General features: G+C 41.5%; 1 long non-coding RNA gene across 1 annotated transcript; it reads left to right on the top strand.

Annotated features, from left to right (window-relative positions):
- The first annotated feature begins 35,880 nt into the window (after positions 1-35,880).
- Positions 35,881-40,269, top strand: LOC135410596 (uncharacterized). The gene is made up of 3 exons (XR_010428766.1): positions 35,881-35,986; positions 36,713-36,751; positions 37,337-40,269. It is a non-coding gene; the product is annotated as an uncharacterized LOC135410596 (long non-coding RNA).
- The last annotated feature ends 31,820 nt before the right edge of the window (positions 40,270-72,089 follow it).

The following is a 72,089-nucleotide window of genomic DNA, read 5'->3' as shown; positions in this document are numbered from 1 at the left end:
TCCTGCAGTAGCATCCTTGCTCCCATAAAGGGGAGTATCCCATGCCCAAGCCCTGGATGGCAAATGCTAAGAAACTCTGAGCTGGAAAGAACAACAGGTCTGGGATTTGTTACAGGTTCTTCTTGATCTCATTAGCAAAGCCAAGGCCTGGGAAACACAAGGATAGGACCCTCTACAGAAAATATAGTCTGAAGCAACAGGGGTAAAACATGAGCCAGAAGATGCTCCCAACACTGGGCATATAACACAGCACAGCTGGGCAGAAATTTGAGTATTTTTATTATTGTTATTTGATTGTCAAGGGGTAATTAAAAAGGGCCTTACGGATTTTTAGTTATTACTTTTAATTTTTTCAGAGAAATCTAAAGAAGCATCTTAAGGCCATGCTTTACCACTGAGAATATCTTTTTCTCAAATTACTGGGTTTGACAGTTATTTTATATCCCTCTACTCCCAAGTGTCTCTCCTCACCTTCAGGGGAATGGCAATATTGACCTACAAGAGCAACAACAAGGGAACACAAAAAATCTGAACAACATTTTGCTTCTTGAATGGATGATTTATTTGCTAAAAAAAGAAATAATTTCATGTTGATCAAAATAAACAGGGATTTTTTTTTTTAGGTAAGGATTTTAAATTAATTGTTTCATTGTCCCCTTAAAGCAAAATATTTTGATGTTCTCAATTTGAAAAGTTTGAAATGAAAGGGAATTTTTATTTCAAGCTACATCAAAGTTGGCCTGACATAAAACCAGGGATGTCAAAGAGAGCTTCTGTTCTACTGGGAAAAAAAAAAAAAAAGAATCTCTGTAGTGGTACAGAAACTCAAATTTTTTTTGAATTATGAGCTTCTACTGAATCAAAAAAGAAAAAAAAAGTATGAATTTTGAGAGCACCAACTTATTTTATATAGAATAATGAAGGTAGAATGGCAATGGAACATTAGGTTTGTCTGGTTCTTTTGGTGCAAATTATAGTTACACAAAATGTTTATTAATAATTTCAGCAGTGTTATAAAAAAAAAAAAAAAAACAGGCAAAAAATGCAATCTTCTATACTTCCCCAATCTTTCCCCGGACATTAAAAGAACTGCTACACCACAACCTCCAACTCAAAACCATACTTATTTATGGTCATTTTCCTATGCCATTTCCTATGACTGTAGATGTTGGGGTAGTCTACAACAGAATATTTTCCTTTCAAAAAATGAGAACTAGGGGGCCTCTGCTAAACGAAACTCTCTTCCTAAAATATTGTCTAATGACATGGGAGAAGGGGCTTTTTTTTCAACTGGTCACTTTGTAAAACTTAAAATTTTGAGGGAACAGAAAATAAAACCCAATTCTAATTAGGGTCTAGTGGCCCCTCGCTAGCTGTAGGAGAAACGGTTCAATTACACTGTGAACAGTGTCATTGCATATCAATAGCTGGAGCCTCTAATAATGCCAATACACTATTTCTTTTGTGTTCTTTGTTAAACTGTTTGGTTTGAAGCCATAAACTGGGAGCAACAGCATGAGAAATCATTATGGGATGATTTCTATCATCTCTATGCCTGAGAAATCATTATGGAACGCAGATCATTTTGGGGTTTTAAACATTCATTTGTAGAAGGGGCCACTCCCCACAGTGGATTGGATCTCCTCACTTGCCTGTTGTTCTTGCTGTTCACACTCCAAGAAAGTGCAGAATTAAAAGATTACCAGCTTCAGATCCAAACAGAATATACTCCTTTTCTCCTGTCAGTCTGACCAAATATAGTGCTTGGGTTTTAAACTGACCTTATACTGTAGTTTGTTCTTAAATAATCAGTTAATTAAAAGGTGACGTATCACAAACACTGAAACTTTAAATAACTCTAGTGGCCTAAAAAAAGAACTGATAGCTTTTCCTCTGGGGAAAAGTACTAGTAGCTTACCGAGAAAGCTTAACCTCCAAGGCCAGTCTAGCTAACTATGGCCTTAGGGACTAATCCTTGTAAAGTCCATCTGGAGAATGTCCTAATTCCACTGCCTGCTCTTCACGATCATCCTTCTCCTTTTTTTCCCCACTCTTGCATCCGTTTAGTGTCCTCATTTGCTTTCTAATGACTTTCTAGCATGAACTCAGATCTTATTTTTTTTCTCAGATGACCTTTATCTGGTTTTCCTTTCCATGCTTTCCTACCTCATGGCAACATGATCTGTGATGCTCATATCCATATGAGCATCGTATCAATACCGTATGTTACAGACACAAGGCAGGCAACTAGCAACCATGCCAAAACACACCTGTAAATTCCCAAAAGAGTAGGTTGAGCTGGATAGACATCTGAGCCACTTCTGCATTTTGAAACAAGTAAAGGTGCTGAAAGACTTTAGTTCTGGTAGCTAGGGCCAATGCTTCCAGTGCAGTTTCCTGTGGAGCTTGATGCTTTTCTGAACTTCCAATAATTCAACTCGGCATTTTTAAAGACGAGGCAGTGACTCTGTTCTGAACAAGGTCACGTCTTGAAGCAACAGAGTTTCAAATATTTCTGCCAGTCTGATTCTCAAGTACTGCAAGTACTACGAAACCCTTGTTCTTCTTGGAATCAGCCACCAGAGTTGTCATGCAATTACCGCAAAACTACTTTCATTTGGAGAGAAATGTAGCAATAATAGCCTGATTCCTGGTATTGTGTTTATTGTTTTACCTTCAGAGTATGAGCTTAGTTTCTTAATTACAGCCTCTCATTCAGGGGTTTTCATCCTTTTATGTGTCCCTAAATTTTACTCCTAAGAAAGACAGTGGAGATGGGGCAGAGTGCACCCTTGCATAGCACATGTAGAACCCACTCGTCTTGGGCTATGTGCCTCATACCTCTCAGGAACCTCCACAAAAGAAGTCTGAGGATCTCTAGTGGTATGTGGGCCAACAGCTGAAAAGCAGGAAGCAAGAAGTCCTCACAGAAGGAAGTGAAAATACTGCAGTGTTGTAATCACTGTAACATTACACATACCAGAACATAAAGGCAAATGAGACAGTTCATCCCTGCTGTAATTTCTTGTTACTTACAGTCTAGTTTTCAAGTGCAAACTCTTTAGGCAATTAAGACTTGCAATTAAAAGAGCTTGTTGAAGGAGCCTTGTGGTAGCATAAATTCTCTCATGTCCTGACACACTGACCTGAAATGCTCAATTCCTTTTACAGCATCAGGCTTCTTACTAACAGGGAAATCTTTGATAGTGAGGACTTGACAACCTGACAATATCACAGAAGTGAAAAACTCCTTGGGTAAAAATAAGTTGGGTTAAACAGATACACCTATGCTAACAGCTAAGTACCTGTTTACACTTACTAGTCACCTCATTAGAAGTATTACTCTAAATAACTTGCCATATATATTTGTTAAACCCACTTCACAGGAAGCTTAACTAAAAAGGAAAGAGGTTAAGATTTTAACCTCTGCATAAGTAGGTGGCTAATCACGGCTTCAGACATGCGTGGTGGAGGGGGAGGCCCTGAATCAGGGCAGATCTAAAAGGTACATGCATGCGTAATCCGTTGTACAACGCTTGAGCTTCAGGCATGTTGTGGAAGAAACAGGCGCTAGCAAAACTGGGAATACCTTTTACTGCTTTGGGAATAATGCTTTTCTCTTTATGGGGAGGCTTTTAAATTATCTCTCCATAGAGCATATTAACAACCTTGGTTTTTTCTGAGCGCTGGTCCACATATGTGGTGCGCCTGCAGATGCTGTGTGAGTTGTTCCAGCTCCCCTCAGCCCTGCCAGGTCTCTTCAGTCCTGACTTTCACACTGTCCTGCTCTGCTTCTTTCCACAGCAGAGGTTACCAGCTGTGGGACATGCTCTTATATTCTAGGAACTATGATGTTATTACCAAATCTATTTTTCCATGTAACTTGAGAGAGGAATAAAGAGCAAATTCTCAGCTAGCACAGATCATCACGACCCATTTGTGATGGGAAAGGTTCATCATACTGTGCAGAACAATGTCGATGGCTATCAGACAGGAATTTGACTCTCAAAACCCAGGCACTGGTGGAGACATCACCAGCCCTCCCCCAGCCCTGGTCCCCAGAAGGGCTAGACAGGAGGATAATTCCAGATTAAATGCCTCAGGTGCTATGTGGGTTGGACCCTCATTCCATTGTCAATGGGTGTTTGGTGTTTTTGTGGGGAGAGGGGGGAGGCATTGGGAGAGAGAAATTCTTGAACCAGATTCAAAAAGGCCCTTAATGGGCAGCAGGGGAAGGGAATGGGACTGAAGTGGCTTTTTTTGCCATTTTCCCAGCTGCAAGCCAAGCTGTCAGCCAACATCCTCACATGGGCCAAAGCTCAACACACTCTCATACCTCTCTTCTTTCTCCTCTGGTAGGCTGCCTGCTCCTAGCCCATCCAGCTCTTTTTTTTGCATTTGCAAGGTAAAATTTCTGTAAGGCTATAAACTGCATTGTTTCAGAAATCCTGACAAATGGCACAAAATAAGATGAAGGAGCATACAGGTGGAGATGGGAAGCAGTGGGCATGAGGAACACCAAAGTGAGACTTTCCCTGTTATGTCAACTCTCACCCCTCCTGTATGCACATTCACATCCACCACACTGAAAGCCCTTGTTCAGCTGCAATCAAAACCTCAGAAGGTCTTTACTGGCCAAAAGTTTATGCGGTGTCTAGCTCCAGGCCTGTATGCAATGACAGGGTTGTCCTGACAAAGAAAGCTGAGTAACCTCGTGCCTACCCCACAGAGAAAGTGAGCCAGGTTGGCTTCCCGAATAGGAAGGAACATGGCAGGGTCAGGAAGGAAGAGCTCCAGGTTCTTGACCCTGGTCTCAGGACGACTTCATGCCCACTAGTGGAGAAGTATATTAGGAAGACACTGGGGTGAGGGCCCTTAAAGTTACCCATAGCATTGAAGTGGGGTAGTTCATTCCTCCTGCAGAGTTTTAAAAGAGCAATTCTTGGCCAGGTGCATGGGTCATTGTAGGATGGTTTACACCTTGCACAGTGACAGATCCAGAGCAAGGGAAGCCAGACACATCCAAGTTAGATGATGGAGGACCAGAAACCACGATGACCCCTTGGCTAACTCCAGGGTAGTTATGGGCAGGGTATCAGCACAAGGTGAAATCTACTCTGAGGTGCCAAATTCTCCTCAAGGACTCAATAGACATCACAAAGCCCTCACACAGGGTTTGGGGCTCTGTTTGGGAAGTCAGGCATCAGCAGGTGTTTTGCCATTTAACCTAGAAACAACCATGCTCTTTATTGGATTGGGCCTGTCAAATCAGATCTGGAAAGTTATTTGTGTTCGTGCTTTGCTCAGCAGTGTGTGCAAGAGAGCAGAAATGTGAGCTATGTAGATATCCATCCTCTGTCAGTGCCTAAGCACAGTCAAAATAATTACCAGATGGTGATGAAAGTGACCCATGAGAGAATCACAGAACTCCATCCAAACAAGCAAGATGAAATTATTTGCCACAGAGGTAAAGAGATGATAACAACAGACTTCATAAAAGAGAAAGAAGATTTCTAATCTTCTGTACAGGGACTAGTTTCTCTTGCTGCAGATAATACCTGCAGGAATAGAAGAATCCTGATGTTCCCATGTTCCTTTCTGAAGTACTTCAAAATGTGTTATTGGAAACTTACTTTGAGTGCATATCAAGACTACTTATAAGGAGTATGAATCACTCTGATTTACCAGAACAAAGAAAAGAGGTTTGTTCCTTTTTTTTCTTATAGTGCTTTTTTCTAATATTTCTACAGAATTTAGCTTATTTACCTCAGAGCTGGATTATAGACATACCAAAAAATGACTGAAAGCTTAATTTAAGCTGAAACATAATTATGCAATAAAGAGTCCAAGTTAGTAATGTAAGATCTAAATTGTTTCAGTAGGTTTTTTAGTGGGAGAAAGATATTCAGGTAACTGTAAATTTACAGGTATACCATACTACTGTCAATCACCTGTTTAAATTTCTGAAATATCTCAAGTATATGTGAGATGAGATGGCGACTTCCTAATTTTCTGAGATCTTGTTGTGTGACATTGCCTAGCTGGAGTTTTGTGGATGCCAGAAGACAGGTAGAGCTTGGGCAGCCCTGGGGGAAGAGGAGGTGATGCAAGCCACAGCTACAGTGCAGTGTGTGTCCAGAGGACGTCAGATGAGTGAGTCCAGAGATTGCCTCTTCAGGATACACAGCAATACCTCTGTTTTTAAAAATGTCTTCGCACCAGAAGAAAATAACTTGCACCAGATACCTTCCCATATTCCATTAATCCGCCTTTACTCTCCAAAATATGAGAGGAAAAAACAAGAAAATTTACTAGTGAAGTCATGGGAAGATGAAAGCCACTTTGCCTTTTACTCCAAAGAGGAAGAATTTAGCAGAGACTTCACTGTTGCTGCTGATTTTATGCAGAGCATACTCAGGTACTAACAAGATTATAAAACCAAGATAGGTGCCTAGATAATCAGACAGACAGACTGAGCTTATTTGTTTGCTTGTTTTTTTTCTTTTTGTTGATTTGAAGACAAAGATCCTCACAAAGGCACAGCAGTCTGCAAATGGTATTTTCTCATACGAAGTTGTCTGAGAGGCTGAGCAAGATGAAGAGAACTTAAACCAGTACTTTTAATGCTTTTTTATTAAAGGACTATTTGGAGTACATTCTCCACTCAATGTACATGCAGATCAGCCTTAATAATAACATATGTTATATTTATAAATTTCAAAGAAGAAAATACTTCAGAGAAAGGATTAGGTAAGTCTGAGGAGCCTTAAACAAACATTTTTATACCACCTCGCTTTCGTCCAAAAGTTTCTTGGAAAAAACACTGAATTTTATCATTTAAATCACATTTATAGAAGTTGACAGATTTAAATTCCAGTGTGGTCCTGTTTCTTAGTCCAGGGGCACATACACCCGTGTGTCACACAAGCATCTGTTTAGTTACTGAATCTCAACTGTTCACACTGGACAAAGTTTCAGACTTTTGTCTAAATTTCCCTGTAAGAAATAGGTCAGTTTTAATCTTCACATTTTAATAACTTCTTTTTCAACTGAAATTTAAATTGCTGAGAGGTTTTGTAGGGGAGGGGAAAATTCCCTGTCTCATTTAAATAATCTGAGAAAAACAACATGAGTATCACTAAGTGAAGGTAAGCAGGATGCAGATGAGCAGCCACAGCTGAGTGAGTGGTCTCATGTCATCCTACCAGGCTAAATCTGACTTGTCTTGGATTTAAGGTTAGAATGAGTAGGACTGTTGATACTGAGTAATTCAGATCATCCCTGTGCTAGGCATGGGCATGGACAGTGCACCCCAGTGAGGTATCTCCTCTTGACAGAGAGAGATGGGTGGAGAGTTGGCTACCCCTGTGGCTCTGGGTACAAGTGCACTGCCTGTGCAAGAGATAGGACAGAAGAATTCCCAAAAGCAATGTAGTAGGTGCATTCTGATAATTACTGGGACCTGTAGCAGTAGGCTGTGAGGCATTAATTTCCTCAAGGAAAATGCTACATGAAAAGACACTGGCAACAGATGTGCTAACAAGTTATATATGGTTCAGTGTGGGGATTTCACTCCTGTAGGATATCAGACTCCTCAGTCAGCCCAGTGTGGGGGATGGCAAGAGCAAAGACATTCCTCCTTCAAGGGAGTTGTAGTTCAGTTCCTCCCAAACTGGTTCTCTGAGATCTTTCTGAAGCAACAAACCTGTCAAAGAAACTAAGCCCATCTAAGTCTTATCTCACTGCAAGGAGCCGTATACCCAGTGCTTGAGGAAGCTGAGAGGTGGACACAGCAGAGGACAGAAGAAGCAGTAGAGAAGGGAGAAAGGTGGACTCATCCCCAACTTTCAATCTAGCAGTGGCTTGCCATTAGGTTGGCAGCTCATGGTCTGTAACACCTGTAAAGAGCTTCAGAAAAATACGCAAAAGAAGGCTTCTGCTTGTATTAACTGTCCATCATTTCACTAGCCTTTCCTCCTGCTAATATAGACCTTCCACTGCCTCAACTGTAATGAATGGCATCCTGAGGGGTGCAGGGTCCTCTCCCACTATATGGAGTTACAACAGAAAACCAAGAAGCTGAAGCAGCTTGCATCTAAGGAAGGTTGCCATCATCCTTGTCCCACCCTCAACTAGAGAGAAGACCCACTAAAACTGATAATTAAACCTTGGCAGGCAGACAGACAGTGCAGGTGAATCAGTACCTCTTTTCATAAAAGACATGTCTTTGTTTTCAAAAATGCTAAGTAAATTTCACAAATTACTTAGTCAAAGCTATATTAAAGAGACCTCTAATAATATGAATGTCACTTTTAGGCTCAAAAGTGGTATGTGAGCTTTTTTACTGCAGAGTGTGTTTATTTTTTTCCCAGGAAGTTGATGCTGAGAATAAGTTTCTTGCACAAGATCCAGCATCTCAAAGTCCAAATGGTATGGATCAGAAAAGGCATCCAGTGTCTAACCCACTCTCTGAGTCCATCATTCAGCCATGATGGCCAATGCATCCCCGGATCACCTCCATTTGGTTTTGCCTTTCCCTAGATTTTCTGTGGTTTAAAAACAGAGAATTTTGGATGTTTGGAAACAGAGTGATCTAATCTGCTCTTCTGAGATGTGTAGTGGTGCCATAAAGGCACTAGAAACATAGCTACACAACTAATCCCTGTCTCAGAGTGATGTTAAACTGCTTTAGAGACAGGACTGCAGCACATTAGAGCTATGAGTCTTGTACTTCGACAGTCTATGCTGCTGGCAGCCTCAGCCCTTTCAAAGTATTCCCATCTACCACTGGCTTGCTCTACCTTATGTGACTCCATTGCAGTTCCTAGCAACTGTCAGATAATCCCTTCTGAATTATAAACCTCCCACATACCTTCCTTACTTACTTACTTTCTTTCTTGCTTGCTTGCTTTCTTTCTTACTTTCTTTCCCTTTCTCTTTCCAATATCTTTCATGTGTCCGAAAACTCACAATTCACAGAAATGAATCTCAAGTTGCTCAGCAAATTAAAGTATACTAATGGAAGTGTAGTTCAACAGTACAGGGTCAAAAGTCCATCACCCCCACTATACCTTCTCTGCAAGTGATAAATTGGACATGAAGAGCCTAGACATGCTGGCTGCAACAGCTCATAGGAATGAAGTTCCTTCCTGGCCTTCTCTTTCTTTGCCAGGACCAACAGAAGCAGAGTGGGAGCTGTAGAAATATGACACACCCTCCCAAACTGCCACCAGCAGCCAAGGTCCTACATGGCCAGTGCTGCAACCCATAGCCATGCAGAGGTTCACCTGGGTGCAGGCTGGTCCTCATGTCATCTGGAGAACTTACCTGCTCACTGCTCCTTCTCTCCTCTGCACCTTCTACCCAGAGGGAGTGGGAAGGAGGGGGTGGAATGGAAAGGGCAGAGTGGCCTTTCTAGCCTGTCCCAGATGCTCCACTGTCCCTGTTCTGCCATTCCCCTCCCCTGTCTCTGCAGCTGAATCTTTACAGGCCTTCTGCCATGCTGTCCCTATAATCCCCTGAGCTGACCTAGCTCAGGTATCATAGCTATCTGGGTGAGTGCTCTGGGAGCAGGGTGCCCTCCTTTCTGTGCATGAGGGCCACGAGAACCTCTGGTAAAAGAAGGACCACTGACACCTGGGAAACCTACACCCAGAGATGCTGTCCAGCACAGATGACAAACAAAGACCATCTTGCTGCAACCTGAGTCTGTGCTGAGGAACATGATCTATCTAGAAAAGACCAAGACAGAGTGATATCACATGTCCAGATCACAGTGATCCATCTACAACACAAGTTCAGTTTGGAGCAGGATGCTATGTGCCCTCTCCCACCAACTTCAATGGCTCCGACACAGCAACTTTTCACCATCAGCCTGAGATGCTTTATCATACAGCTCTCTGACCTGTCAGTATTTCCTCACAACCTGGGAGCTCTTCAGAGTCAGTAGATCTCTGTAGTCAGCAATGCCAGGTGGATGCCATGCTGCTTGCCCAGCTCACAGAATGCCCCTTCCATTCTGTCCCTGTCCCATCTGCTCCGGAGCTGCAGGGTATGCCTAAGTCCCCCTCTTAAATTCTGCAGTCTTCTCTTGGTTAAGCTTATGAGCCCTGCCAGGTGCCCCCTGGCATGCTGCTATACAAGACAACATGATGTCCAGAGAGACTGCCTTTGCACACACCTTTATGACTCTTTTATGAGCCCTTACTCTGCTGCTTCACCAACCCATCCCACCCAGAAACAACATGCTAAGAGAAGGCAAGGAGCATCAGTGAACTATCACACACTGAGCTAATTCTGTGTCCCTGGGAAATTTGGCAGTTGTGGACTGTAGGACCTGTTTCCAATGCCTGATGCTGCCATGTCTCCTTGCAGGGTAGCTCTGGTCAGCATCTGGCAGCTATTTGGGTGCCTCAAGGGAGGAGTGGGTGCAGCTGGGGCACCCTGCCAAGTGTCACCTGATCTGTTTCCCTGTTTTCAACCCACTGTCTCTCCTCTATATATCTCTTTATCGGTTTTGCCACTTGTGATTATTTAACTTTTTTTCCTCTTCTGTGTCTTCTCTTTTCCTCTTCTCCCTCTATGGACATTGTTGGGATATTTTGTTTGTTTGTTTTAGCTTCTCTTAGGGATGGACTGCCTCCCATCCCTAAAGCAAAAAAAAATATCCTGGGGGCAGGGGCCAAAAGCAGATAACTTCAGATGGGTACAAACCAGGGGAAAATACAACAATGTTTTCCTGGTGCACTTTCCCAACCATCACACTCTCCTAGCCTCCAGCAAATTGCAGGTCAGAGATGTAAGCAAACACTTTCTTCAGAAACATTGTTCATCAGAACTCTACTTCTTTAGTAACGCACAATGGAGTTTGTTGTATTATCTACCCTAAATAAATTAATATTAAAGGTTATGACTGGCTATGGCAAACATCACTGGGTGAACAAGGCATGCTACACCATGCCCATAAATGAGAGACTCATGATGTCCTTGGAGAGAGAACAGAACTTTTATAAAGCCATGGAGTTTCTTGTAACAAGCTTCATTGCAAATGCAGACCGTCTGCCCATAAACCAAAAGTCAGCGCCTGCCAATTTCCTTGTACACCTCTAGTTCCTGGTACCTTATGAACTGGGGCTGGGTTTCTTTGCAGTAATGAAATGGAAAATGAAAGAGCATGAAGGGGCAGCAATGGCATGCTCTAACAGAGATACAGATGAAGAGTAAAAATCTTAACCTTCTTGAAGTTAGCAGAATGCTAACACTGACTTCATGGGGCCAGAGTTTCACTCTGATCTGTAGAAGCTGCCAGGCAATCTCATCAGTCTTTGGAAAGTGCTGCTACGCTTGTTATTTGTAGTATTTTCAGCAATTTGAATGACGTTAAGCCCTAGGGGGTGAAGCCCCAGGAAACAGAAGGATGCAGATAGCCTGAGTGATAATATCATGAGTCCTGCTAACTCTCCTTGCTTAAATCAATACCCTCAATTGCTCCATGCAGAGCTGCAACAAAAGGAACAACACAAAGCTAGCCTGAAAGTTTTTGAGGAAAAACAAGCAGAGATCAGCCACAAACAGAATGTTCTGACCAGACCGCTTTTTTTTCTCGATCTTGGGAAGTGCTGAAAATTCACCACTGATCTTCCACTCACTCTCTCAATCAGTCATTTGGCAATTTACGTTTTTACTATGTCCACAATACCTACTCCAATCACAGCTTGTTAAAGAATTGTGGGCACACTATATGCAGGTGCCTAATTCCAGCATAAATATTTACAGCAGTGTTGCCACTTAAGAGTTTTCACATGTGGCCTTTTTAGGGAGTAATTTATGTGTGTTTTAACTCTTCTGATGAATTAGACTATGCAGGCGAAATTTCTCTTTAAAAGTGCAAACAGTGACATCAAGTATTGCCTAATAGCTAGAACATGCTTCATGTAATACTCATGCTGTTTTGGGATCTAATCCTTCAAGTATTCTACACCTTGTTCTAATAATGTCTTCTTTAGATTTCCATAGCCTAACACGTGGGCTGATTTCTTTTACAGTCTATTTTTTTAAAAAGTCCTCCCACTTGTCCCACTTCATTCACTGGCAAAAGACCCAACTGAACCAAATGGCAAAGGAAGCAAGAGGAAGCCTGCAAGGAAAACTTATAAAAGCACTCTAATCTTTTAAAAAAACAGCTTCAAAAAATGCACACAGCATTTTTTGAGTGAATAGAGGTTTGTGAAGGTCCTTTATTAACCAAATTCAAGTAAGAATTCAACAAAAGCACTCCTGAAATTTAAAGTGAAGCTGGTGGTGAGAGAGACTAATGTTCAGATTCTGAGAATCCACTTATTAATTTTGTCAGACTGAAAACAACGGTTAACAGTTTCCAAAATAGCTGAACAATGTCAGCAAACATTTGCTTTGACTGAACTGAGACCTTCCCTTGCCCTAAAATCAGCTCCAGGACATTTTCAGAAAGGCTTTCTTTATCTCTTGACAGTGTGAAAAAAACTTTACCTGCAAATTGACTTGTGTGTAGAAGGAAGCTATCATTCATGCTAATGGAGCCCATCAGCTTGCTTTCACTGTACCATGATACCCCCGAGCAAAAAATGTGAAGCCTGTTAAGCCCTAGGCTTAGCAATAGGATTTAACAACTCTAAAATGCCTACCTTCCTCTATTCACATATTGTGGACCACTATCCTACACATTTCTCTGTTTCTGTGACAGCTGGTCAATGTAAAGTAGCTCTTAAAAGATTTTATGTTAATTTTTATGCTTTGGAAGCCGTTTTCTTAAAATAAACCCTACAAATTTTAAAAAGCAAAGAGACAATGGGAAACTGCAGCAGAAAACAGAGCAGAAAATTGTACAGAAAATTGTTTACAAAGCTCCCAGTAACTTGGTAATATGAAGCATCTTCCCTGCTTGCTGCACTCCTCAAACAAAAAGTTGGAGGGCACATTTTGAAAGCATTAGAGATCATGACTCCTGCAAAAACTTCACTTTTCTAAAACGTGAAGGTATGAGAAGAGTTAATCTCAGACCACGAAGTCAGACAATAAAAGCATGAAGAAGCTGGCCCCAACTGTGGAAGGGCTTTGACTGGGACACTCAAATAGGTTAAGATGCACCAGATGTGCCGAAGTGGTGGGCAGCAACTTTGTTAGACGTAGTTTACCAGTTAATAGCATCAAAATGCTAACATGCAAAGAAGTGTTCAGTGCGGGAAAGAAATGGCTCTAAGCCATAATCAGCAAATGGGGAACATCAAACTATTCCCAGTCTGGCCTCCTGAGATCTGGAGTCATGCCAGCCCTGGGATCTGACACACCCCATCTCAGGCAAAACAAGAAGGATTGAGACAAAGGGCTCATTGACAGTCCCTGCATCTCAGGTCTCTTCTCTCACCCATAAAAGTTGATCACAACCCTCCAGAGCTGGTCCCATTGGCCCCTACTCTCCACTGGACCCTGTCCAAAACTATGAAAGCCCTACACTCCTTGTAATCCAACCAACCCTACGTACTGCTGGGCAAAAGTTTTTTTTTTTAAAAATTATGTCATTGATGATGGGAAAAGACAAAAACTCTCAAGGATATGACAGAAGCCAAAAGAGAAGCAGCAAGACTAAAGAGAGCAAGGGCAGGCCAGAAGAGTAGTCCTCACAGATGGTACCAAGCACATACCCTTCAACTTCAGGTGAAACAACCCTACACTGTGGTCAGGTGGCAAAATGAGACTGGTCAAGAGCAGGGAACAAGGAAGCAAACCATCCTGAAAGAAAGGTTTTATGAAAGCCTGTACTGAAATGTAATGTTCAGTCTTTGAGGCATGAGATCAACCAAGAGTGCTGTCTGCTTGATGGAGGCATTCTTGGAGCCAACCTGACCACTAGTGCCCTACCAGGACACGTGGGAATCTGGAAGAACAGCAGAGAGGGCTAAGAGTTCCCCGTCCTTGCCTGTTTTCAGAGGATAAAAAGGGCTGAGGTAAAGAAGGACTTCTTCTCTGGAGGTATCTTAAAAAGTCCCAAAGATACAGTAAGTTAAAGGGCAATACTTGTAGACAGGTGAAAGAGGATGAACCAAGATTTTCAGTAAACAAACACTGGTGTCTATATGGGACATGTATTCAATGCGTTTTCAGCACTCTATCCCAGGCCCACCTTGGCCAGTCTCACTGTGCTACTCTGTGCACATGTAGCCATGAACCAATTCATTTTGATCTCATAAAGTCTTTTTCCCTAATATTCAGTCCTCCCCCGGAGTATTGCCAGGACTTCCATTCTCAATCTGACAGCCTTAGAGGCTTGGTCCACTGCCCATCTCTCAGTGGGTATGGCACCAAAGGACTCTGAGGATAGACAGGAGTTTCAAAGGCAGATTCATAGTGCTTGATGAAGACTACAGAAGTCCTACTAGAAGGATAATAACTCTTCCGAAAAATTATTCCTTTGCATCCTGTCGTATCATAAAAATACATTACAGACCATAGATTGTCTGGACTTACAAATGAATTCCCAATGTTTAATCTATCTGAATGTCTTTCTTGTGGTTTTTTACTTCAGTGTAATCCTTCACTAAACATTTTTCAGCCATTAGCTCAGGACAATACATTTTTCATTATTAAACTGCCTCATGTTTTCATTATATCTGCACGTCAGATTTTACTTAGTGATATATCAGTGGGATCACCTCTCTTATTACTGCACTTGAATTTCTCTTCTGAGAAAAACAGTTATTTCAGATGAAAAGGAGCTTCTCAAATCCGAATGGCCATGAAGCATATTGTCAAAGAAGCTACTCAGAGAAGAGAAGGCTGTGCGGTGACCTAATTGTTGCCTTCCAATACCTGAAGAGAGCCTGACAAAAAGATGGGGAGAGACTTTTTACAAGAGCATACAGGGACGGGACAAGGGGGAATGGCTTTAAACTGGAAGAGAGTAGGTCTAGATTAGATATCAGAAAGAAATTCTTTACTGTAAGGGTGGTGAGGCACTGGAACAGGTTGTCCAGAGAAGCTGTGGATGCCCCAACCCTGGAAGTGTTCAAGGCCAGGATTGATGGGGCTCTGAGAAACCTGGTCTAGTGGAAGGTGTCCCTGACTATGGCAGAGGAGTTGGAACTAGATGATCTTTAAGGTCACTTGCAACCCAAACCATTCTATAATTCTATGATTATTCTTGCCAGATCCATGATAATTTCTATGAACTGAAGTAATAGCAAAGTAATATCATTTATGAGAAGGGAACCAAAGTAAAAATTATCTCTCTGGGGAAAGGTGCTATGTGTAGCTGGAGGAAAGACCTGCCCCACGGAAGAGCTGCCCCAACAGACAAGACAGACAAAAGGTGTGAGAAAAGAAGCGTTGTCGCCCCATATTACAAACTGGGACTTGAGTCATAGGATGAGTAAGTGATCCGGAGAAGGTCACACAGGAAATCTGTGTCATGGTTAGTTATTAAACCCAGATTTCCTGATTTGCCACTGAATCCCATAATTACAAGACCATCCTTCCTGTCCTTCCAACTCTATCCATAAAGTACCTCATTAATTGGGCAATGCTTTACAAGAAGAAAAAGCCTTCTGTGCATCCTGCAGCATGATCTTGGGTGACTCCCACCATCGTATTCGAATCCATGTCCCAAGAGCCTGGCATTTCCTCATCCACACCAGGCTGCCGCCCACCCAGCTTGTGACTTGACACCCAGCTTGCTCCACTCCCTCACACCATCCTTCTCTGCTCCTTGGCCACTGCTCCTCTCGCAGCCCCTGATCTGAACCAACCCTGCTGCTCCCATCTGGTTTGGTGGAGTTTCCTCATTTCATTGGTTGGGATCTGGCTAGTGGGGTCTGACTAGAGAGGAGGCCTTGGAGATCTTCAGGGATGATGCTGTGGTACATTTAGTGAACCTACCTAAAAAAAATAAAATGAGGTCACAGCACGTACCCGCTAGATAAATCTTATCCATCGCACTTTAAACAAAAGGAGGAAAAACGACTAAAGATGGCTGTATCAGGTGGAGAATGACCTACACAGAAGATTTCTACCAGCAGAGGGAGGAGCCCTGGGGCTCCAGGAATATCAGATATACTGGGAATTTATGGAACTTCTGGAAATCAGAAGACAAAGGAAGTTGGGCTGGGACTCCTATGAATAAGAGATGTGAGGATATGAAGTGGACACAACTCAGCCTACCTAGGAAAGGAAAAAACTGAAAGCAAACAGCAAATGTCTGAAATACCAAGTTAAACAAGAAGATAATGATACAATCTCATAGATTTCCACAATTTGCTGAAGAAGACTCATTAGATTTACAGATGAAAAAAAGAATTTGGGTCCCTTCTTATTGGTCTTCTGAGAGGTTTACAATCTGTTTTTGGAAGTGTTAAAGAAGTCGGTAACGGAAATAACAAGAAGATAGAGACAGGCAGCCCTCCCTAAGGAAGAGGCAGCAAACTCATTTTCAAGTTTAAAAAAACAGAGCCATATGGCTGGATGGTAATGCAGGGCTGAACCCTATTTAATATCAGCATTAACACTATAGAAGCTGTTGCTATAGTAGTGACATCTGGAAGAAACCTTCAAATAGATTATTCTCTAACCTGGATGAAGGATTCTGCCAGTCTGTCTGTCAAAGAAAGCCTTCAGAGCAAATCAATAACAAAGATCTTGTTACCTGAATGCAATGTAATTTAGCAGCTAATCAGTTTGACAACATTAGAAACACAAGGAGAGAAGAAAAGAAGAATGGAAACCAGGGGAAGTAATTAACAGCCAAGGCAGAGATGTCTTCAGGAACACATGGAGAAACATCAAACTTTTATATGCCACTATCCAATGAACTTGATCAGTAAAATCACACCTTCACTCTAAACTGTTCCCAGTCTAAGCTAATACTTGCTGTTCATAGGCTCCACTTAAAAAGCATAACACTACCAATGAATAGTATTACTAGTGAAGATGAGAGATGCATGCACAAAATACTGCTAATTGCCAGAGCAGTGATAGATACAATGGCCCATCTTTTTTTAATATTGGTCTGAATACCTGTTTTGCTTTGGCCAAGTGAAAAAATTCCTCTTGACTAACTAAAATGACTCTGCTGAGCACAGACATTTGGCAGCCTCTGGAAATTCAATTCCTCCTCGTAGCTGGCCTCTCTTGCTAAAACAATATGTGAAATTGTTGCTAGAGAAAGGGGTTTGTTGATCTGTTTGTTGACTTGTATTAGATTTACGCAAAAGCATTTTGCACCTGATTTACTTCTCCTGACACTGAAGAGATCAGCTGTAGTTGACAGGAGCAATTCTCAGCACCCACCCCTTGCACATGATGTGGTCACTGAAATTGTAAAGTGTAAGAAAGTTAACAGTGCCATTTCCATTCACTTGCACAATGTATAAAACTCCATGTCAAACACTCTGATGTGAAATCATGATCATGACCATGTGTTTTTTGGAAGGTAACAGACTGTATGTGGGGATACAGCATTAAACTTTACAGTTATTTTTTTTAAAATCTTGGAAATAGTAATTGACATTTCTCACACTTGTTTTCAAAAAATACTGTCCTATGCATTCCTTAATGTAATTAACCTATTTGTTTCCTGGAGGGATTAAACTATTTATTCATTGAATAAACTTTGATATTCATTAGGGGTCTTACCCCAAGCCCTTTGAATTCAGGTCCAACTCTACATGTCTTCACCACTCAGTAGAGCAGATCTTACAGAGAGCAAAGGCATGACACAATTCTTGACTCGCAGCCTATGGGCTTCCCAGGTGAACACACAAGTGAATCCTACTTATCAAGAACAGGCATGGGCCTACACTAAATAGGCCGTGTGTATTTACCCCAGGAAGGTAACAGAAATTTTGTCATAGAGTCCACTGGGAGCAGAGTCTTGCAGAATTCTCTTAACATCATCTAACATGTCACATGCAGACGTCTCAGAAAACGAGTGGTTTTAGAGTTCTCACTGTCCTGGTTGTTCATGGACATATGTGAGTGAGAACTAGATACATGATTCATATAATTCATAGCATTTAGTACCAGTATTATCTCGATGTTAATACAAAATATGCTATTTCAGAATGCTGTATTTTTCACACCAACAGCAATTCTGGACTTTCTTTTTCATGAAGCAGAGACAGAATGTACAAGGGTCAGCACTATTCAAAGGTGAAAATAGATAAAACCTCTAGGGCAAAAAGCCCATGCTTGTTACAAATTTTGTTTTATTTAGATATGTAAAGGTGATTTAAATTATTTAATAATAGAACTCATACAGTCTAAGCAGGAGTAACTGTAAGAGAGGAAGAAAAGTAGATGGAGCACGAGAAAAAAAGTAGATATTTTGTTCCAGTTCTGAGAAAGTGGTTAAGAAGTCCCTGGATGGCTATTCATGCAGTTCTTACTCTGGCAAAATTGCCACCGACTTTAATTGCAGTTCACTCAGTTGGATCAGCCTGCTAATCAACTAAGCACTTTTCATTTCATTGCAATGAGAAGGTGTGCTGAAAATGCCATCATATTTCTAACCATCTTCAAAGCCTAGAATGTCTTCACACCATTTCATGAGTTTCCCCTTTCCAGTACTAAAAAAGGATGCTATAAAAGTCACAATTTAAATGATATATTTCAATTTTATGGACTTGGAAGCTAATTTTGCTTAGAAGCATTTTTATGGACTTTGGAAGCTGAGAGTGGGGGGAAACAGAGCTCCTAAGATCAAAAACTTTCCTTCTGTAGAAAAGGTTTCAGCAGGGAGCAATTTCTACCTCCTCTGGACAGGACTCAATTGCTTCTTGAGTCTCCAATATTGAAAGGTTTTTGCTGGAAAGTACATGTAAAGAGGGAATTCATTTTATCTGCCCTACAAAAAAAAGAGATTATTTTCAGTTTCTGTTATGAGAGTGAGAAGGGGAGGAGTTCTTTCCAGGGAAAAGCTAGAAGATGTTTTCCTTAATTAGTTTAATTACAAAATGTACTAAGACTATTAGATAAACATTAGGCTGTTTTCGGGTTGAAAACAGGCAGATGTTAGCAGGATTAAATCAAAATACTTTATATGCCTTTGAAGATTTTTTTTTACTCAAAGACCTCAGCTCTTTTTTCTTTTCTTTTTAGGCTCCGTAACAGCTGATATTATTAGAATTCTTTTTCCTTTTGATTAAAATTATGTTCATCTAACTCATGCAAGTCAGCTTTCATTAGCAAAGCAAGCTGGATTTGGCCTATGGTATCACATTTCTGGAATCTGATGATTTCTTTTGTATTCATCCATTCTCCCCGCACTGATCAGATTCTAATTATAGCCAAATTACAGCTATTGTCTCAAAGACTGAGTAACATATTTGTGGTATTGGGGGGGAGGGGGCAGAAGATGGCTGATTTAAAAATAGGAATTATACAAAGTAATAAGAATTGTTTATAATAATTTTTAAAGGGAAAATGAAAATGGTGGAGAAGGGGAAGAGGAAGGCATCTTTACATCCAAGTAGGAGAAAATTACACTTTGCTGAATTGAAACTGTCTTACTACAGCTTCCCTCAATATTAGCCCTCTATCAGCTGCTATGAGGCACTGAAGAGCTAGGTAACTGAAGAGCAGGGTAACAGGTATGAAACATGCTGCTTTGGGGCCTCATGGAGAGTTCATTGAATATATGAATAGTTAAAGTATCCGCAGCAACCGGATAAATAAATGTAAAACATATAGAGAAAGTTTCATAGTCATGAGCAAGTCTACTATAAACTTAAAATAATGTCACCATTACATACATACTAGGAGAAGAAATAATACTATATTAAGCAAATGTATAAAGAACTGAACTCAATGTTTGTGCATCCTTAAGAGCAGTAATGATGCTTCTCTGAAAACACCAAAATTATTTCTGAATTGAATTTCAGGCACAGGTATCCTTAACTATTCTCACTGAGTGACAACCTGACAAATGTTTTTAAAGGCATGAAAGTCATCAAACATAAATGAGAACTCAAAGTAAAAAGAGCAATAAGCTATTTTGGTCAGAAATGCAGTTTTCAGTGCTAATATATTTACAAAACATTTTTACTTTATCACTTTTAAAATCTATTGCTAAAGACTACCTCTAAAATTACTTATTATCCACCTGCAAATTACCCCAAGATACATGCAAAGTCAAATGAAAGGCTCCTCAAACATTCTTGCACATCAATAGAAGTGGTTTTACAAGAACAATGCAGTATATTTTATTACATTATCGTGCTGGTAACCTCAACAAGATGAAAATGTACAAAGCTTTTTTAAGCTTTTGGTTTTCAAAAGGCACTTTGGATACTTGGCAGCCTTCCGTCTCCACAACTAAAAGTTTAAGTGTGAGTTTATCATTTTCTCAGAGACTATCTTCACCAGCATCTACCAGGTAGACAATAACAACAAAACCCACAAGGGCAGGCTGATGATGAACAGACAGCTTCCCAAAAAATCCATAAAACAGAGAAAACCATGGACAATGCCATGAAGACAGTGATATATTCAGTAAAAGAGTGTGCATTGTGAATACTGCTCTTGCATGTGCATGCATAGCTCAGTGGCCTACCTTTCAAACTCAGTAATCCCTTTGAAAGCCTTCAGTGAAAAAATAGAGGCTAAAATCCCTGAAATGTTCTTCCTGCACACAAACTGAGATGTGCAGTTCCTCCTCAGAAAGAACTGTATAAATGTCATCATGTGTTAGTGTAATGCAATGACCATCAGATTTTACTAAATTACTAAATCTATTAAATGATTAAATTCTTGGTCACACCAATTCATGTCAAGTGTAAACATACGGCGAAACACTTTTAAATCAATTACCTGATGATAAAGGAATAATCTTCTTACTTAAATGAAAGCAATTAATGTATGTCAGGACTATGCATTTAAGAGGTTTCCAGGATCAGAACCATCCATTTGATAGTACCTAAACTCACACTTTCAGAAGTTAAATTAAATATTGCTAGCAGATATTGAGTAGTACTAAAGCACATGGAAAACTAAATAGTGATTATTTTTTCTTTTTTGCAGTGCATTTCATTCCACAGGATCTCATAACATTGTACTTCACACAGCACTGAAATGCAGCCACTGATATTCCTCCTGCCATTTGTTTCAGTATCTGTAAGCATGACACCAGGAGAAGAGCAGAAGTCTCATACTGCTAAAAGGTGGCATTGTGGAGTTCTTAATAGCAAGGGTGACGTGAATAGCATGTGAAAGAGAAGAGGAGGTGCAATAGGGCCAGCTGATGTGCCCTGCAGCAGTGTCACAGCTGCTCAAGGTGATTATGGCTGTAAGGCCAGGCACAGTATCTCTTTACTGTAGCAGGTACATAATCTACTTGTTCTGGGACCCCTGGACCACAAAAACTGAGACTTTTGAGAGGCCACAACATACACCAGGCCAAACGACAAAGAAGAAATATAACAACTAGTTTAACTAAGAGCCTTTACAGAAATTGCTTACAGAACCTGCCGCATTTTCATAGAATCATAGAATCACTGAAGTTGAAAAAGACCTCTAAGACCATCAAGTCCAGCTGTTAACATAACACTGCCAAATTTTATTTGACTGTCTTGCTAGCTAAGCCTGTCTCCTGTTCTTGGTAGAACCATGGCCGTTGGTCTTGCTCTTGGCAATATCAACCTAAGGATAAATGAAAAATTGTAACCGTCTCCCTTTTCACACTCTCTCTCAGTCTCCTTTACTCCTTTCAGACAAGTTTTTTTAAACATTATATTTGCAGTATTATGCCATTGATGGAGAGGTGGGTATTACCCCCTCAGATCCGCATATCCCACCTCAACTCTTGGTCCATTCACCTCAACATGGGGCTCACCAACACCAGAGATACTATGCACCACCATGGAGGCAGAACTAGGAGCCACTCTGTACGTCACCACTGCGAGGTTTGTGTTCTAAGCAGAACAATGACAGTGAACACCAAGCATGAGCCTGGGAGTCTGGCCACAGGCCCCAGCTGAAGAGGGGTCTTCAGTGTGCATTATGTTGGATACTTCAAACACACTGTAAAGGTCTCAAGGTCTCATAGTGTTGTGCTGGATATGTCGAGTGATGTGCAGCGTTAAGTGATACCCATGTGTAGCGTGACCATGGCCATATAATGCACAGTGAAACTGCATTACACATGGCTTGTGTAAGAAGTCCAGTCTTGTCGAATATGCAATATACAATCACTCTCTGGCAGGGCCTTAAGGCAACCCAGTTAAGTGGCAGGGACAACTGTGGGCATTGGTGGAGCATACTGACACCCACCCTGCTAAGAAATAGAAGCATGTTCCTGAAGCTGACATAGCAGTTCCTCCAGCACAAGTTCAGCGTTCTCCAACACTGCAGGGTATTGTGTGGCCTAGATATGCCCCAGGTTGCAGAAGGGTGGCTAACCTCTCCCTTCTCAGTGCCCCTTTCCAGCTTTCACCTTAATTTTGGGAGGGAGGGAGGGAGCAGTTGCACTTCCCAGTACATATGGAAGGGAGAAATTCCAGCCTGCTGCCAGCCTAGGGCTCAGAAACTTAAGTTGTTAGGTGCAGACTGAGTTATGCAGATAAGCAGACAGCTGCTCATAGAGTACAGATAGAGATGGAAATATCATGAGGCTTGGAACTCTCTTTTCCTTTAGATGACTGGCCTTTGGCAACAGACCTTTCCTAAAGCTACACTAGTTGCATCCTTAATTCATTCAATCTACTGTATAGGGTCCTGGTGATTTTCTCCTCCCTGCCCTTTTCTTTGTTCCCTTCTCCCACATCTGTATTTTTGGGTTTTTTAGCTAGGGTTTCACTGTATCCTGCCATGCAATGTGTTTAATATCTTTGTCTATGTGGCAAACAAAAAATCAGAGGTGGAAGAAACAGTCACATTCAGAAATATTTCCAGGATCACTATGTCCAGCTGTAAAATGTTTGGACCTGTGTGTCTTTACTCTGATCCCATTCTGAGAGACATTCTCAGAAGTGATGCACAAGACCCTTAGACGTAGAGAGGTCTTGGGATTATGGAGTCCCATCTTTGGCTGACCACATCATGAATGATGGAAAAATTAATTTCCCTCCACAAGTTATTACACTGCTTGGCTGGGTTTGCCACCACATCCTGCATCCCAGGTTTCACTGACAAATTTAACAGACTTCCCATCTATACAGGATGATACAGAACTAGATCCTTGGGAACATCATATGCAGTATAGATGTATCACACTGAAGGTTTTATGTCATCATAACTTTTCACTCGCACTGCCCTTATATCCCCGAATTGATTTCTGGAACTTCGGCTATGTTTTATCTACAGTGTATGGCTCATATACCACATATAACTCTCAGGAAAGACGCAGAGCTCTCTCCCATTTCTGCTGAACTTGATCACAAATTCCCCTTAACGTTTAATGCATAGATTCAACTACTTTCTCAAATAATTGAAGATCACTCTTAAAAAACAGACCACTTCTGAGTATTAAAACCTGGGAAATAAATTTAAAATACCCTCTTCTACTGTTTCCAAACCCCAAAAAATTGACCAAATTGCTTAATTTCAAAATCTTACAGAGTGGAAAAAAATGTCCTGTCTGAGACTCTCCATACCAAACTTAAGCCACAAATACGTTCTTTACTCTGACCATTTACAACTGGGAAATCTGTGGTTTATAATGGAATGATTATAGACATTTAGCCTGGGATGTCACAGGCCTTCTGGTAAGGTAAGTGAGAATGAAGCCAGTTCTGAACCTTCATGTTAGACACAACTATTGTAATAAAGCAGCTCCCTGGTCCTTTGCACACAGTTTTACCAGTTCTGAGTTTTGTGGAGTTTTCTTTTAAATAAAGTATATGATGTAAGGCCCAGCTCATTCCTTGCTGAGTTGTATGAACTTTGGAAATACGGCAACAAAATGGACACATATGTTCTATTATTATTATTATTATTATTATGCTTAAGGGCTACAAAAATAAATCATTTGCAAAGTTCGCATGGACAAAATGAGCACAGCCTTCTACGAGAGTCTGTACTTACATGTATCTGTTTACTTAGAGGCATCTGTTCTTGATATCTCATGGAAAAATCAAATATTGTATCTTATGAAAAAACTTTGCTGAAGCATTGTTCAGAAAATCAATCCTAAACCAGAAGTCCATTAAAAAAACCTGAATACCTGGGTCTCTTTGCATGGAACTGTCTTTTATTGTTATTAATAGATCATTTATCTTCAATATGGTTGGAGATAAAAATTCCTTTTTGAAGTGATGAAATGAAGAGATTTGCAAGTGCTGAAACCCCCTGATCTCCCCCTCTCTCTCATCACCTGATACAGGCTTAAGGTTTCACAGTTTGTAAAAATCAATGGGAAGTTCTCCCCTTGCTAGCAGATTGGGCCAATTTAATAAGTACCTGAACAGAGAGGTGGCCTGTCAAAGGGGCAGTCACCTTTCGCCTGGCAGCAGGAGCTGAGGGGGCCAGGACACTGGAGTGCATTGTGTCCCCACACGAAGGCCTTAATCAGCAGTGATGAGATTCTTCTCTCTAGCTTTCCCTCACCAGCTTGACTGTAACCCAGAGGGGAACATGCAAGGGGATGGCCAGCTTCTGCCACAGGATGCAGTTCCCGGTGGTGATGGGACTTCACATTTCTCGTAAAGGGTTTTCTCCTGTCTTACTAGGGCAAGCACATAGTAGGGAAACTCCAAGCAGCTGTCAAGCAATTTCCTTTCAACCCTGTTCCAAAATCACTGTCCAAAAAAACAGTTTTATGAAGGCAGCTCTAGCTGCCTCTTTTCCTCCTCTCCCTCCCACTTGTTCAAGTTTGTCGATACCCGATCCATGAACATTTGTTTCCTCCTTCCCTGGAGGAGTTTTGCACTCCATTGACCTCAAGTTCAGCCCCAATGAGGCTGGCAGGAGGGCTCAGCTGGCTCTCGTTTTCCCACTTGCTGCAGTTCCTTTTGTTGGACAAGCAAAATCAGTGTAATTCAAGCAGGGGCAACCCTTCCCTTGCTAGCTCCTCACGCTGCCCAGGGCTCTGCTGTAGGGAGAAAATTCACCCACCCTGGTCCCAGCCTGCGGAGGTGAACCCCCTGCACTCCATCCATGGAGGCTACTGGTGCTGGGGACATACAGGCAGGTCAAGACCCTCGCCTCTGCTCTGGCTGCCCTTAGCTCTTCTCCCCGCTCTGCACTGCTCCTCGCTGTTCCGTGCTGCACACCGTACACCTGTGGCTAAGCTGCACCGTCCCCAGGTGGGTCCCCACTTCACAACACTGCTGTGGGTGCACAGGGGTGAAGCACTGGGGGATGGCAATGGAATGGTTGGAGGGGTGGATAGATGGACAGATGCCTGTTTAACTCCCCTCGCAGCTTGATCTACAGGTGATTCTCCTCCCACCCTGTATCAATACTCCTCAGACCTCTCTTTCCTTCCCCCCTCCCCTCTCCACTTCTTCTCCCTCTTTTCAGCAGTGATATAGCCTTTTTCTTTAACCCTTCGGGGCTGTCCGCTGCCTTCCCACAAACATGGATTGAGGAGGGATAGGGAGATGGAGGTTTTCTGTCTCTCAACAGCTGTGCGGCCCGTGCCTAGTCCTGGTCGCCCCGCTCCCCGGAGCGGGGAGCCGCGGGGATGCGCATAGCTGCAGGGGGGCCACTCGCGGCGGGGACGGACGGGAGCCTCGCGGGGGAGAGAAAGGGTGCGTGGACGGGCGGGCAGCGGCGCAGACCACCGCGAAACCCGAAGCACGGGAGGGGAGGGTTCCCCCGCGGATAAATCAGCGCGGCTGTCCCACTGGCTCCCGCGGCGCTGCGCGGAGAATGCGCGCAGGCAGCGAGTAGGGCTCGCTGCCCGCGTCGCGACTCCGGAGCCCGGCGGGGAGAACCGCGCTAATTCCCGTCCCGCGGAGCCGTTTCGGCGCTGGTCCCACGGCACTCGGAAACCGCCGCCCCTCTGGTGGCTCCTTCTGCGCCACCGGCCACCCAAATAATTATTAAATGCCGGCATTCGTTGCTTTTTAATTAGCGGCGCCCGAAATGAATCTGTTTTGTCTTATTCAAGACGTTGCTGTTACGCGAGCAACATACATCAAATAAAGAAAGAAAAAACCCTTAATTTTAATTAAATTTTCCCCCCGAGCAGGGCGAGGTAAAAGAAACCAAAATGCAACACACATCCTGGGAGATAATCTCTACTTTTTACTCTCCTCTGTCCGCTTTGCCCAGGGTTATTCATTCCGATTGCCGCGCTGTTATTTATTTCCGTGTATTTATGTTTCCCGAAAGTTACACAGTGAAGATGTTTACGCAAACTGCAGCGAGGGAAACATGGCAAAAATTTTGGGAAGGATGTGAAAATGAACGTGGTTTGATAGTGCCAGGATTGCGACGGAGTTCACGTTTAAATCACGCTCTTCGTCCGAGCGCTTTGGGTGCGCGTGAACAAAAAAGAAAAAAAAAAGGGGGGAGGAAAAAAAAAGGAAGGAAAAGGGCACATGCTAGGAATAACGTACTTTTCTCGGTGCTGCCGAGAGGCGGATGGTGGAAAGCCGCCCGTGTTTGCTACGTGCCGGCCCGGGGAATGACCCCGCGACGGGCATGCAGAGCCGGCTGCCGCTCAGGTGCGCGGAGCCGCAGGTGGGCCAGGCCGGTCGGGTCTCGTCTCCCGCGGGTTGGGGCCACGGAGAAGGTTGCTGAAAGGAGAGCAGTGCGAAAGCCGAGGGGTCATTAACGCGGCGCTAATGGATCCTCCCCTCCGCGCCCATGCCCTGCCTCCGTCGCTGCGGCGCGGCAGCACCGGGGCACACCTCGCAGGTGGGGCGCGGGGACTCGGGGAGCGCCCACGCTCCCGCCCCGGCAACTCCTGTCTCCCGCGGCCGCTCCAGGCCCGCTGCCCACCGGCCGCCGCGGAGCCCTTGCCTGGTGCTGCAGCGAGAGGAGCGGTCGCCGGCGCAGTTTTACCACCGCTATTTTTCTTTCCCCTTACACCAGTTTTCGGCGGGATTACCGTGCGGCCAGCCGGCACGGCCTTGGGCTTTGACCCCTCTGCAGCTCGCACCGCAAATAGGGAACTGCTCGGTGGTTCCTGCGCTGAAGGGTGAATCAGCCACCGGCAGGATAAGCCCTGATGCTCAGGAAACGAACTCGGGCGGGTGTCGAGAAGGAGAGCGGGCATCTTTTTTTTCTTGTTTTTCCCGAGGGTTTACGTGAAAGAAAAAAGTCCCTTTTTGTGAAGCGCACGATTTTATGAGAAAACACGAAGTCCCTCAGCAGAGGGTTTAGGTTCGCTCCGAGGAGTTAACTCGTTCCTCGGCGTCGCGGTGCCGTAGACGGGAGGGGCGGGAGGTGACCGAGCCGAATCGAGCCCTGCCGCTTCTCACCGGCTCCGTGGCTCTGGGAGCCACTCGCCGGGGCTGCTTTAAGTGTGTCCCTTCATACACGATTTGTAAAAACCGATTCGCATCAGCAAGCAGCTCCGAAGCTAAACGATTTTTTATGGGCTGAGTTTACCACCACTGAGGTAAAGCAAAGGTAACTTTCTAACAATAAACTTACCCCCGGGGGTGGAAATGAGATTCCGAGAGGCTGCTGAAATCTTCCTTGGATTGTCCAAATGTAACGTTTTGCATAGTCTCTAGTGGCTTCCTGGTCATTAAAACACCACGAAATTATTTGTGGGGGTTCAAAGACAAGGGCTCCCATGCTTGCAGGAGGAGAGATATACATGCTGGATTTGGGGAGTGGGAAATGGAGACCTTCCTTCAAGCAAGCACTTATATTCCTCCTAAATGACTTTTCAAACCCAGTTCACCTAATCTAGGTGCCTCTTCCTCACTAGTACAAAAAAATTGTGTTGTTACGGCTCTGGGAGGGTTGGCAAGCTATTGATTTCCTAGTTATTGGGAAGACAGACTGAATGTAATTCAGCACATGCAGACAGATCCTGGGTGAGAGATTGTTTTCCTCCAGAAAGCAACCTTGCAAGATGCCGAGGTTTATTGACTTTGGAGTGGAGAAGGAGGTGTCTGATAATCAGCTCACTTTCTATCTCCCTTAGATTTATAGACCAGGGCCTCCCTGTCACTCCTGAAAATATAATCATGCTGGCAATAAACCCTGAGGGAAGAATGAAACAGCAAGTGTTTTTCTCAGAGGTAACGCACTGACTTTTGAGTTACATATTTAAACGAGCCATAATCTTATAGCAAGCTCAGTGCTGGTCTACTTGATTGCCCTGTCTTGGTTAAGGTGCCATAGCTGCAGCAGATGCAGGGCTGGCAGCACATCCCACAGCCACAGTGCAGAGGGGCCCAGGGCACGTTGCCCTGCTCTGGCTCTGAAACTGCTGCCACAAGGCACAGGGTTCATTTTGAGATACTTGTTCACGAGGGGGGAGATATCTGTCTCCCTGTCTCACTTTGTTTCTCCAGATGGGAAAACTGCACCAGAGGGACTGCTTTTTTTCTCTTTGCCTTTTTTTACAGAAACATTTCCTGTCTTCTTTGCAAAAATGTATTTTATGACCACTTTGCTGTGCAGATTTCTCCCTCTCTGGACATTGCACAGAGTAATGCAACACCTTCAATCTGTGGAGCAGATATCTCTTGATTTCTTTATCTCAGAACATGCATTTGTCTCTCTTCAACCTGTTCTTGCTCTTCAGCAAAAACTCACCTTTTTATAAGCTGTCAAACATAACACTAACAGCTGAGCATTCCTTTGGAAAAAAAACCCCACACATATTTACTTAAAAATCACTTAGTATTTATGGTTCCTTGATTTTTTTATTAGCCCTTTAACCATGTCTCTCACTTTAACACTAATCCAGAGGGAAGAGTCTCTCTCCTGTGCCTGTAGCAGATATATCCAAACAGAGAAGGGGAAAACAGTTGTTCAATCGCCTCTAGTACTTCCGATATTTAAGGCCATCTTTGAACAAGTAAAAGACCCCACTTCTGTGTGCCCTCTGCTAAAAAAGTATTGTTTCCAAATGCCATGGTCTATCTGGTGATAAGCAGGATTCAAACAAACAGCACAAAAGGCTGCAGATGCAACTGCTTCTACAATCCCATTCTGCAGGCCAGGCACCGTTTCCCAAGGGACCTTGTTTAATGAGGAAGAACATAACCAGGAGATGAAAGTTTGGCCCTTTGACACAAAGATGGCTCAAGCATCGCAACACTCCTTCACTTTCTTTCCTAAACTCAGTTGAGTAACTCCAGCCTGCCCACAGTCTGGCAGGCGAAAGGAGGATAAGTGCAACTAAGTGGTATCCATCTTAAATGGCACAAGTGGTTACTTTGGCCAAAAGCTTGACAGACTGAGAGGAATTTCAAAGAGGCCCAAGGCAGCCACGAGAATGGGTAACAGCTTGGGAAATGTTAAACAACAGACACAAGATTTGAAAAACACATTCACTGATTTGCCTCTCAATTTGCTCTGGTGACTCAGGATGGAAATCTGGACATCACTGTGGATAACACAGTGAAAACCTCTGGTCAAAGGGCAGCAACAGTAAAGGAAGCTAATTAAATATTGGATAGCAAAGGAAAGGGGAGGCAAGCGTGGGAGAAAGATTTACATAAGCTTTGTCATCATGTAGATCAGCGGGAAGCCCCTGCCAGGAATAGGATCTCAAAAAGAAAAGAGTAGAAATAAAATGGCTCAAGGAAAAGCAACAGGAATTGTCAGTGATCTAGACAGCAATGATGTTTGAAAAGACCACGGTTGCTTTGGGGAGTATGGGATAATCAGGGGGTAAGATGAATAACACAGATGTGTAAAAGAAAATGGGTGCAATAGAAGATAGATTAGGAACTTCTTGGCCCTCGTGACTTGTATGAGTAATACATAAACAAGACGAGAGGAAATGGAAAAGAGATCTTAGGAATTTTCTGTACAAGGGAGTGTTAACTTGGGGAACACTGTCATCAGATGCCATTAAAAGCAAGGTCTGATTGGAATTAAAAGAAAAATATAGATGGATAGTGAGAGTAATATTCCAAATGAAAACAATAATATTTTTATATTATCACATTTGGAAGCAAAACAAATATTCATCTCTAAGCCTAAGTAACCAAATGTTTAGGAAGAAACTGGATTAACCTAGAAATGTTATTTTTGGCATTCTTTGTGTCTTCCCCAGAAGTAGCCACTAGTTGTCATAATTTGAGGTTGAATACTGGATATACCTTAGACTGAGCTAGTATGACCACTCCCATGTTTTTAAATCTCTCTGAAGCAGCTTTGTTTACTGGAGAGCTTTTAGTCCTGATTGCCAGTAGCAAGCCTTGAACAGAATTCAAAGAATAGAGGTACTGCATATGACACTGAAATATTAAGTAGAACAATCAAATAATGTTCTATCCTTTTCTCCATGTTATTATGGCATCTATGTAAATTAGGATGTCTCATTTAGTGTCAGAAAAATATTAAGTCTCCAGATTTTTGAAGATGGGACTGGGAAACTTTTGAAAATATTACCCACTGCCTGAATAAATAATGTGTAATGTCTAAGCTGTTACCTCTTCGACCTATTCAAAATAAGAATCATGAACATTTATCTGGGTCTTCACATGTGGCAGAGTCAGTTTAACTTTGACTTCCAATTCAAGTAATCTCTATCTTCATATTTGTGTTCTAATTTTGGGACTTAGATTTGTTTTTAGTGGAAGTAGAAAAGAGTGCAAGCATGAAACAAAATTTCTTTAAAACTACAAAGAGAAAACTTCTACTCTTATTTTTGTTCTTTGACTTTTAGTAAGAATAATTTTAATTTACCACATCTGGGCAGCTTGCACACTATCAGATAGTACTTGCATATCCGGTGTTCTATGTACTCTGGACAAATACAATGACTTAACAAATAAAAAAAAAAAAAAACCACAAAACAAAAAAACACAACAACAACAAAACCAAACCAACAACAACAAAAAAAACCCAACAAAAGCTCAAATTAAATAAACACAAGAGTAACCACTGACACTCTTCAAGTGCCCTTACAGACCTGTAACACTATTTCTTTGCCCTTCCTAACAGCCACTTATTCTAGGCAACAGAGAAGAAGAGTAGGGGGTTTGTACCCTGAAAGAAAATATCATCAATAAATTCCAGCTATTTGAAGCTTAGAAGAAAAATAAGCAGCAAATTTCCAGGACTCTAATCCAGTAATTTCTCCCTCAGTACAGACTGAGCTTCGATCTCCTTTTCTGTGTTAACTGAAATTTCTTAACTAAACTCTATCACTTTGAAACAAATACTTTCAATGTGGGATTTCTGAAACAGGTTATAAACCTGAAAGAAATCATATTTGCAATCATTGGGACACAGAGAAATATTATTTACCTTGTGCAGAAAAAGCAAGGCACAATATCCTGCCCGAGCTTCTAGGAAGTCTGTCTGGTTCAGGAAGAGAAAGCTCTTTTCTAATTCCCATTGGGAAGACCACCTTTCCACACTGTATTTAATCCAGCCTGCCCACCTCACATAGCACCACACTTTTGTCACATTTTGTCCATATCAGTTGTCATTATAGCCGAAGGTCAAAAAAGGGTGTAGACTGCGCCAAAGCACTTTTCCTTCAGCTCTTTTTTTTTCAGAACAGGATGCCATTTAGACTCATGCATACCATTAACATAAATAACCTCAGAACTATTTAAATCCCAAAGAGAGTTTTCAAGTGTTTGGAAACAAAAATGTGTGCCAGGTATACATTTTAATTTATCCTTTCCTCCTGTTTTTAACTTAAAACGTTGGTAAATTAGATTATTGTGAAAACTACATAAAAGGGATAGCTTTGAGTTTGCTCATCCCTCCTTTCACTGCTCAGCACCCTGACAGATGTTCTCTTCCTACCTTGACATGCAAACACAAGTTGGTTGCCTCAGATTATTCTACTAGTGATTATTAGAATAACTTTTGTGTTAGGCAGCACTCCTCCCTGTAATTTTGAAGATGGAAGGCCATTTAGCCAGTTGATTTTAAAACTGTGTTTCACTTGTTTGAGACCACTTCTTTGATGTTAGAAAAAGCCAACAAAGTCACCCAATTTATTTAAAAGTGTCATGGACACTTGATGGACACTTAACCTGATATTCCTTTAATTCTAGCCTTTTGTCAGTACAACTGATGTTCATTTAAGTGCACATATGTAAATTAAAAAGTCCTGTGATGAAAATGTGCCAACAAATGAATAAATTTGTGCCTCTTTTTAAACTAAAAAAGAAAAAGTAAGGTTCTTTCCTCTCATTTTCTGTATTTTCTGCCCCTTTAATTTTGTTTTCCAAGCATCCAAAGGTAAAAGAGCTTGATAAAAACTTAGCGGTGGGGGCAGGGAGCAGGGGAAGAGAGGTAAGATAACATTATTCCAGGCCCTTGCTCTGTTTTGTTAGGACAGATTTAACCTTTGGGCTGCATCAAAAGATAGGCCTGAATGACTGCCTGATCATCTCTTCACTCTCTCTGCTTTCATCTGGATTACTCTTGACTGTTTTCAGGGATGATATCTCTCTGTTCTTATTTGGTAAATTAGGCTACTGTTTTCTTGTATTTCACTTATTGTAAAATGTTTTCTTTCTTAACTTCAGGCCATTGTTCCTGGGTAGTGAGCATGCTGTCACTGGAGAGGGGGTTCAAAGAGGGAACTATGTAACTGGGGTCAAATTCTGCCATATTTTGCCAGTTAACACTAGCTTGTTGTTGAGTGCTCTTGATTTCATGGCGGTTTCTAGCAGAAAAAAACATTTAAAAAAGAGATCAAAATCGGCCTTGTAATTGAAGGGGAAAATGAGGAAAGATAATTAAGATTATGGAATATGAAATAGTCTCAAATGGTAATTAAATTTTCAAGTTAGCAAATACTCAGAATAACAGGCCACGAACTGGGTGGTTTTTTGAGAGAGCATTTATTCATAGTCTGATTTATTAGTTCTTCTTGTTGCCTTATGATAAACACTAAAAAAAAAGAAGAAACACAAACAGAAATATCAAAGTCATTTTTGTTCCATTTAACAGTGAGTTTTAAAGCCAACAGTTGTAGTTCAGAAACAGAAACCTCAGAACAGAATACAAAAATGTGTGGTGCTGAACTTCGTTTGTTGTCACTGAAATGTATATTGTGTGGTAAATTTTTATCTAGTAGTGCTTTGAAAATAAAAAACCAAAGCAAACCCCATTGTAATTATATTTTGTCTTTTCACACTGAGTAAAACACGCCAGACATTTGAGGAGAGCAGGCTGAGGTGCAGAGGAACCAAGCACAAGCATGTGCCAGTGCTTCACAGTGTGTGCAGCCCGATTGCTGTCACTGGCATCAGCCAAGCTTCAAGAAAACCCAAGGGATTGCTAGAGTGCTTGTGACAAGGGCTTGCATGAAGGTGGTTACGGGCCAGCTCATTAAAGATGATGAACATGTCTTGTACCATGTTTGATGAGAGAAGGCCAGAATGAAAGAGCTTACATAAAAGCAAGACATAATGCCAGTTGACTCACTCAGCACAAGGTTGTCTCCACATGGAGTATGTGTAGCCATAATTAGTGAAATAAGCGTTGCTGTGTCTTTCAGGAACTGTTAGGACCTACAAGTTCCATTAGGTGGTTAATGACCACCTGCCCACAAGCATCACACATGGGTATTTTACAGGATACACATGGAGAGCTTCTTTAGAGTAGGTTACTGCTCTTTTCTGGTTCTCTTCCCTCCAGGTTGAATGGCATCAACATTTAGACCAGAGGTAGTCATGAAAAATCTCATACTTCATACGGGAGGGTCATGTCCATGAGGGTAGGGTGCCCACAACAGAATTTCCAAGTGCCGCAGCAAGACAAGTAACTCCCTTTTCCTTTTTAATTGCTCTTTCAAAATGAAGCAGGGAGGCAATGGCATTTGATATACTTGTATCAAGCATGCCTCCAGCCCTGAAGTGTTTATTCCGAGCTCAAAAATAATGCTGCTGAGTCAGATCCATCCCTGGTGTCGTTGTGGGACACTGGATTTGCTGTTTGTCAGGTATTAAGCAGTCTCTTATGTGTGGTTGCAGTGTTTTGGTGGGAAGTGTAGAAAGGCCCCACAGAGGCACCACCGTGTCCCCGCTCCAGACTCCGGCCACTGCCCGAGGAGACCTTCCCTGTGCAAGGCATGGTGCTGACTCTTCAGTGGGATTTTCACCAACCCCTTTAGATACACTGATAGAAGGGATCGAGTAGGTCGAGGGGGGGACAGGACGCACACAGGGCCAATCCCGCAGGAAACCAGAGAAAGCATCCCTCTCTGCAGCTCTCAAAAGCCCTACTCCTACCAGTCCTCCCGACACACCCATCTGCTGTGGTGCTGCATGCCCTTCCCCAGACCGGAGCTCCCACGGAGCCGGCTATATTCATATTATTCTCCCTTTTTTCCTACTTAAAACACAAAGGAAGGCTGACGCGAGCGGAGCCGCTCGTAACGACCCTGCTCCGCAGGGAGGTCAGGGGCGGCCCTGCTCCCTGACAAGGGATGCGGAGGGGGCTGAGTTCTGCCCCTCAGCCCTCTCCGAAGCCGGGGCAGGCGCGGGGCAGCGAGTGAAGGACTCGCTGCGAGGCCTCCTGTCAGGCGCCGTACCCCCCCCCCTCCGAGAGCCCCTTGGCGGGGCCAAAGTGAAAGTGAAGCGACTCCCGAAACCCTTTGGGGGTGGCGGCAGGAGCCATGTGACAGCCGGGAAGCAGCCCGGCCGCACGGAGGGCTAATTACGGGAGGCAGGGGTGCGCGTGTATAATTTCTAAGGGCTGCGGTGCCCCCTCCCCGCCCGCCACGGCAGGGGTGCCCAGCAGCCCCGCGCCGCCTCCCCACCCCACCCCGCTCCGCTCCGCTCCCTCCCCTCCCGCAGTCCCGCACCGCCGGCATCTCCCTCCGCGGCCGCACTCGCGGCCGTCCCTGGAGGCTGGGCCGGGCAGGACAGGGCGGGCAGCTTCCCCTCCCTTCCTCCCCTCCCCTCTGCCGCGTCCCCCTCAGGCAGGGCAGGAGCGCGCCCCGCAGCGCTGCGCCCGGGAGGAGGGACTCCCCTCCCGGGCATGGTCACGGTGGCTTATTAGGGTGGCCGTCTCTCCCCTTCTTTTTTTTTTTCTTTTAATTATTATTTTCAATTTTGCCCCTCCTCGCCGCCTCCGTGGCTGTCACTGCTCTCACCGTTACTTTTACCACCGCTCTTCCCGAGGCTCCCGGCGCGGCCCTGCCCCGCCGCCTCTTTGTGCCCGGCGCGATGCTGCGAGGGGCCGGCGGCCGGCGGGCGCGGCCGGCCCTTGGCGCCCGGGGGCAGCGGCAGGTAAGCGGGGAGGCGGCGAAGGCCGGGCGGGGGGCGAGCGAGGTGGCCGCTGCCCGCACCGGGGCCGAGCGGGCGGGAGAGAGAGCGAGGTGCCGGCGCGGAGCCGCCCGCCCCCGCAGCAGCCCCGCTCCTCACCCACGCCGCCGCGGCCGGCCGGGTTTGTGCCTTCCTTTGTTTTATTTAGGCTTTCTGTAAAAACTTGTTGTCACCATCACCCGAAGGGACACCCGCTTTCTTCCCCCTATCCCCAGGCGAGACCTTTGGGGTCTCAGACCCTTCCTGCATTGCCCCTTGCTTTGAGTCTTGCCGTTCCTGCCCGATATTAAACCTGTCTCCCGCTGCGTATCATCCCTCTCTCCAGCCTGCTTACCCCGCTGCCCTCCGGAGTCCCCCATTCCAGCCTTTCTGCCTATTTTGATTTTATTTTCTCCCCCCGCCTCTCCATGGTTTCTAAGGGACTCCCCTCCAACCTGTCTGTAGGTATGTTTGTGTAACCAGACACTGAGAGTAGCTGTCTGCCGAGGAATTAACTCGGCAACCCCCAAAGCTTAGTTTGCATTCAATAGAGGTGTTTGTTTTTCAGGTTTAAACCTCCAGACGGGTTGAAGAAATCGCCCGACAGGAACCACTCGGCAAATTTTGTTTCCTCCCTTGAAATCCCACTGGATGTGGAGCAGGTGGGGGATTGGGAGGGGAGAATTTTGGGGGGTGGGAGGGGGTGGTGGGATGGAGAGTGACCAGGGGCTGAGTGGTGTGGGAGGGAGGTGAAAAGGGCTTTAAAGTTGGGAGAGCGGAGCCGTGCTTTCACGCTTCCCCTCCTCTGAGGAGGATAGCTCAAGGCTCTCGCTCCCTTTCGTTAAAAATAAATACTACAGAAGTTGGCAAATTTTGTAGTTTTAGAGAAGTGAATTCTCTCCAGGATTAACGTAAAAAATGTTGATGTTTGAGGAACTGCTCTTGCTCAACCCGTAAATAAAGAGATGTTGACAGTTTGTCTAGCCTCTGGTAAACGAGAACAAAAAAATATTTCATTTCTTGAAGGGCATCAATACTTGTGAGAGTGGGAGGGAGAGTAAGGAGTTTAACCATTAACCTTTATCTGGGATCGTAAATGAGTTGAAACTCATGTTTCTGAAGCTTCTTTTATGCATTTGCTTTTCTGTTTTTCCCCCTCTTCTTTCCTTCACTGGAGATGGTGAAAGGTAAATGAAAACGATGCTCTCATTAATTGGACAAGCAGGCGATTTTATGGCTCACCAGTAAAAAATAAATGCCACGGGAAAGTTGCTGTTTGTAGTGCAAGTGGTGGGAAAGTGGTCTGGAGGGTAGGGGGGAAGGCAAAGCAGCGTGACTGGCTGCGGGTTGCGCTCTTAGTTTAGGGGCGTTTGAATTTGTGTTTCCAGATCATTCACTTGAAGACGCCGAAGGACAGTTTGTGGAAGGTAAGAGAGCCTCTTCCCCAACAGTTATATCCTACCACGTGTGCTGTGCGTACCTGTATATTTGCCTGTCCCTCAGGCCCTCAGTGCCAGCACATTCCTGCTGGGAAGTGATAAATAGGAAATGTCGAGCTATTGCTGGCCGCGGTGTGGATATTGTAAAGCACAGCATTTTTTAGCAAATAGATAAGATGCTTATACACACTGAGATGCTTGGTAAACTGATGAATTCCTCCCTTCCAAAAAAGGATGTCCTTTCTTTAGTTAATCAGGACATAGCTTAGGAAAACGAGGCAAAGGGTATAATGAAAAAGTTTCTGTTCCGACTGTTTTCTACATGTGGAAGTAATATGCCTAATTTAACATGTAGGTTGTTTCCAACAAAGATGTTAGTATTAATTTTGATATGAATTGGGGAGAAAAATTATCCTTGCACCTTCTTAATTGCATCTTTCCCAAAAGTGGTGTTATGTTATTTTTTGACTGTTATTTTTTGACACAGTTCTTGCCAGAAGTGAAATAAAATGACTCTTTCTACTTTTGAAAATAAAGTGTCTCCAGCCACCAGAACTTTTGTCCTTCCCACAGGTTTAAAGAAGTGAAAGCAGGAGATCCTGGGGAGAAGGCAAGGGTGGAAGAGATATGGGATCATAAAATTTGGCAGAGCAAGTGATTGAGGAGGTTGTCTTTGTTAGTTTGTCAGCATCACAGTTACAAGTAAAATATGCTTGTAAAATACAAATTCAAGTAATTTCAAATGAAAAATTAAAAATTGCTTTCCCATTTTTTTTCCTTAGGAGTCTTTCACTTGTTTGTCATTATTTTGTCACTCTCTTGTCTAGGAATCAAAAATACAAAGACTGAGTAATACTGCTTATTCTCATAAATTACTATAAAAATCTGTACAGCACACTCAGTTTAGAGGGAGTTCCTCTTCTTCCCCTTTAAATGAGTCCCTGCCAGCAGCAAGTGTGTTGATATACTGATCTGAAGGACTCAGGCATGATGCCAACTAAAGCAATTTAAATGACATGGTTAATAGTGTCTCTACTGTCCTTATCACACAGTAGCTGTCTTTAATAAACTCAGTGACTTCCATATGATAATCATGGATGACAAACTAACTGTAGTCCTAGCTCTCATGTTCAGATGAACTCCCTTTTGCTCTGATTGATAAATATGAAATGCGAATTACAGACAGACTGTAGAAATTTGCAAAATATACTTCCCTCCTCTAAGTTTGTGATCTCTTTCAGACAAATAAGACCCAAATAGATTATCTGAAAAAAAATTCTAAAGTTAGTGTTCCCATGGATTGCATTGCTATCAGTGTAATTTTTAAAAGTTTTTCTATAGTAATAATTGTATGCGGGACACTGCATCCTTCAAGTGAATCCTTATCAAACACTTCAGAAGAGGAAATAATTTTACATAAATTAGGTAAGCCAGTGTAATATGTCTAACAAATCAAAACACTCTGTAACTCTTGTAAAGCGTTTTGGATGGAAGTGAAGATTGATCCATCAATTTCAATTTGACATGAGTAACCTTTAAAAAACAGCAAATACAATTTCAGAAGTATGCACACTGGTAAACAGCTGTTTCACAGTGGGAGTTTTAAATTTCTTTGAGTACCTCTGGTACTCATACTGACTTTTTCCTTTGTCAAATTTAAGGATTACAACATACTATATAACCACAGAAGAATAGAGTAGTACAGTTGACAGGTTAACTGCAAATTGCATGTATGATTGCTTAGTTGTTTTTCTTTTTTTTTTTAAAGGTTTGATCCTAAAATATCATTGCTAGATCTTATCTTCCTGATTTTCAAACCTGCTAAATTTTGCCAAAAGCTGTAGAAATGCTCATGTTCTCAGCAGCTGTGAAGAGCTTACTAAAGCACCTAAGAATAATGTGTTTCATGTCTTGTGACTGTGGTTGAAATACAGTGCTGTGTGCTTAACTGATAAGTTTGGAAATGCTCTTCTTAATGGTCAAGATTGTGTTTTTGAAAATGAATACATGAATGCAGATTGTCGTCACAGTTTTTATTTCTTGCGGCTTTGTTTGCAAAATTCATTCCTTTGAGACTAGTGAAAAATAACAAGATTCTAGCTGTATCTTAAAAGTAACAGTAGATAAATAATAGTACTTTCCTAAAAGCCTTGTACAAATGAAGAAGTCTGATTTTTTTTTTTTACTTTGTGTCACCAATCATATTATAGTCATAATGAAAGTTAAACAATATAAGTGTTAGATTTTGTCAAAGTGAAAGACCCAACCTGAGATAGTACCAAAATGCTCCCATGAAATGCCTATGGCCCAAAAAATGGGGCCAAGAAGAGAATGTGACCTTTATGTATATATTCGCTATATAATAGATATGTTAACTTCAGTCACTCCTTGGCACTATGGATCTGCCCTATTAATTAAAACTAAATATTTGCTCATTCCAGCTAACATTTGGAAAGCTATTTGATGATGTGAAGGCACGGTATTTCTAGAAATGCTTTTTAATAGGTAGTGGGTCGCTCTTTTTTGGATGCTCTGACATTATGATAGTAGCTTTGCGATACTCAGAATGTGAATTTAAAAGTGATTTCATTGTTAAGCATTATAATTTATGACTTTTTTTTCCTGCAGCCTTCCTCAAACCTGATAGCTTTTTCAGTTCCACAGTTGGCCTCATGTTGCACTTTTCTCTTTGCTTTGAAGGCTGGGCAGAAGTCTTGTCAGGGTTTGCAGTTGTACTACTCCGTATAGGGCTGCGTGCCTGTGCTTAAAACCATACGGGTGTTATTCTTCCAGAATTGTTGCCACCATGGTTCCACTTTCTTATTAAACCCAATGCTAAGAATCACTTCATTAACAATGTATCACATTAAAAACCACATGCTAAGTATCATATACTTGAAAAATTATATTGTGAAAGATAAGGCCTCAGAGACTTGGGGTTTTCTGGGTGGGTTTTTTTTTTTTTTTTGGTTTTTTTTTGGGGAGGGAGTTGTTTTTGTTTGGTTTGGGTTTTGGTTGGGATTATTTGATTCTTCTTTTTTGGTTGTTTTTTGTTTGTTTGTTTGGGGTTTTTTGGTGAAAACTTGGCACATTAAATGCACAGAAAAAGTGTTCTGGTTCAGAAAGGTTTACAAATGTAGTATGTCAGAACCATTCCTCTCTAAAATATCTTTCTCATTTATTCTCCCTTGTTTGCCACATTGATCACTTAAGACCTGAAGTTGCTAACGTGCATAATAAGCACCATCTTATGACCGATGAATGCCACTGAAGTAATTGGAATAATTTTTAGTAAAGCAGTGCCCTGTGTTTGCAGAATGGACTAGCCCTTGTCTTTTAAGCTCTGCAGGGCAGGGAATTGTCTTTGAAGTATTTTCTGTAAAATGCCTGGCATGTCTGTGTGTGCCAAAAAATGATAAGTAATAATAAACGGTAGTTGACAATTTATGCAGACTTCTCTTTTTGTTTTTTAATTATTATTATAATTTCGGAATTTGCCTATAGGGTGCTTTCTAGCAAAAAGAAAAATGCCAGAGTGTCTTCCAGCTGGGGCAGGAAGTGCTCTGATGGCAAGAGAAACTTTTAATCAAAATAGAATGCACATTTAATCGATAATATCTTCTGTAAAGCCATCGGGCTAAAACATCAACTGTCATAAATCAGTGTATCTCCACTGAAGTCTGTAGAGTGACTTATGCCAGATGATATGAGTGTCCTTTTTGGCTTAAACAGTTTTCCTTTAATCTTTTTGCCGCTTAAACTTTTACTATGATCTGCCTACATTCCAGAAGCATAGAAGGACAATGGGATAACGTTTCCTTACTTTCCTGCTTCTTTTAAGCCTTTGGAGGCTTTTCTTTTGTGTGATGGCGCATGCTTTATTAGTTATATATGCACTAGTCTCCTCTTCAAGCCTGTGAAGGTAGCTACCCTCCTCAAAATCACACCTGTCATTATGTTCAGAAAAACTCCAGTCTCATCTAGCTTGCCAGATGCAGGTGTATTGTAAATAGCTTCCTGATCACTCTGTATATGTAGTTAAAGGTTTCTAAACACCAGTATTAGTTACACTCTTATTAACAATATCTGACATGAAGCAGTTTAGAAACACTGCTCCCCACATTTATTTCCCTGAATAATTTTATTGTGTCTGCCAAGGGTCCTAATATTTTAGTTACTGACAGCATAATTGATATAAAGTAATTGAAAATGCTGAGTGTGTATGTCTTGTGTGGTGGGACGACTCCAATGATATTCTGGCAGTAGAGAATGGAGAAATAGAAATTATTTTCTTTTTCTTCCAAGCCTCTAACAAACATTTTTGAAGGCAGTGTTAGTAAACTAATTCTTGTTAGATGTGGGAAAACTGTATTTGAGTAGAGAGTCACTCCTTTTCAAATGTTCAAGCTAAATTTTGTTGTTTCCCACTGAAGTATAATGCAATTTTTAGAATTTCAGCATAAATATTTTTTACAAAACTTGCTTTGTTAAGTAATGTAGAAAAGTAATCAAGTTTCTTAGATGACTGCCCAAAATTGATGGTTTTGAAGAAAGATGGGATACTTGTGAGTGTGTGTGAGATTTGAAAGCAACAGAGAAATCATAAATCCTCAAACACATAAGCACACAGGCACACTCTGAGGAGAATGGTATTAACTGCCTAATCATACATTTTTGCTCAAACTTCTTCTCGCTCTATGTCCAGTTTTTCCTGATCTTCCTAAACTAATAATATCTTCACTGAAAAAGATGAAAATGTTGTGCCCAGATGGTGTCCTGCAGAAGGTCACATTTGTAGCTTGTAGAGCCTGATAGAGAGTGGATTCTGCAAGTGGAAATGAATATACTCCATTTCCTTTGAATTGACTGGAAAGTTACTTTCCTCTTTCCAGCCTGCCAGTTCTTCCATAGCTAAAAAGGATTATAGTAACCAAACCTTTCACCAACATTTTATTAAAGTAGGAAATATATGTAATTGCAGCATTTCAAGTAACTCAATAAAGACAGAAAACCAATAATGCATGCAATAATTTTAGTTTTTACAGGCGCTTGGATGTCTATTTCCTTTTCATTTGTAGTTAGGAAAAATTTTGGATGGAAAAGGGCAAGAGTAGATGCCAAAAAAGTAAAACACGTTTCAGAGCCTGACTTGATTTTATTTTACATTGGTGATACTGTCTCTGCAGAAGGTGAAAATACTCTAACAAAACTCTAAACTGGACTGTAAGGCTGTAAGAGTGAGCCATTTTCAAAAATGTGTGTCTCTTCAGTATACTTCCATCCTGTACAAGAAGGCATGTTTTCACTCTTGTTTTTGTACCTATTTTGTTGTCAGAAACACTTTGCAGGTCTTAAATTAGTCCTAGTGGGACATCAGCTCCAGTTGAGCTTTGACAGTTAATAGCAGCTGAATATCTGATATAATACTGATTGAGTATCTGATACAATACTAAGATTGTTAGATTTCATAGATAGCATGTTATAGTAAGGAGAATTGAACTTCTAGATATTCATCCAAGAATTTCTTAAAAGTATAAATTTATGAGATGCTTTCATATGAGGGGGAAGTCCTGTTATTTCACTGGTTTTAGTGGTTTTCTTAAACTTCTGTATGTATTTACAAACTGTAGCTAATGATGAAGAATTGAATGCCATAAACTTGCATCATAGATTGCTATGTCTAACGGTGTTTTTAGGGTTGCAAATACTTCATTGGAATTTAATTTATAGGTAAAATAAAATAATTTCCCTGTTCAGATTTCTGTTACGTATTTTCAGGTTGGGGTTTTTTCCTACCTTTTCGGTCAAATTGCAGGAGTATACAAAAGGCAAGAGGTGAATGCTGGGAAGTGATTTAGAGAAAGTAAAAAACCCTGAAAATTATTTTCTAAGTGAAGATCAATAATACTAGAAATTATTGGTTTTGTGTAAGCTTTGTCTCTAAAGAGCAAAACACCCCCAAATGTTTTTTTTCTTTTATAAATATTGTAAAACAGTGGAAGAAATTATATATTGTATATTGCTTTTTTCTTGTAGTGAGGATTTTTTAAGGCTAGATATAAGAAAATTTTATATACCAACCTAAACGATTCTATAATTCTCTATTAACTACAGATCCCTCCTGGCCGGTCACAAAAACTCTGCATGATGCCTAATCATGTAAGGTTTTTGTTTATAAGCAATTTGAGCAGTATATTGGACACACTACACTGAATAGCAGAACACCGAAAAGTTTGGCGGATCGGGAGTTTTATCCTTCCACGCTTGTTCTGCAGTGGTTTTGGGCAAGTTGAGTGTCCAGTTATATGAATCTGCAGCGGGAGGGGAACACATGGGACGGTTCAGACAGAAAGTTGTTCGCGTGGGAGTGTTTGCAAGATCAGAGCCTTGTACTGCAAGTTGGCTCTCATGATTTCAAAATGAAAGCATATTAACCTATAAGCTTAAAAATAGTTACTCTTAATTTAAATATGATTGACTGACTCCTAAAGTCTTCTAAGTGCTTTTCTGCTGTGACTTCCTATGCTGTTATCTGTTCGAGAATGAAATAAATCTGTCCCAGCAAAATTAAAAAAAAAAAAAATCTGATCAAAGCAATTGTTAGAAATTACACTATTTGATAAGATCAGCTGCTGAAAATAAAGGGGGAAATGAGATCTGACAGAGGTAAACCCAGGTAAATAGCTTTCAGCTCTGCTTTTGTTATTCAAGAAGAAAGAGAAACAATAGGTGCTGTTTAGAGTCAGGAGCTGCCCTTATAACCTCTGCTGCTCTTAAAATGCCTGAAGGTTATTGCATGGTTCATGGTGGCTTTTATGCTTGCAGTTCAACTTTTAATTTTCTAACAAAAGGAGATGCAGTACCAGCCTGCTGATAAACACTTTGCAGAGCAATGAGAGAGAAAAATGGAAAAATTCCTCACACTTTTTTCCTCCTTTCCAGTTACTGAAGCATAAGGTCATATTTTTAACAGAAGAGCACTTCCTCCTATGTTAAGCTGCCAAAGCTGGAGACTGATTTTTAAAAAGTAGGAACATTATTTCTGTGTAGATGGGATGTGCTTTTGCATTCAATAGCCTCAGCCCAAACAGATGATTTGTTGCATGCTGCTATGGGGAGTGATCCAAACATCCACAGGGGCTGTATCTATTTCAACAAGATTTTTAATTCTTGCTGCACTGGCAAAACTGAGTTGACTTAGCCTTCAAAACCAGCCTTCTCAGCATCAAAACTCCAGCTGCCTGGCCCAGAAGTGTTCCCACTGAGTGTGAGAAGCATCCTTTCTCTGCTAGCTGTAAAGCAATGTATAGTGTAAGTAATACAGGCAAACCTCATCCAACACTTTGGCTCTGTCCTTACACGTGCTGCTTGAATTTGTTGGAGTGATCATTGCCGGTGTTTGGAATACCGTGCTTGCTGTGATGCTTTGTACTTGGATACCAGTGCGATCAGAGAGAGAAGGGGTCAACTTCTGAAGGTATTGTTTTCAAGCACAGCTGAAAGTAATGGAATGTAACAGTTTTAGGAATGTACACCTGTGAGTATATAATACGAGGGTATCTGTTTGTGTATTTTCACTGCTGACATTCAGATCAAAGGTCCCCTAGGCGGTGGTGGTGTAAGAAAAAGGGAAAGGGGCCACATGTCTCACCAACTCTGACTTGTTGTGCTGCTTGTTGTTTGCAAGTTTTCACTAGAAAATCAGTCACGAACCCGTTTCAATGAGGTAACTTACTTCTGGGGTTTCACTTACTATATATGAATATGCAGTTCAAAAAGTGGCAGTGAATAAAAGAAAGAATACTGCCACTTAAATATCAAAACTGATGCCCGGTCTTGCATTGGATGGTGCTGGGATATTGTCACAAGCACTTTAAAAAAAATTTTGTGTTTTGAGCAGAGTGTCACCTCTGCATGACAGATGCCAAAAAAGCTGACAAGTAAACTGAGAAACACCTTCAAGCCTTTACAAACACATACCAGCTTAAGCATCTTCAACCCTTTACAACTTTACAGCTAAAACAAAAAGCCGAGAAGGCATCTGTCTCTTGCCCTCCAGCTTGCTTAAAGGTGAAGGAAATGTATTCCGAATGGAGGAGGACCCCCCAGGCCCTGGAAGTTGTTTTATTAATGATTAGTTTCAGCCTTCTCATGAAATGGCTTCTATTTTCTCACATGGGCAAATTAAAAAGATGATTTCACGTGGGCAGAACAATGACACCTGTTAAATCTTCCTCTGTTGTTAAGCGTGGTTAAAAAAAATATTTAGATTTAATTTTAGATATGCAGAATAAGTAGAACTATACTTACTTTCTTTTTATGCGGGTTATGTGGGATGTGTGCTGGCACATATTTGTGTCATAATAATGTATGCTATTGCTCCTGGCAGTAATTCTCATCTCCTTTAACCGAATTTGCTTAAATCAAAAATACTAGCTTTTTTTTTTTTTTAACTATTAAGGCAGAGGGACTTTTGCCATCAATTTTTTGCTTGCTTCCATGACACATCTGACTTGATTTCTATATAACAAAGGTGTTTTAGAGGAGAGTCACAACTATAGATGCTATTTATCATGCTGCTTTAACATTAGGGCTTTTGTCAGCAACAGAGTATTTCAGGAAGAATTTTCCATTGACTCAAAGAAGCCAGCAGCAGCACTGTGAGAATTTTACATGGAAATCTGAGTGTAGACATGGCCTAAGGGAAACTACTTATGATTCTGGGGACATGTTTGGTAAGAAGTAGTAAGCCATGGGTGTTGGGTAACTGTGGTCATCAAGAGCTTAGCTGGCTGTCCATGCTCAGTGTGCATAGACTTCTCACAATCTTTTTTCAACATGTTGTGGAAAGTTACTAGCACTTGGATGATACACATTTTTCTCTTTCCCTGTGGGCTGTACAGCTCCAGTTTGCTCTGGATGAATTCGTGGGGCACATTGTTTGCTTTCTGTACTCAGTCCTGGGAAATCAGTACCTTACTAGGATAAAGACTGTTGTTTGGATAGTTTGACTTAAGATATTATTTCTGTGATAGAGAGTCAGATGGAGTCCTTATTTTGCTTTATCCAGATTTATTCCAGAGAAAATCACAAGCTGGGTATAATTTGGAAATGTTTGCTTTAGTTGCACAGTTTTCACAGTGTGTTCTCCCAGTCAAAGGGCGGGGAAAATATGCAACAAGGCCTGTGGCAGCATGTCACACAACCCTTGGCCACATGGTTTTGTTTTATTTTTTTTCTGTTGGCAGGCACTAAAGGGGGTGTTAATTCATGGCCTGCTAATTTTGCTTAGGAGGTCTATTCAGCCATCAGCGCAAAATGGGTTACCAGCCTTGCTGTTGCCTATGGCAGCTGTGGTGCAACACCAGCACGTGCTGCTATGATCACGAGGCTGGGGTATTGTAATTCCCTCACAATAAATCCTTCAGCCTAACTTCTCCTTTGCCTGCCCATTGCATCTTCGGAAAGCAGCAGCATGGTTGCTTGTCAGCTGGTGGTACTGCATGTTTGCTGTGCCACCCCTCTGGCTTTTTTTGGGTTAGCAAGCTATGAAGTAGTGACTTGACTTTATGGAGGCAGTGCTGCTATACGCATTTCAAAGCTACATGGGTAGGACCTAGTTACCTTAAAGATCGCTTCCTGAAGCTTTGGCCTGAAGGATGTTTGCCTTCAGATGATAACCTGTCTCATTTTCCCACCGTTACATGAGCAGTGGTGGTGAAGTGTTTACCTACTGGACCCTGCCCCAGGCCTTCAGCTTTACCTTCAGTCCATCTTTGGTCATTGTTCCAGAAGGTGTAAGTCCACAAGAGCTTAAGCACTCTCTTTTCTTCCAATTCCTGCCTTCCACCTCGCTCTAGAGCTGGCTCATAGCTGATCCTGTATGACCCACAAAACAGCCCTCAACCTGCAGACTAAACCACAGAAAATCAAGAAGCTTTCTGCAGGGTTATCTCCCTAAACTGTCTTTTCACAGGAGAGGACAGGTTCCACCACTAGCAGCAAAGATGTAGTGGGAGCAGACAGTTTGAACTATGGGGAATAATAGCACAGCCCTACCAGCAACACAATTTAGTTACCTTTAAAGTGTTGTAAAAATGCAGCTCTTTCCTAGAGCTGCAGTTATCGCATATATTTCTAAACAGGAAAGCATTGTCATTGTTTTATCATGTCTGTACACATGAGAGAGAAAGACAAAAGCTAGAGACGTTGTTAGGCATCACTGTTAAAGAGACTGGGGACTGGGGAAAGTGTTTTAAATGTTATCAAAATCCTTGCGGTTGCCAGTGCTGAGAGCTGGTCTGTATTGTTGTATTATTTTTCTTTATATTTCAAGATAATTTATCAGCATAAGAATTTCCCAACTGAGAAACGATACCATTTTAACTTAAATCCAAGGAACAAGGGTGCAGTCTGTCCAGCAAAAAAACATGGCAGTACCATAGCAGGCATTTTTGACTGAGGCAAGGGATCTGTTTACTGTATTTATGTAATTATTTTTTTCTGGAGAAAATGCCAGTCACTGTACTTCATACTTCAGGTGATTAGCCAGTGGGAGAAAATTAGTTTGTTGGTTCTTATCTTGCTAAAGATGATAGAGCACCTTCTGCTTATGGTTTTGCCTTTCAAATATCAGAACTTTTTCTTCCCCCCTAAAACAAGGCTAAAGAACTAAAATAGGAGCTGTTGGAGTCTGAAACTGGGAACAATAAATCTTATTAAATTTATTTTCATATTTTGGTAAAAAGCCGAAGAATTGAAAAATCAAAACACCAAAACCTGAATGTGCAACATGTGTAACTTAAAAAAAGAACAAGAAAAGTTTGATTAAAATACCTTGCCCTGCCAGTCGCTGAAGTTTTTATCTCTTGATGTACGTGACGTTAAAAGCCAGCAAAAACACCTAGTGAGATGGAGAGTTCAAAGAGAGGTATAAAAGAAAAAAAAAAAAGCTAAGCGAGAGAAAGGTCGATTGTGATACAAAAACAAAAGCAGCAACAAGTGTAATGCCTTCTGTCTTCAGGATAATGTTAAAATGAGTGTAAGTTTCATCCTCGGAGGGGCTTTGTGGTGTTATAATGATTCATAGGATGAAGTGATTTTTATGTCTTTTTCACTCGTATTTCAGTGGAATTTCTCTCAGATAAACAAAGTAACACACACGCAAAGACTCTTTCTGCCTCATTTAAACACCCCACCTTATCAAAACTCCACTTCCCTGAGTGATGGATCTTGGATCTGGATGGGAGAATGAAGTATTCAATTACCTTATTTTCATGTGCTAATGAAGCAGAATGTGGCTTTAGGGGTTTTCTTTTCAGCAAGGTAGCCTGTTTGGTTATGCACATGCCGTCTTCTTATGTTTCCTTCCCCATCCCTGCCTACACTCAAGTGGTGGTCTTAATGGGCAACAGGGGCTAATCTGTCTGCCTGACAGCAAGCCTTGGCCTTCTACAGCCCAGCGGGAGCAGCCCTGGCCTGTAATTAGCGGAGCCATCAAACCAAACTGTTAGGCTCGAAGTTATTTCTTTTGGCACCTCTTGCAACAACTTTATATGCTGAATATCCGTGAAGGATTTTTTGTTGGACTTTTTTTCCCCTCATATCGCTGAGTGTTGATGTGAGCTCAGAAATTCTCAACCTGCACGGCAACAGGTTTGTACTCTGGGAACTCCGGCTGTCCTTAAATGGGAAATGTACAGCTTTTAAGTGTTTGACATCGTTTGTTCAGCTCAGTTTAAAAATGAAGGTACATTTTTGATTGAGAGTCAGATGGTAAAGAGAAGTATTTTTTATAGCAAAGTCATGGTGCTGATGATGCAGGAAAAGCATGTTTTCAGCTCACACACTTTTTGGTGCTGTCACACCCTCCTCAAACATCCTCAGCTTTACTTCCATAGAGGTGTACTGGTTTAATGGGTGGAATCATTCATACACTTGATGACAAGCTTTTACTTGGTGCTTGGCTGAAATAGGACCTGAGTGTTCAATGCTTTACATAATAGCTCTTTAGCTACAGTTGCGTGTATTTTTAGTACCTTATAATGAAAATTAACACATTTTGGGGGTTTTCCTCACAACTGTATGCTAGGAATTACTGGGTCAACTTCACCACAATGGATGATGGAGGGAAATAACCATCCAGGAGTTACTCACTGCCAGTTATGAAGCTGAGGAATTGGAAAAAGGCAACAAATTTCCCTTTTTTTTTTCCTTCCTCTAAAGAATTAAATAAAGAAGCTTTACAAAGTACATTGAAACATACCCAAATCTGGATAGTTTGTAGAAACTTCTGAAGAAAAGAAAGAATTACTGAAGTGGCTGTGATAGGTGTAGGAATAGTCACCTTAAGTTCTCCTAATAAGTAAAAGGAGGAAGTGTAATAGACACTGAGCAGTAGCATGGATTTTGTCAAGTGCACCATACTGCTGCGCATTCCGGTTTCTCTTGAAGGAAATGTATGAAAACAAAAATTGGATATTTTTTTCTTACAATCTTTCACAAAGGTACTAAAGTTAATGTAGTGGTGAAGTCCTGTCATGAATTACAACGGGTGAAAAAGTTACGAGATGAGCGATAATAGTCTTCAGCTCTCGACTCCTATTTAAGGGAAGCTTTAAAAAGTAGTATTCTGAGCAGTGTGAGGCAGAGAGGCATCAAGAAGCAGCCCTGATCAGTGAGGTTGCATGGCTAGTGGTTTGAAGTTATATGTGTTAAGGCTGCTGTGGGAAGATGCCTCCAGAAGTATGCAAGGAAATTAGGTAACTTAATAACACACATTGTGTCTGAAGTACATCGCAAGGCAGATTGGATCAATGCACTGACATTATCAGTTACCTTTCATGGAAATAAGCCCGATAACATTTTCTGCTGTAGCTGTTGAATACTGCTTTTGTGCAAATATCCTAGCCTGTGTTGCTCCCAGGAAATTCACCTCGTGGAAAGGAAATTCCCGGCATGCTTCCCCCCCTCCAGCCTTCCTCCACTTGGAGGGGAATTTCCATGCTTCTCCCTTATCTCTTGCCTATCCTATCTCCAAAGTGTGCTGAGGTAAAACAAGGTGTATCTGGGGCTCTGCAGAGCACTGGCTGCCTTTGGCAACCAGAGAAGCCTACTGTGATCTGAACAAAGTCACAGCAGCTCTTTCATCCCTTAAATTTGGGGAAACAGCCCTGTGCTCTTAGAGTTGTGTAAAGGAAAATTTCATGACTAATAACTTCATCAGTATGTGCTGTTGTGGAAAGCAAAGCAATTAACTTGATTGGTTATGAATCTAGCTTGTTGTTCTGATTAAGAGTTGAAGAGTTTCCAGCTAAAACTTTTTTAAGATTTTAATCTCTTTAATCATTCTCAAAGCACAGCATCTCAGAGCATCTCTTTCAAAATAAATCAAGTATTTTTTTAAATTAGTCAGACTTTCCTTGGGAACCCCTGAGATGTTTTTGTTTCACACTGCTTAACATTATCATTCATCCCAAAAAAAAGCTTTTTCACTGTGCAGAAAAAAACATCTCCTGCCTTCTTAACTGGTTTTAACACAATTCTCCTCCTCCTCCCCTCCACTTCCTTTTCGATGTCCCTTTCTTGGATCTGAGTAAGTACAGTGTCTGGTACCTCAGCCTGGCTTGAATTTACTGAAGCAAACTAGTCTAGAGTTTTGAAAATAAAATAAAGGGAAACAGTAGCAGAATGTTACTGGGAAAAGTAAACTTTTTCATAGTACTGTACTTGGCAAGAGCAGATACTTAACATGCATTCGGACCCAGTAGTAAATTAAAATTAATAATAAACTGCGTATCTATTTTACAAAACTGTATTTCTTACAATCAAAAAAAGTTTCTTACTTCTTTAGTTATTTCGGATTTGAGCTTATTTCCCATGTGTTTCTCAGTCGAGAACATCTCACTAAAACAACTTTTTTTGGCTCCTGTCTCACTTTCTGGTTTTCACACACCAGCACCCTGCTGCACCATTAACGTTGTAAACATTGCAAAGGTCTTTGTTTCCATGAGCATGCTTACTGAAGTTTGTAAACTGGCATGTTTCGGAAAACTCCCCACAAAAAAACCTAAATTTTTCAGTGCTGTTCATTTTAGAATTATGATGATAGAAAACAGAAAAAACATTTTATGGTGGTAGAGGTAATATCTTTTACATTATTTTATATTGGGAATAATGTTCAATTCACTTTACAGTGAATTGAACTGTAAAGTTTAATTGTACTGGGCGTGTCTTGTACTGGGATATATAGCTTTGTGTATTTAAATATGCATAATTCCTAGGCATGAATTTTGTGTGAGAAGCAGTTATCTTGTTGAGTCTCATCTCACTCTAGAGGGAACTGTGAAAGTTTTACAATCATACAGTATAATTTTTGTATATAATAGGTGTGTACAGCATACAGAGTATTGAACTGCATTATTCAGTGCCTAACAGTTTATAAGACTATGTGTATTATTACTTCAGAGATGTACAGACTAACAGTCCTCCTCCTATCTGGTTATATTTAGTATAAAATTTATCTCTACTAAGAAATATAAAGCCAGCAGTGTCAATAGCCAGGCAAAACCAGGAAGAATTGAGAGAAGAGTAGAAAAAGAGCAAAAGTCATCTCAAGAAGAGAAGCCTCCTCAGTGAATTGATTACAAATCAAAGATTAGCATTTAGATAATGTTGCCTCTTGTATATCAATAAACTTATGCAGATCTATAGTGCTATTGAGTTACATTGTGGCAGTGTAAGCAGACACAGGTCTTGGGGAAACTGAAGGCATTTACAGTTAAACCCATGTAACTGCATTATGTCCAACGTGCTGTCGTGCATAAGCAATCATAAAGCCACACTTCAGGCTGTAGTGTGTTGGATTTCACTTCAGCTTCTGTGTAATCGTAAGGACCTGAACAAGTAAAACCATGACAGTAGCCTGTTCTTGAGGTGACCAGAATATGGTAAATGTCATAAATCCACATCTGAAATAAGACCTCACACACTCTTTACCAAGCACAGACACAGAAAAAAGGCTCTTTGATGTGGCTCTAGTGTAGTATCAGCTTTGTCTGTAACAAGACCTTTGTGCTTCAAACTTGCTTTGTGTATAAAAGGCTGTACTGTTGGGTGGAACGGCTGATACAGGCTTATCCTTCCTGTCCTCTCCGCCCCCACCCACCTTCTGCACCTCTTGGTGATCTCTGTTTTGGCTGGCTGGAGTCTCAGCCTGCTAGTTCTCATCCCAGCCCAATCACCTAAAAACCCTGGATAATCCCATCCCAGTGCATAAACCAGAGCAGCCATAACAGCGATAAACAATTGCATAGCAGCTGCCTATTGCAGACATACCCCTCCTGGGTAGGTCAATGGACCTCAAATGCTGCTGCCAAGAGAGTAGCACCTCAGGTGGCAAAAGATGGTTTGGTGTCTCCCTCTGCTTCCCAGCACACCTAGCAGTTTCTACACACATAGCAACTAATACTTTGCTGAATACCCCTTCTTAATATTAGCATCGCTTTTCACCCCACTACTGCTCATACCCATTTCTGTGCCCGGGACAAGACCCACATAATACATAAGGGTACCTCTTTCATACTTTCCTCTTATGTGGTCCTCCTTTGCCCTGGCATTTTGTCACCGTAAAGGAGCTTGTTTTGATATACCTGATCTGATAGCATCTGACAGTGACCCTCTTTGAAGCATATTTATTTACGAATTAGACTACTATCCATGGATATGTGAAGATGGTAAACCTTCCAATATAGCATCACAGAAAATAGATGTGGTAGGAAAATGGTAAAGGATGAAGTAACTAAGAGCCTCTAGTGGGGCATCTTACCTGCCCTCCTGCTATACTATTTTTACACTACAACTGCCTTTTAAGTAGCCTTATGTTTTGTAAAAAATAGATTAGGTATTCTGCTAGGTAAGAAATGTCCTTCCAGTCACATTGCTGTAATTAAGCTGTTACATGGATCATTGGTCCTCATACTTCAGCCGTGAAATGGTATTGGCTCGTTGGAGAAGAAATCCTCAGGTCCTATATAGGTACTGCACATGTTAGGGGAGTCAGTCAGGGATGCTTATGCTGAGAGGGTTTTTACTTCCTTCAGAATTCAGGCTGTCCACGAAGATGGCAGAAGATGGGATTTGGCAGTTAGTTAAGGACATGTTCAACTCAATTATTGAAAGTTAAAGGGGTCCCACACATTATCACAGCAGAATAGTCCCTATTGTAGCATGTGCATTGGCATGCTTTCTCAGTGCAGTGACTTGGGGTGCTGCGGGACAGAAGGGTTGCCCTGTGAGCCCTGCCTTACCTGATCCCTGCTGCACCCAGAATCAGAATAGGCCACAGTGGGGTATCAGGTTTCCACTGGAAAAGCACTTTCAAGGTCTGTGCTTTCAGTTAGGTTGTAATGGTGTTTCAGCTGCCAAGTTACTAATGCGTGGCACAGGTGGTAATAGCTGTTTCTGCTGTCCTGCTTCTTACCACTCCGTCCCAGAAAGTACTGATATTTCCAGCTCTGCCAGTGCAGTGCTGGCTGCACTGGTGTATAAAAATCGTTAATGGCTGGCTATACAGTGTAACTGCTAGCATGGCTGTGGTTGGGGAAAATGGATATATTTGGACAGGAAAGAGCTTGAGCACTGAGCAGTCTGTTATGCTTTTGCCATGGGGAGTATAAGAATGAGAAGTGATGGGTAAGGTGTGCCTTGAGTCCCCTCCTCCCATCCCATGAACTCATGGGGCAGAGCTAGCATACCAGGTAGGGCACTCTGCTGGAATGTTGACACCTTTTATTAACCTTCTCTTATTTTTCAAAACATAAGAGTATTTACCAGGTCATAAACAATACACTGTGAAGAGTTATCATATGTAATTGCAGCTGCCAGAATGAAAAAAGTTGTCTTTATGAGGCTGATGATAGTGTATTTAGAAGAGAGTGAGTTGGTTTGGGTTTTGACGTTGTGATGTTTACATGCTACCTTACAAAACTCAGTGCAGTGCTTGAGCTCCCAGTGTGAATGAAAATTCAGCTTTCCTAGGAATGTCATCATACAGGGGTGTGTAAGTCAGAACTGACAGCTTGAGATACCTGTGTTGCCCAGATTCCCATCACTCTGCACGGTTGTGAACAGAGTAACACAGGCCTCCCCTGTGTCATTTGCTCAGCAAATGGAGAGAGAAGACACCAGAGGAAAAGGTGACCCCCGTGGTTCCGGCGTTGGCATGGGGCAGCAGGTGCGCTCCTAGTGACTGCCTGCCCACAGCTGAGGCTGTGAGCTGTTACAGATATCAAAACAGGACAGGTGGAGGGATTTCAGAAAGCAGTCTCCTGATTTGTGTCCCCCAGACTTCTCCTACCCCTGATGAGGTCTGCATTAAGGAAAACAGGCTTGTTTATCAGGTCTCAGGTTGTACTTGTCAGCCAACCATTTGGTTTTTCACAAATATTCCTCAGAGAGCAATATGTAATATATGGTGAAGCAGTGTTTATTGCTTGTTTGTTTTTAAATAACCCCATTAAGGCCATTATTAATTGTAAAGAGGGTATTAATCAAAGCAGATTCATATCTCCTGGCAAATTAATCCACTCTGTAATCTATTACTTTTAGTTAGATGGTTTAATATCTTTTTGTGGCAGAACATTAGCTGCATCACATGTTCATGTCACAAATCGGTTTGTTCAGTTCTAGATTTGTTGTATAGGCACTTCAGATCACAGCTCACATGTAGGACTCATCCTTTAGGTATTGTCTCGGGAATTGCTCCTTCATGCATCAGAAATGAGGCTTTTCTCTTACCTAGGTAAGGAACAAAAGAGGAGCTGATAAAATTCACTCATCACACAGCCATGACCTTGTTTGTTTTGAGCTAATTTTTGGATGAAGAAAGCACTGACATTTCTTTCCCCTTCTTTTAGATTGATGGGTGGAAGCAGTCCTTGGGATTTGGCTATTTTCAAAACAAAATATTTGACCTGAAAGGTAATATTTATAGCAGGCAGCTAATAGAAAACATACTTGCCCTCTCTCTGTGTCTCTTATGTGTATGTGTGTATGTGCACTTCGGGTTCCCTTCTGGGCCTGACCTCTGCTGCACGCAGTGCAGCTTCATTGACTTCACCTTCCATTCCCTTCTCCTGATAAATGAATCACTGGAAACGAAGGGGCTCGGTATGCGGGGAAGCAGGGTGCAGGAAGTTCACGGCAGTCCCTTGCCATTCTGATCCTCTGCAAATGTCCTTCCTGCTGGAGTGATGGATGGTGTGGGGCTTCTGCGTCAGTCACTTGTGAACTCTGAAGGTCACCGGGGACAGTATATTCTCCCTTTGGAAAGAGACCTGCAGGGATGTTGATTTAGTGACATCTAGCAAGGACTGATCCTGTCAGTCAGTGCAGTAATGTTGGGAGTGGGGAATGGTGTTAGCATTGGGTCACTGGATCTAAAGCAGGAGGAAACGATAGTTGGACTCCATTAAAGCCCTCCTCTGGGCTGCTGATTGGACCTGGCAGGTGGGAAGGGGCTATTTTGGAAGAGGTATCTGGCTGAAGGAGCAACTGCACTCCCAGCTCTCTTGCTGCAGCAAGTGCTTTGCATTTAAGTGAGGACAGGGAGAGTCCTTCTTCTCTGCTTACAAACAGGCACTCTTCGGTTTTTTTCCTCGAGGTAAAAATTTCAGCAGGACAGTAGGTCTCTAGGGAGCTTAAAAATGCCCATGTAATTAGAAATGGTGCCTGCAGTTTTTTGGGCTCCAGATTCCCATGAAATTTGGATTTGAACAAATCTGATTTTCTCATGTTTGGACGCCTGTGCATGTCAATAAATCTTGTATTGTTCAGTGAGGATTTGCTGTGGTGGGGGATGGCTCCATGGGATTCAAGGTAGGCATAGAAAAGGCAGGTACCTATGCCATTAAAATGAATACATATGGGCAGAAACAAACCAGTTGCAAAAGCAGCATTTGGAGTGAGGTGGGAAGAATGGGGCTGAAACAAATACAGTTCTATCTCCCTTGTCAGCCTCTTCCTGAGATGCAGTGCTTGTAGGCTTATGTACCGTTGAGGCATTTGTAATACTGTAGTCGGGCCATAGCTGCAGATTTAACTGTGTATTTGAAAACACATTCTATTTTTTCCAACCAAAATTTCTGATACATCAAACAGTAGTGACTTCACAGCAGTCCTAAAGCTAGAGACTCAACATGAAAATCCTGCATTCCACTATCATCATGAAGTTCCAGATTTTGGTTCAGCCTTTATGCGTTCGGAAATAGAGACCATACACTAAGCAAGTTGGAATTTGAGTGAATTTAAGCTGAGTATTTATTAAAGCTCTATTTAGACTGGACTGTGATGAGGCTGGATTGCAGAGCTACAGGCTGTAATCAACACTCAGCAGGAGGTTATTCAGATTAAATACCAACTGTCTTGGAATGGTGGGAAAAGTTTCAGACAAAAGTTTTATTTACTGGTTCTTGGACAAAGTTGTGGGCTTGCAGTAATATTTCAGGAATTCTGCTGGACAGATAGCTTTCCTCCTTGAAGAAATGTTCTTTTTGAATTGCAGTGTTCTTGAATTCAGCTACTGCTTTACATATCCTCTGATGAATACGGTTCATATCCAATTTGCTCCCCTCCTTTATCTCCTTACTGTGAGACTGTAATCATCCTTTTGCCTTCTTTTAGTCTGCATTTTTTTTCCAAGAGAAAAACAAGGCAAGGAAGAATTTTTGGGGGGGAAAGAGGGGGGTGGGTAGCTTCACAGATTTCTCTTTTTTTTTCTCCCTTTTCCCTCTTTACTTTTCCATTTTTCATGTTGGCTTTCCTTCTCACCTTTCCTTTTCCTGTGTCCTGTCTAAAGGCTGGGCTTGCTCCTCCCTTCTCATCTACTCTTTTATTTTTGAAAAGAAGAATCATGACTGGTTGTTTTTTCACCTCATCATTTATCTACTTGTCCACACCTGTTTCTTTCACTTTGATTTCCTTCAAGTTTCAGCATGCATTTTCTCTTGTTCTGCCTTTTGCTTTTCATTTCTCCTCTGTCATTATGCCAGATCCCCTGGTCCCCACTCTCCTCCTTTCCAAGCTGCTGGCCCTGGGCTTGCTTTCTCCTGCCCAACCCTAGCAGAGGACTTTGCAGCCTGGCTGAGTAGCTCCCACTGCTGTTACAGTGCCATTGGTGGACTCATACATTTCCCTTTCTCCCAGCACAGTGGCATTCGGTTTCAGCGCTAATATGTTTTGCGTCGTTTTATTTTGGGGTCAGCCCTTTCAATAATTAATGCACATAGGAAGCATTGTAATGACTGTGTTGCAGTATTAAGCTTGAACTGCATAAAGCAGGGTCCACTGACTTACTTTCAGAATGAGTGCACAGTGTATAAAAATCACAGAGAGGAAAAATGATACTCATGTAGTTAATGTCCCTGTAAACAGGACAAGTGATTCTGTAAAAAATGTGGCAAGCACCTCCCTGAAATTAACACAAGCGCATGTTTCCTGTAATACTGCTTCAGGTTTATATGGGGTCTCTTGTCTTTTTCTGGCTTCATCAAGTGAGCAATACAAAATACTGGAAATTATAGTTAGACTATTAAAGGTCTACAGCCTTTCTCACTTAGTCAAGTAAGTGAGATTTCCTGTTTCTCATTGTCACTTGACTGCCATGGTGAAGGTATTCAGTACAATTGCTAATTTTATCTAGAAGTTATTTCTTCTTTTTTTTTTTCCCTGAGGCATTCTCAATTGCCACAAAACTTTCCTGAAATTGGTTTTATTAACTGTGTATTTCTTTTGCCTCATTTTTTTTTGTCTGTATTGAAGCTTGGAGGTTCCAGATGAGACTGTGCCTGCCAAAGGAGTCAGTGGAGCTACACACTCCTTGTCACACAGTAATGGAAAATACATCACTGCACAAAAGGCCTTGGCCATGATGGACTAGAAGCAGCTGCCCTCCAAAAACCCCAGTCACAGTTGTGCACTGTACATCAGAGGGGAACTGATTGGAAGGTGGAGGTCTTGGAAGCACTAGCTAATCAAAAAGAGTCAAATGCTAGAGCACAATAAACTGGCCTCATTGCCAGTGCTTAGCAGATTGATTGAAAGGAGATACAAAGACCAAAGTATTTTGTCTGTAGAGGTGCAGTCTGAAAGGCTGATGTGTGAAGCGTGGTCCTGCTCATCATTATCTGAGGAAGCCCAGGTGACCTCAGCTGCCAAGCAAACCAACCCTACACGGGAACCGTGCAGGACAGGCTTGGCAGGCGGCATCCACTCACTGTGTTAGGCAAAGAAAGTGACACAGACTTTGTACAATAGAGACACTTTACATTACTAATTTAAACAAAATTCAGCGATACAAAAATTATAAACCTTGTTAAAATAAAACTGAAAATACTGAGAACCTTTGATCAGAATTTACTCAAGCTCAAACTGAAACTATCTTGATTTTCCAGTGTCGCAGTGAAACCAAATACTCATTAAATCACTGTAACAGTATTTAACATCCTCATGTCTTTTTAAGTAGTCTACAGAAGTTTTTGTTTTCAGCAAAATAATTTCACCAAAGTCACATTTGTCATCTGAACCTTGCTAAGTAGGTTAATCAAATTGTAATTTAGTATCTGAACCACAAACACTGTGTCAATTGTGCAAAGCTCTCTGGGTACGCTTTTGGGCCTTACATACTAGTTACTCCATTTCCATCCCACCCAGCATAGAAATGCTGTAATACTTCAAACATTAAAGCTCTTAACCAGAAACCATAGGTGAAAAATCTCAAGACACATAGAACAATTTTAATAGTGTCTCCTGCAGACCTTTGCAGTGCTTAAACTGGGACTATTTCTTCCTGCATTTTTCTCATAAAAGCTTTTGGGGAGGCTCCCATATGTACGCATTTTCATCTTCATATCCTGTCAACAAAGAAACTCCTATTTGCCATTTAGTTTAAAAATATGTCAACGGACATTGGAAAATTAATATTATTAAAAGGGACAAAATATGAGTAAAAGAAAAGCTTCACAGGTCCTCATCTCACGCAGCACTCCAGTATCACAAGTAATGAAAGTGCAAAATAGATGTCAGTGAGCTTCTCATGAGTTGTTTTCTGCAGGGTAGAAAGAGTCACTGATCCTTGGCTGGTGTTCATTGACTTACACAGCTTCCTCTTTGCAAGGTGCTTCTTGCAGAAGCTATGATCAAAATGGCAAACCATCTCAGACAGTGCTAGATTACAGTGATTTAGGAACGATGCTTGGTGTTGACCAAGCAGTAGCCACCACAGGAATGTCTACCATGGCAGCTCTGGCTTCTAAGGAATTTGGTACACATTTTCAGGAGGTCCCTCCAGAAGTGCAGTTAGTGCACTTCTGTTTGAAAATGTTTAATAAAATTTTAAAGTAGTCTGGAATTTTGTGCTAGGGTCTGTGAGCATCCCTCCACACGCCCCATCAAAATTCCTGATGAGGAAGGTCACTTGAGGATGTATGCTCTTCTGCTGTTGTAAAATCTTGACTTTCCAGAGAGTTCAGCATAAAACTATAATTAGTATTGTTATTAAAGCAGACAAGCAGCATCTCAAAATTCAAGTACACAGCTCGGTTACTAAAATCATTGCACATCAGCAAAAAAAAAAAAATTCTTATCAGTGAATGTATTTCTCTTTTGCTAACCTAAAGAGAAACATTCTTGTTCTTCATATAAACAAGGCAACTATAGTTACCTTCTTATTTTGGATTTCACCAGTACGTCACACAGTTTATTTTCCAAAATCTAATAAAATGGTTGGGAAAAATTCTTTGAAACTCATTAAATGAACTCTAATATATATAATTTAAAATGTGGTTTGTCTGATTCTACAAGCTGTTTGCATGCTATCCTATACTGATGGTCTAGCATCTCTTAGATGAGGAAAGAGTGATGAATAACAAAACTGCAGCTTTCACCAGTGTAGGGGTGACTGCCTGAGCAGAGATTTCTGCAGCACAAAGAGAATTCCTGAAAAGGCATAAAGCATTATTGTGATAGCCTGTAAGTTTAAATAATAACTCTGTAAGTTGAACATAGGGGTCCCAAATCACTGATTAATACCAATTCCCAGGAGGATATTTTACATCTCAACTGAAAACAACACTCCAAAGTTTTCTGTGAGTTTCTGTAGATAACATATTGAGGTTGTGTCTGTTTCCTCTCTTACAAATTTGGTCCTAGGTTCTGACTCTGAAGAAATGGCAAAATTGGAATTAGGAAAAGTAGTTTTAACTCGGCCTTGTATAGAAACCAGGAATTTTATTTTCAATCATGAAATTTCAAGGCAAGATCATGAATTAATGCAAATTTTTAAGCTGTCAACATTTCACAGCACGCACAAAACTCACGCAAATGTGATTTATGGCTTGTCACTTGCAGCATTGTCAGGAAAGTTTTATGTGGACCTGAATTTGTTTCATGCACTCACAGTAGCTCTGAACAACACAGTCTCCAACTGTCATAAAATAAGAAAATACACATTTCTCTGTCACTGTTAATTTGATACTGAGCTGTGATAGATTTATGAAAGAAGCTATGTGTAAGAATCACTAGTTCTATACAAGGTACTGCAGGAAATATCTGAGAAATGTTGTGGGGTTAACACACTTTGGATCAAAATACGGTTTCAATGTATTGCACATATAAAGCATTTTTTTTCTTTTCTTTTTTTCCCCCCCTTCTAGATTAGGGGGAATATAAGTAAGGCAAATATAACTACTGCAAACATTCCGTAGGATTGCCCATGGCAGCAAAGCAAAGTATGCTCATTTGTCAGACAGGCAATTTAGAGAGATAGCAGGATTCATAACTAAGTGTTTTGTTTGTTTGCTTGCTCATAAATGGTTTATTTTGGGCTGATTTTAGGTTGGCTGTGTAAAAAGGGCATCAAGCCATGTTCTGAGGCAATTCTGCTTTGTTACATTTGGAAAAAAATGGTTTGGATTATAGTTTTCCCACAAATTATTAACAGGCACAAATGGTGTTTGATTTAACTTGCTTTTTATTTACATAGTGATCAATGATAGGGCAATGCTTGAATTAGTTTGGAAATCATACAACTGTTTTTATTTGACCTGGTTTCTACATTTGGATGAGATTCCTTTTCCTGCATATAAATATCCATAAAAACATGTCGAAAATTTCAGGTCTCACCTAGTTATTCACTCTGTTGTGGCTACTGCTATCTTTATGAGTTTAATTCTCAAACACTTATGTACCAGTGTTCCACTTGATGGCTTGTTAACACACATTGTACAAATAAAACTCCCTTCGTTTCACCTGATTTAATGTAATAGTCTTCTTGAAGAATCACAGAAATAAGAGATAGAAAGGTAAACTTGTGCAGATTTTTCACTTGTGTAAGATTGTTCTCTAGTTCCTGACTCTCGTCAAATGTTTATTACTTACCAGTTGTCTGTTAATAGATGGCCAGACATTACACGTTATTTGGGTAGAAGGCTCTCTTTGCCCCTGAAGCTCAAGCAGTTAGTCATGTTATTATTATCCACAGAACACTATTTTTCCTATGGAAAGACTGGTAGCCACACTGTTTATAAGCTGGCTACTAAGAAGGCGTAAAACCCCATACAGTTCTGACTGTTCCTCTATACATGGAAAGTACAAAATAATTTAAGAACTGTGTTTCTCTTTTTTACTCAGGCAATGTTCCGAGTAAGATTTCAGCAGAATTTCTTTTGTGATGCAGCAAAAAAACCCAAACCTGTCCAAGGACTCCACTGTTTGTCCTCTTTCTCTTTCTTTCTCTTTTTCACATTTTGCAAACAGACATTGCCTTTACCCAAATTAACCTCTTCCGAGTTCTGCTTTTTTCCCCCTAGTATTTGGATCAAGCTTCTCTCTGGGTGGGGCGAAAAGTGAACTCTCCCAACATACAGTACAAATTAGATCTTTTTAAAAACAAAGACTTCTCTTAAGAATAGCTGTATTTTATTTCTGACAAAAGAAGGGAAAACACAAGTGTGCTCAGTAAATCAAGAAGTCAAATGTGTGTAATCTGATGCCAAGTGTAAACATGTATGGACTTTACAAGGCTTGCCGACACTAGATACTCTGATTTTCTTTCATTTGAAAAAGTGCTTTTGAGTATTCACAGTAGTGCTTGTAAGAGGCAGTCAAAATTGCAAAGTGAATAAGAGCAGGTCTATGCAACAGCTTGTGTTGAATCGAGACACTTTTAGGTTTTTTATGAACACAGTATTTTCTGCTTGGAGTAGCTAATATAAATGTGGTAGATGTAGCTAGCTCCATATGCACTGGGACTTTTTGGCCTGGCTTTTTGGCAGAAAGTTTGTTAAGTGAATACCATAAAAAGCTGCTAAAGAGTCAAAATACAGTCTCTCACATCTTAGCAAAACTGTTTGATTTCAATGGAGGTTAAACACATAACTACCTCAGGATATTGGCCATAAAGACCACCTGAATACCCTTCCAGCACTGAAGAGTCTGAACATTTTTCTGTGTCCATTGAAGAAAAATGCGAGTACAGAAGTTAGTGATTTAATTAATAAAGATCTTGTCTTTTCTTCACTACTATTCTGTCAGGCTGCTGCTGTAACAAATCATGGTATTACTCCATATGTGCAGAAGTACGGCTGTAAAACTGTAAATTTTCAGGCTACTTAGCATTTGTACTGAATAGTTCAAGCTGTGTTAATTATATATCTGTAAGCACTCTAGTACTAGTGTCGGTTGGGTAGATCCCAGAGGTCTGTCAAGAATTTTTTCACATAATTTTAACGTTAACAGTATTTTTGTAGCTGGGTATTTATTTTAAACATATCACACGGGTTTATAAGCACTAAAAAAATCATGTTTGCAGTTAGTGAGTGGGACTTCTGTTCTTCCGCCTTATCTCTAATTACACCTGTGAGAACGGGTGTTTCATTTTTGCTTGTTCATGCTTTAGAACAGTTACCAGATTGCTTTATGGGGAGGTGAATGTAATGACTTTAGACTTTTACATTTCTTCTGAAGGTGGTGAGGCATCTTCACTTTATTTCTAGTAGAGAGATACTGATGAAAATGCAGTTATAGGAGGTTTTCAATGCTGAGAGACAGCATGCCACACAGTGGATGCTCTGAGCCTCTGATGTTCCAGCAGGAAGGGAACATGAAAGATCAGGCAGATGGTAGTACATCACCTTTCTTCCCCCCTCCCTCACTTGGTGTTGGCTGAGAACTGGTTCAGCTACCACGCAAGCTACAGCAGCCACAGGACCAATCCAGCCTAAATACTTGACCCTTTTGAAAAATTGGGCACCAGAAGCCAACTGGAAGAATGCATTACTTGCAGTTCTGGAGAAGTACAGTGCCCAGGGAACTGCAGTGGTAGCTCACGATCACCATACTAAGCCAATGCCCCTAGTGCTGGACATTCTCTACATAGGCCTGTAGGCAGAAAGGACAGGAAGATGCTGAGTTCACACCACCCAGGAGACACCCCGTGGCAGGCAAATTCCCACCTGCCTCACTCCGGACACATAAAGCAACTGCAGTACTAGACAAGTCTCCAGCTCTAAAAATCTCTTGGGACCGCAGTGGGACTAATTCCCTCTCCATAACCACCCCTGGGCACACCTGCTTCAGTAGGTTGTTGTTGCTCTACAGGAAAGACTGACAGAAAGGGATGGGATAGTGTGCTGCTGCCTGCTCTGCTTCTGACATAAAATCTGAAGGACACCTTCTAAAGGGTCTAGAAAAGCCTAGATGGATTCATACAGTGCTTCTCTTCCCCTCCCATCCTCCCTCAAGCTTTTTCCATGTAAAATAACAGAGAACTGACTCCTCAAAGTCACTTGGATGAATATAAATGCTTGAAAGTGTCACGTAGCCCTTGGAATAATTCCAGATAAACTCCAGCTTATTTGGAAAAGTTGGTCCTTGAAAGAAATGCAGAAATATTGGTCTGGATCCAAGACTGTGAAATCAGCAGGGACACTCTCATTACAGAGGGCTTTGGAAACAGCCCATTGGTGGCTATGACCAGAATGATGGTCTGTTATAATAAATAATTTTTAGATTCATGTATTATTGATGCCTGCAAAGTTTTGGTGAGAGGAGAAAGGAAAGAACAACCTTCCAGTGAAATCTCCTTTTCTTTTCCAAACTCTTTGAAACTATAATTTATGACTCTTATTATTCTACTTTGAATGCAGTACCTTTTCTCTCTTTTTACAAAGATTAGAGATATATGTAACCAGTTAGAGTGAAGAGTGAATTAGCTGTGCCAAGGACTTGCTTTTAATTTCCTTTTTTATTTGTTTTCTTAACAGCTCAGGTCATCCTAGGTGGTTTAAATACCCAGGACATAGAGAAAGAGTCATAATGAACAGCAGAGATCGAAAGAAAAATTCAAAGTAGTCCTAATTATTGTGTTATATGTTGAGTTCTTCAATGTGCTTTTGCAGAACAGAAGCTTGAAACTGCGTGTTAGTATCATTTGCTTTGCGTTCTTTTTTTTTTATCATTTGGGTTAGGTGTTTTTTACTCAGAACAGCAGACACAGTGCACTTGCTTTGTTAGAAAACCACAGGCTTCACTAGAAGTGAGTTGCTAAATGTAGTTAAGAGCAAAGCATTTGTCTAGTGGTGGGATAAAGGAGTTTATTATGACTTAGGCTATTAAGGCAAAATTTTTTATCTACAGAAAAAGTGAAGAAAAAATTTAAATCAGTTAAAAGAATATGGGTTTTTAGATTATCACTTGTAATATTATCACACCCTAGCTTTCAAGAACTGTAAGTCAGGTCATGAAGTTGGCTTAAAAATCACATGTTATGAAAAGAGTATTTTGAGTTCTGGGTTTGGTGCTAATAGATTTTGGTTTCAAGCTTCTGTCACCAAGATTAGACACCTAATTTCTTTCTTTCCTGAAGGCTGAGATTCACACAAAATCCCATGGTTTTTTTAATACAAGGCTTTAAGAAAAGCCTGTCTTGTAAGATTCACGGTAGAATTCTTAAGAGCCCACAGCGCTGGTCTTGCATAAAATACAAGCTGACAGTAGATAAGCAGGTTTTCCCAACTAACTTTAGGAAATATAATCTGTTCCTCACCTCATCTGATAGATGTCATCTTAACATCCTTAAATGTTTTGCTCATAAACACTTCAGGAGCGCCTGCTATGCTTAACTGGAGAAAGCAGGGGGCAAGAGGATACAAAGTAGCCCTGTCTGTCTCTCAGCAACTTTAAATAGTTGCCTTTTCCCAGAAGCCATGCAGAGGGTGGAGGGGTGACAGTAGTAATAGGTTTTCCAAATGTCAAGTCCAGAAACTGAATAGATATCAAATTTTTCACAGGCAATAGTGCATCTGAGAAATTGATGCACTGGCAGAAGAGCAGCACAGGATGCTCTAGTGGATTTCGTTGACTGGCCTGCTGGGATTAAAAGCACGGCTGTATAGTGTTTAAGTATTTCACGGTGATTAATCAAATTGCACTCTTCTGTTAGCTTACAGCAAAGACAGTAACGTTCTGGAAACAGGACCAGATTTACAAATAAGCTCTATAGTCTTCTGTCTTAGTCCAAATTGTGGGACTGCAGGATCTCACACATGAGCTCTGGTTGCTCATTCTGGAGGAAGTAAAAAGGCAGAAGAGAAAACGTGATCCGTATTTCTGCCCTTAATTTTGAAAAGGGATAACTGTTTCAATTAGAAAATAGTTATAGCTGGGGTTGGAATACCTTGAATAAGATGAGGTTGTCATGAGTCCCAAGTCAAGGAGGTTTGGCAGTCCTGAAGAAGACACACAGAAGTGATCTGAATGGCTGGGCTGTGCACTTCCTCGTCCATCAGTTTTTGTAGCTGATGCAGGAGAATAGCACAACACTGTGCAAAGTGGACATACTAATTCCTGATGTATGGGAAGTAAAAAGCCTCTTAGGTCCCCTTTTAACTGAGAAAATCCATACTTGGCCCCACTTGTGCAAGTTACTGCCTCTGGTTTGAAAAAAAAGTTTGAAGCACTGTGCTTTGCTTTTGGGGTTTGGCTTTTTTTTTTTTTTTGTGAGTGTGTGTTTACACTTTTGAGAAGGCCCTTTTAATGCTGAATGCCCAGAGTCTACATGCTGTCATATACAAAGGTTTATGTGGTTTCTTTAATACTCTCCATTTTCTGAAACAGAATTACTTGCTTTCCAACTTCATAATGCAACAGTAGTATGTATATATATATATATGTGCGTAGATGTGTTCACTTACAGTAAATATTGAAATAGGGGAGACCTGGGAAGAAGAAAGGAAGAGTCAAAATGAATCTCAGAAAAGATAAGTGGTGAAAATGGGTAAACAGAAAATTCCACGTCTGTGGGAAAACATGGAAGAGCTAAACCACAAATAGGAGAGAACACAGCCAAATCTAAACAAGGAATTGCAGCAGCAAGCTGCACAAAATGTGATTTTAAAGAACAGTGTTCACAACAGATACATGTCACTGCTGAAGATGAAGTACGTGAGCCTCGCTTTCCTGCTTCCCCATCCCCAGTACCTCCATGGAAAACTCAGCCTCTCCTGTCCACCTTATTTGTTCAGTAGTGGACTTCATACGACTGATTCAGTTCTCATTAAACTGATTTACTGGGCTCACTGGCTCTGCTCAGCTTCAGTTTATTCCTACTTTGTTTAAAATTCGGGAAGTGTTGGGGGAGGGGACAGGACACTAATGGCTGTTCTCGTGTAAGTGGAGTGGTAGCTGATTTATTGCAAAGGTTATAAAGGAAAAGAATTAAGTGTGTTCCATTCTATTTGGCAAATCCATCCTGCACAATGTCCAACAAAACCCTGAGAGCACTGGTTTTTACTGAAAAAAAAAGGAAAAAAAAAAAAAGAAAAAAAAGGGAGGAGGGCTCTGCATGTGTGTGGAGGGGGGATGCTCCAACAAGATGTGCTCTTCTTCTTTCGAGCATTAATTAAGACTGTAAATCACAAGCAACATGAAACAACTGTATTTGACGGAACGTGGACAGTTCTGGAGTTCTGCTGTGCTTGCGCCATCAGTTTGAATACCTACACTGAAACACTAATGGGAGAGCAAACTTCAAAGAGAAATTCTGGCATGAAGAAGCAGTCTGCAGGACCATTACATGGATAAAGTTGTAAAATAGACTCCTCCGTGCAAACTGGGAAGGAGGTGGAATGAAAGCTTGAAAGGTTTATAGGTACCCAGGCTTCTTTTCTTTTCATACACAAACTCAGTCCCACATTAATTTGGTCTCGTCTTAAAATAGGCTTGTGTACTTGTGTTTTGAATAAAAGAGGGGATAGCAGGGTGAGGGCAAAAAAAATTGTACCTGAATAATAAAAAGCTCAGTTAATATTCTTTAAAATTAATTTTCCTTTTCTGATAAATAGTTGAGGGAGTTCTTTTGTTAACATCATAAGCAGTGATGGGTCACCCTCCCCATGTTTATAAAATTTAACGCCTAAGTCCGTTCCAATCACATAGTTTTATCTTCAGTAGTATATCAGTTATAGCAACTCACCTAGTAATTCCTGCACAGTTGTCACATCCTAAATGAATGTGTTAAAGGTTGTTTTTAGGAAGCCATCTAATCTTGTTTTAAAGCATTAAGTAATGCGGACAACCCCCATGTCAGGTTACTCAGTTATTATTTATTTAAAATGAAACTTAATCTTTAAAATTCTGCTTTTCTTTCTCTTTGACTTCATCTAGTTACAGTTTCTTGATACTTTGTCTGTACTGGGCTGAAGTGGAGCTGCTCTAGTGTAGTTGAGAAGATGATTTTCACCTAGTGTGGAATACAGTGTATTTGTTTTTCATTTTCCTTTGGTGTAAAATGACTGGATGCAAGGAACGTTTTGATGAAAAATGGTCTATTCTTAAGAGTTAATTCACAAGCAACTTATTTCCCAGCACAACATTTTTACATAATTATAAGTAGACTACTGTCCAACTACTTGTCCAGGATTCCTCAAAGTGTTTTTGGTTTGCCAAATGTGGGTTGAGATGTAATTAATAACATGGGGGATTCCAGAGTTGCTGAAGAGGTTAATTTTCCTTCTTGTAGAATATGATATTGTAATAGACATGCTCGGTTTAGACATGCGAGATGGAAAAAATAATCATAAGGAATAACTTTGAAAAAAAAATAGTCTGGAGTTATTTATATTTAGTATATAGGAGTTGGGAGCCCTGTTTGCAGCAATAGTTCACATCCTTATCATAAAGCTGCTTCTTCCACTGACCCTATTAATTTTATGCCGTTGAAGGATAACCATCTGACGTCATGACACTGCTCTGAAGACTATTCATTAATATAAATACATTATTTCTATATTTAAATATAGTATGAATGTCCATGCAATAAGCAGGAAAAAGGAATTTGTTGTATTACAGGAATGTGCATGCTAGAGGGTTTATGGAATGAGAATTTGAGTGCCTTAAACCAAAGGTACGGTTCAGAGTAATTGGACTTGTCGTAACTTGCAGAGACAAATTATCTGTATGCTACTTATGCTGACAAGGAAAGTACTTGATGTAAAGCACAGTGTGTCCATGACTTTGCCACTGTACTAGTACTTCAAAACAGTACCTCTCCTTTCCTTAATGACAGAAAAAAACCACATTAGTTGACCTTCTGTGACATTTAAGACAGCATCTTTTTTCTTAATTGGGAACCAGGATTGTGCTGCCTTAGCCTGCAGTGCCTTTCAGAGGTATTCAGATGATCTTGAACAAGAATAAATGCATGTTGTTAAAAAGGGTTGCACCATAGCATAGTCATGTGTGGCTTACACTTGCATGTAAGGCTTATGCTTGTATGTCCGGGTGTAAATAAAGGGTGCACAGTCTTGAACTATACCTGTGTTGGAAAAAAAATCTCATCACAAAGTCTGAGATAACAGTGAACACCTCTGTTACTTCTCCACTGTTCTGTCTCTACCAAAAAAAAAAAAAAAGACAGCATAAATGAGCACTGTTAATAATTCTTTTTTAAGAAAGATATTTCAATGTTATTACACAAGTTCATATAAAAGGCACATTCTCAACTTCCCACTGATTTCCATGGACCTAAACCAATGTTTCTTACACCCAACCAGAGTGGCTGCATTCTGCTGCTAAGGATATCATGTGCAGCCACCACGGAAAAGCATACTTTCCTTATTCAGTTACCTTTCTGGCAGTGCTGTGGCTGGTTTAGATTGGCTATGACTAAATAGGTGGTCCAAGGAAAACCATGCGTAAAAACTTCTGACCTGAAATGACTGGCAGATGTGAAGGATCTGTCCCAGGCTCTTTAAAACAAGCATACTATATCTTTGGTTCCCTACTTGCCCTAGTGTACGTATTCCTGCCAATTTTTGGATCATCTGGGAAGAATACCCTATCCATAGCAGAATACCCAGGGTTTCATTTTAATTCACAGCTAATTTCTATGTATGGAAAACAGTCAAACATTTCTAAATGAGAGGTGATAAAGGGAAACAAGAATCAAGGGAGCTTGTCCATTTCTTGTTGACTTCAGATCAAGATCCAGTGTGTTCCTGGGAAATACACTCCACGCAAATTAAGTCCAAGGAGGTACCAGCCAAGTGAAGCACATAGGCTAGTGTTACGTAAATGAACGGGCTTTCTGTCCATGTTGGCTGAATCTCTGATAGCAGAACAGCTGAGCAAATGCCCTTCAACACCATTTGTTATCAAAGTTGTTGCTGTTCCACAGTGATTGTCTGTACACCCAGGTAAATATTCTTTGGGTCTCATCTTGTGGCAAGCACATTGACTTGGAAGAGACAACATCCAAATGGAATTTCCTGGCCTCCCGTTGTCTCCAGTATGATTCTGGGCAGAGAACTGGGGTGGCATATTTTTCATCCAGCTTCACATGCCTGCATTTGAGTCAGTTCTCTCAGAGCTTCCTTTACTGTACATAGAGAAAACCAGCCAACATTTACAACGCATTTATCAATCTCTTTCAGACATCAGCAACAGGGAAGTTTACATTTAGTCAGATGAAACTGACACTTAGCACCAGACTTTAAAGTGTGTTAAGATGTCTGATGATGCAGACAGATACACACTGAATATGTGAAAACTAGGTGTAGATCAATCTAGGCTGTTCTCTTTTCCCTGAGGAGAAAAAATACCTTTAACAATCAGTCTCTGAGCCTCTGGGCTCGTGACTCTAGCCTACTGGGCATAGGAGCCTTAGGTGCTTGGTATCTACACTTCTAACTGGTGTGGATGGTTGCTAGCAGTTTCGGCCTGACTCAACCAGCATTCTTTTGACAATTCCTGGGCACAGTTGGTGTGTTAAAGATAGACCAGGGGTCGTTGCTGGTAGGTGACTTGGATGCAGCCCTGTGACAGAGGCTCAGAGATGCTGGTACGTGTGACACAGGCCCTTCTGTGTGAGAAGTCTTCAGTGCTCTAGAATGGTTGCAGCCATGTCTGTAGCCTGTGTGTCCCTGCTCCTTGTTTATTAAATCAGGGCCATAGTGTTCTCTGCCTCGAAATTGTTTATAAGTGTAAGTTAAAGGTTGTGGAAGAGCTCCCAGCCAGGGTAGTTTACAGCCAGAGCAGTTCCTTGGTCTGTTTCGCACACAGCTATACAAATGCTTGAGTCTTTATCACTGGGGAAGACCGGGGTGGGGGAAGGTAAACGTGTCAGCCGGTAGAAAGAGGGGCGGGGCAGCAACTGCTTTAAACCAGCATTGCTGCCAGAAACTTGTTCTTCAAATGACCCCCTGTCGACTTCACCTGCCAATCCATGGTCGTTTGCATAGTTCAGTATATTGGCTTCAGGGAGCCCCAGAACAAAGGCTTCCCTTAAAAAAACTCAGACCTTACTCAGATAAAACTCCCACTCATGCCCCAGGGAGTTTTGCATGACGAAGGATTACAGGATGGTGTCTCAGCTTTGCAGTGTATACTGCCTGTAGCTGCTTTTTAGTTTTGTGGATGAGTAAAGGCTGTGCCCATTTAGTAGGAAACTTGTTTTCCGTTTGCTCACACTCAGTTTGCTGAAAACTTTTTTTATCATCCTCTCTGTAGGTTAGAGGTGGGGCTTTTGAGGAACCTACAGGTGAGGAGAAAGGGTGCCCACCAGAAGTAGGTGCCTTGGGACAACGTGGGGAAGGAGACGGCTTTGAAGATCTCAGCAGGCAACTCAGATGGTGGCATCTGAGATTCATAAGTTGCCCATACTCCTCCCCAGGTGGGCCCAAGGTTTCAGAAGCGAGGAGCTGCTCAGTCCTGCCAGGACTGCTGTTAAGCCCGAGCTCATCTTGTGAGTCTTTTCAGTGTTTGGGGATCCTGAGGTGCTTTTCCCCCCTCCTCCTGTGTGGCAGGTATGCTGCATCATGTCTGTAGTTTCTCTGATTCTGCGATTACTCATTGTTATTTTGTGTGAGCAAAGCCGGCAGATGTTACAATACCTTCCCCGTCAGCATGTTCTGCAGTTTCTGTTTCATTGGATGAAGCAGTAAAGCAGTCACTTCAGGGCCAGAGAACTGGGCCTCATTTCGTCAGCTGGAAGGTGACTAGTTAAAATCTAACCAGCAGTCTCACACCCAGTGCTTTACAGGAACAGTCTTTGAAGACTATTAATAAAAATTCCCTGCTCTGTCATATAATGGAAATGAGTGTGCTTCAACAGCCATCCGCTCTAATCTGTTAGCCAGCCCTTAGCAGCTTACCAAGTCTGTATTTAACCTATTTCCCTAATGGCAATTAAGAAATGTTTTCATTTCCCAGGGAGAGGATTGCCAGTGAAATCCCCCTCTTCCCCCCCAATCCCCATCCTGTGGCTCCGTTCTCTCCCTCCTCTTCCCCACACCCCGTCTCCTTCTTCCTTAGCCCAAGGCATCCAAAGCATTCCCCGTGTGTTTGGGTAGCATGCAGTGAGGAAGAAATGATTAAGCAGCTGAATGTTTGAAATCCAGCTAAATGCACCGATTATTATCTGCTTAGGGCTTTCTTATCTTGAACTGTGTGGTGCTTAATGGTAGGCCCATTGTTTTCAGCTCAAAGGTATTAATGAAGGAATCAGGGCAGCAGGCTGATGTCATAGGTGGCTGAAAGGTGACTTGTGCACTGATTTCCCTTACTCCACCCCTTCACAAGTCCCTTCCAACTAGTTCAGAAGAAGGGTTAGTATTTTTAGAGTGGAGGGGAAAAAAAAAAGAAGGAAACAGCTAGGTTGCATTTATGTGTCTGGTAAAAGGATTGCAGAGGCTCCTAAATATCCTGCTTAAAAGATGTACTCTCTGAGCTTCTGCTCTACTTTCTCGCTTCATAAAGACTCGGAACTGTTGGCACG

This window comes from Pseudopipra pipra, chromosome 3 (genome assembly GCF_036250125.1).
Source record: "Pseudopipra pipra isolate bDixPip1 chromosome 3, bDixPip1.hap1, whole genome shotgun sequence".
NCBI lineage: Eukaryota > Metazoa > Chordata > Aves > Passeriformes > Pipridae > Pseudopipra > Pseudopipra pipra.
This window is presented reverse-complemented; position numbering and strand designations above follow the sequence as displayed.